General features: G+C 45.2%; 1 long non-coding RNA gene and 1 pseudogene across 1 annotated transcript; both read right to left on the reverse strand.

The window, feature by feature from the left end:
- Positions 1-32,660: 32,660 nt before the first annotated feature.
- On the reverse strand, positions 32,661-33,381 carry LOC141575978 (trafficking protein particle complex subunit 9 pseudogene; annotated as a pseudogene).
- A 3,911-nt stretch (positions 33,382-37,292) lies between these two features.
- LOC141576056 (uncharacterized) lies at positions 37,293-41,403 on the reverse strand. The gene is made up of 3 exons (XR_012504285.1): positions 41,249-41,403; positions 37,932-38,160; positions 37,293-37,422 (listed from the first exon to the last, which is right to left on the reverse strand). It is a non-coding gene; the product is annotated as an uncharacterized LOC141576056 (long non-coding RNA).
- Between the last annotated feature and the right edge of the window lie 30,686 nt (positions 41,404-72,089).

Below are 72,089 nucleotides of genomic sequence, written 5' to 3' on the forward strand. Positions count from 1 at the left end.
GGTTTTAAATCCAGAATTTAGAGGTTTTGTGTGTCATTATTCATGCTTATTTGTATGTTCACAAGACAAAATGATTTGAAAGTCTCTCTCCCCTCCCTCTACTCACTACTGGCTTTCACCTGAGTTCCCAGACAACACATCGAACAGCCTTTCACTTTACCCACAACTGAACTCATCAGTTTTCCCCCCGAACTCCCTCTGCAAGTTTCCCTCCTAAAAGCACAGCAGGACCATCATTTACCTGATTAATCCACCCAGAAAGCTGGGCCTTACTCCATCCTACCTTCACAGACAGCATTCATCCTTTCTTTTTACCATCTAAACATGTCTTCAATCTGTTCGCTTTTACCCACTGACCGTCCCACCACTCAAGTGGAAGCCACCAACACTGCCCACCTGGACTCACGAGTCTCCCAAGTGGCCCCACAACCACTCTCCCCTAATTGAGTCAAATGGGATTCTGTCAGTCCCGCGCTTATAGGACTCTTTTCAATCCCACTGTTCTTAGAAGAAACTCCAAGTTCTTCACCTGATGAAGGTCTTTGCCATGAAACTGTCAGCTCAGGGAGGGCAGGACACGCCCTCTCTCCTCGGCCCCGCCCTCTGGCAGAGCATCAGCATGGGAGGACCTGTTGAGCTACACCAGCCTGTATTCTAAACCTGGTCTTGTGTTCTTAGCAAACTGCTTCACTTATCCATATAAATCCAAGGTAGATTAGAAAGATCTTAGATGTTCAGCTAGAATATTGATTTGGGGACTTTGCACTAGCAACCTGCAAGTACATGTTCTAATGATTCTGTCTTCTAAAAAGCACACTCAGATTTAAGTAGTACTTGTGGAATGTCTTCAGAGTAAAAGGGACTGTACTTTTACAGACTTTATGTTTTATAACATGAACAACCCGGACAGGGTCACAAATGGAACCGCCTCACAAGTGACAGAAGACAGGTGAGAGGCATATAGCAACAGGTCACATAGATGGTAAGAGAAAAGTTGATTCTCCACCCCCCCCAAATTTCCTCAAAGAACCGAAAACTCTGAATTTTGAAAGTAAAATACTATCATATAAAGAAATAAGATAAATAGTCCTCTTCATCAGGGTTTCAACATCTGACTCCAGAATTTTTAGCAGGCTATACTGAATCCTAGCACAGAAAAATCAGATGGACTAGTGGTGAGTAAGTTCCAGGAAAACTGCAGTAATTCCTCCACTTGTAAGTGGACATACACTCACCTATCGAAGGTGAAAGTAAACCGCATTCTGGAGAAATTCGGAAGCTCCCAGACTCCGCTTCTGGATGGCAAAGACACGGACAGCTTCGAAGCATGCTTCTAACTGAGTCACCGGCATTCTTACACTGCAGGGGGAAATGGATGCTCTCAGTTATGAGCAGAGATGTTCCTGTCGTGTCTCACAGCCCGTGCCTCGGGGACTCAGTGCCCTGCAGCAGCCCGGCCCCAGACGAGGACACGCAGCATGGCCCACCCAAGCAGGAGGTGCACTGTGCTTGAGAAAGCCCATCCCCGATGGGGGCAAGAGTGGCTGGTGGGTTTGTGTGAACCTATAAATGCTCACAGACTTACACCTGCCTACATTCAAGTGATACCATTAAGAGTAGCAGGCTATTTAACAAAATTTCAATTGTCAGTGGAAATTTTACCGTTCCTTTCCACTTGTCCCCTGCACTCTGAAACAGGCTTAGGCTCTCTCACACCTGCAGCTCTGATGCAATAGTTGTAAAGTCATTTTACTTTGCTGCAAGTGTCCTCGCTCCCTGTTTCGCTGTGAATGTCCTCCCTAACACACTCAGATGTCTTCCTGGATCTCTCCCTGAGTTCCTTGCTCCTGTTCCTCAGATCCTAAGATAAAGGACAAGTCTTCACTTGTAAAGACACATGACCAGAAAAGGCACTGTGGACTTGAACAAAGTCCTCTGTGAACCTCTAGGTGGGTAGTGCCCACCCCTTAATTTTGATTCTCAAGTTTCTGCCTAGGGTGACGCCCAGACAGCAGAGAGTCCTGGGTCATTAAAGGCTGTGTGTCTTGGGCGCGGGGACAGGTGCAGGAGCTGGGTCTGGAACCGGGCCCCTCCCCACCCCTGCTTCTCTCACTCCGGAGGCCCCGCTGCCAAGCCCCCAGGCTCCCTGATCTTCTGTCCTTCTCTTCTACTGTACTCCAAGCCCCTTTCCTCTTCCTTTATTCCCTAATTTTCCCCATCTGGAGTGATTTTTCAATCACAGAATCTGAAAAATTTTCCTGCACCTGAAAAAGAGGTCTCCAGAGGTCAATGCCCATATGCTGGTTCCTGAAGAGAGCCCCTGGTTAGGGGGACTCTCACCAAGGGTCACGGGGCATCAGGCATGTTGCAGGGTCTACCACCCCCAACAAGAATTTGCTGTGTCCCCAAGGCACGCACAGCATTCCTGATCACAAAAATGTATTTGGACCACTTATCCGTTATTAAGAAGCAAAAATAAAAAAAATTGCCCATGTTTCTTAATAAAATTATTTATGAGGTGGAAAAGAAATTGTAATAGAAAAGAACAAATTTGACTCCATATTAGTTGTGTTCCTTTGGCTTTAAACCTCTGCCCTGTTTTCTAGGTTCAGACTTGCTAGCTCTGGAGATTTGTAAAAGAAAGTTGCCTTTAGCCTGAAATATCCAGGAGAGACTATTCTCCGGGCTCTGATCTTTAAGGATGTTAGCTCTTCTGCACTTATATATAGATGGCAAGTAGTAAAACAGAATAAACTTTGTTTATTTTTGGAGGTTTTACAGGGGAACCATGATTTGACCCACATGGACAGCTGCAAGAACAAAGGACTCCAAGGACAAACAATTCGTACAGCAAGAAGTTTGCAACAACCAACCACACCACCGCCCCTTTTTAGTATAAAAGGAGACAGAATTCTGACTTGGGGAAGATGGTTCTCCAGGATATCAGTATGCCATCTTCTGAGTCTGCCAGCTTTTCAAATAAAGTCACTATTCTTTGCTCCAACACCTCATCTCCTGATTTATTGGCCTGTCATGCAGCAAGCAGAATGAGTTTGGACTTGGTAACAAAATGACTGCATTGGTGGTAGTATGTCTCCACTGTTTCCTCATTTCCAATATGTCACAACCTATCAATTTTATATGCTGTTTAACAACACAAACAAAAAACCTATGTTAGGGAATTGATTCTATGGAAAGAAAGTTATTTCTACTCCTTCAAACCTTTTTTTCTTTTCTGTTTTATTTTGTTTTGCTTATTGAAAAGAAAATAAAAGTGAAATCATTTTATTTCACGTATTTTTGTTACAACTACATATTTTAAATTCTACAGAAAGATTTAAATTGCATTATAAAATTGTTCATATAGTAATATAAAGATATATACACAATCAATGCGGATTAGGAAAGGAATGGATATTTACTAAACATCCACTGCACATCCAGTCTTTTACAAGCATATCCTGGAAAATAATAAGCTCTAGAATCCAGGGGTCCCCCACCCCCTTTCTCCCTGCCGAGTGCCTTAGTAATCAACAACCAAGGCACCATCATAGAGCCACGCAATCTGTATTTTAGGTATAAATGAGGAAATTAGCTCATTCAACTCTAAAACAAAAACCTTAAAATAAATACTGAACTTATTTACAAACAAAGAAAATTGAAAACAAATAAGTACAGTTTCTTCCCCAAGGTCACTAAGCTAATAACTGGTAAAGGCAAGATTTTAGCTCATCTGCCTGATTCTAAACACTAAGGTGGAAAACACATTTGATTGTGGAGGGTCCAGCAGCAAAGCCTATCACCCTATCTTTATTCAGATCTAGCCTTAGACAGCCTGAGACAGCACCCCATTCCTATGGAACTCGAGGGCTAATGATAACACAAAGGATTTTATATCCAGTAGTTTCTTAGGCCTCATTTATATAAAATGTCAGCAGGTCAGCAGAAAAAACTCTGGGAATTATGAATGGGTCCAGAGCTTTTTGCTGATTAGTAACTTTATTTATCAGAACAGAGTGACCTTCCCATGAGAGGCCACATGGACCTTAACTAAAGGCAGGTGAGCAATGAAAACTAGCAAGACCCTGGAATTCAAGCAAGAAGGATCACTGCCATCACCCACCAAGTTGCCTCTTCACCCGCGTGGGCCCGATGGCAGAAGATCCAGGTTCTTGTCCAAGTTACACTATCATGGATTCTCACCAATAAACAGTTACGACTCTATGCTGTCTTAAGTCCTTCCCAACTCAAATATGATGACACCAATATCTGAGCAGAATGTCTATGTCTCCACTTCCTCTCTTCTGTTAGGAGAATAATTCTATGGCCACAAAGCAGAAATCCAACTAAAAACACCATGCATGAAGCCAGGTGAAACTCTGCGTAAGACACTTTGCTCTCACGGTCAGTGAATGAAAACTCAGAATAAGTGGTTCTTCTTCCTCAGTAAGTGGGAGGTAGACTGATTGTGTGTGTGTGTGTGTGTGCTTGTGTGTGTGTAAATCAAATACAATGAATTCTGGGATGTGTACAGATTTTTTTATGTTACTGTCATTTCATGAGGATGAGACAACCTTTAAAGTAATTTGAATCTAGTGTTCTCAGATATTCTCAGGCTCTTTTGGTGGAGGAGGGGAAAGGGGAAATGAAAGGAGGAAAGAAGTAAATGAAGCAAAGGAGTAAGAATATTGCTAGTGAAAGGCAAGACATTAATTTTGTTCCTACTTGCATCACACACAAATTAGGGACTGGCTTTCCCCCGATGTCTTGTCAAGCACTGAGTTGCAGAAGAAGAGGCGACAGCCCATTTCTCACTGAACTTGTGACAGTACGTGGCATCTTATAGACACAAATCATTTACCCTGATCAAACACTCTAGCAGCAGGCCGTAATTCTCCTGTTTTGAGAGACAAGAAAACAGGTGTTCAAAGAGGATATATAAGTTGACAAAAGTCAGAGGACCAGTAAACAAGGGAGGATGAATTCAAACTCAGATCTGAATGCAGAGTCTGATCTTCCCACTCCCAGGGCTGGAAAATCCTTAACACACAGGCTCCCCAGCTCCCCTGCAGTGTTCCTGGCACCAAGCATTTCCCATGGCGATGGTCTCCAGTTCTCACAGACACAGCGCTCTGTACAGCCAATGACCTCCATCGGACCTTGATCATCAACCTGCCACGCCCAACAGGCTTCACCACAAAGGCAGGAATGCTGGCTTTCAAGTGCATAAAAAACCATCCCTGGTCTTACCTGGGCTCTTCGGAGGCCTCTCCAGCCTAAAGGCAGCCATGAAAATGCTCACGGTTTGTACATGAACCACACTACCTCTCTCCATCTGTCTCCCCAAATATACTACTTAGCTATGACCACCTTGATAATCTTGGAAACAAATTTTGAAAAACAGAAAAGAAAGGATTCTGGAACAAGTATTTAATACTTACAATTTTAAATGACAAGTTACAAAGTGAGTATTGACAATCCGAATCTGCCTTCGTATGTGTCAGTTTAAAGAGTTAAAAAATATAATAGCAAAAAATTCTCACTTACAAAATTAACTAAAACATAAACAATAATCTGGGCTAAACTCAAAAATAATGCCCATGTTCTACATGGAGAAAACTTCTGGACTCTACTGAGGAGTAAAGTAAGTGATGTGAATGTCGAGACATCAACATATTGCATGGAGGAAAGCAGTTTTGTAAAGATGAATGTTCTGTTAAAGATAATTCAAAACTTACTAAAAAAATCCTATGAAAACCATTATCTGTTTTTATTTTTTAACTTGAACAAAGTATTTTAGAATTCTTCAGGAATAATAAATTCATAATACTAGCCAAGAAAAATTGGGATGGAAGAAAAGAATAAAAAAAAAATCACACTGTCAGATATTAAATAAATTTTTGCAATATGTAAGTTATGGTGCTGGAGTAAATAAAGTAAGATTGACAGAAATAAACCATGAGCTCAAAAAGAGACTTTAGTGTACATAAGTATTTTGTACATGTGGGATTTCAAATCAAAGAGCAAAGTATGAATTCCATAATTGCCTTGGGACAATCAGAGAATCACCTGGAAAGAACAAATTATATTCCTGTCATAATGACCACAAGAAAAATTACAGATAGTGATGTAAATATTAAAAAGTACTAATAACAGCAAATACAACTCTTTGTTCATATTAATTCAACTTCCTCTCACTATAACAAGTAATATTATCATCTCCATCTTAGAGATTAAAAAACCTACAGAAGAGATTTGTACCATTATAAGAAAGTATTTCTAAAATAATACCAAAAATAAAACCCCAAAAGAAGACATTTACTATCTTAAGTATATTTTGGGTCACAACAAAAGTAAACCTACTGAACAAAATGAAAGGCAAGAAATGACAAGTAAAAACTGCATGATACATATTGATGAAGTCAAGGGGTTAATGTTCATAACATACAAAGAGCTGTCAAAGCAACAAGAAGCTCCCTCACTTAACTGTGTGCGAAGGACAAAAGGGATCATTCACTTTTTAAAAGTCAGATGGCTAATAAGTGAAAAATGCTGAATACCTCATTGGTCATCAAATGCAAACTAAAACAATGAAAAAGCACTTTTGCTCACCATATTGGCAAATATTTTTAAAAGTTGTTCTAGCTAGTGTCCATCTGTGAGAGAACAAACTGTGAGCAACGTGTTTGGAGGACAACATGTCAATGGATATGTAAACTCTGAAAAACGTGTGTACACACAGACTCAACTCCCCTTCTAGGAATCGTTTCGTTTAGAAAAAAATCAATTCAAAAAGATGTACTCATCAGGATATTTTCACAGCAATGTTTACAATGGTGGGAAGAAAAGCTGAAGTGAAATCAAATCCAGCGATAGAGAAATGGTTACATAAGTAATTCTACATCTTTTCATTCCCCACTGGAGAAGGAATTTCTAGAGTCACTTGAAAAGAGCCTGTGGTGAATGTAAATGTCACATCCAGGGACTAAATTTCCAAAAGCCTTAACTAAAGGAATACTCATACGAGATCACAGGAATATTTACAGAAGAAGGATGCCAGTCAAACATCTTTTCTGACAGTGGAAAATGGAGAAAACTTAAGTGTCCACCATCAAGACAATGAAGCGGTAAATCACGGTGAGCTGTGGGCTCTGATGGGGCCGGCGTTTCGGCATGGTTCAGGGCCTTGTCCACAGCACTCTGCCACCAAAGGTGTCCTTGCACAAGAGAATACACCTGCACATCAGGGGACCCCTCCACTGTATCTGAAAGGACCGGGTGAGTATGGAGTGGGAGGACGTCTATGATATACCCCTGAGTGAATAAAGCGAGCTGCATAAAACATATATTATGGCCTTATTTTTCAATAAAGCATATATACACACACATATACATAGATTTCTCAGATTCGTGTATGTATCTATGTATGTATGTGTATATACATAGGCATAAATATCATGAAATATATACACCACATTGTCAACAGTTTTGCCCTCAGGAAAAAAGGGGAAGGGATGTAGGGGCCTTTCGGTACCACCACAGTTCTCTTTTCAGTATTTCAGTTAAATATACTTGGAATTTAAAAGTTTATTTAAGTCCGAAGTAAAATGGACGATGCCTCCACAAGACAGAATTCTATACTGGTCATTAAAAATCATGCCAGGGGAATTAGAATATTGTAGAAAAACATATAAAAAGCCGAATGGAAAATGGAGGTCTCCACACAGTAAACAGGCACAGAGTGCTCACTGGTTTTTGTGAGAGAGTTGATACACACTGATGAAAATAACAGAAAACAGATGTTAAAGTGTTAATTATTATCTCTGAGTAGTGGGATCAGGATAGCCTCTTTTGCCCCTTTTTGCAGACATATTATATTAAATACACATTATTTTTCATCTGAAAAAAGCATTTTAAGATGTGTAGTACCACACATTGGAGAAAATACACAAGTACATACAGAAACAAGTAACTAGGAGACACCGCAGCAGCGTCATGTAATGTAGAATGGGCGATCCTGATTAACACCGCACAGTTACATAAGGACCCACTAAGTGAGAGCACCTGCTGTAACTGGGCGTGGCTCCCTTCTATTTGTCAGTTGTGTCTTCAGGGCTGAGGCAGTTCTGAGCACGGCCAGTGTCAGTGCTGGTGTCTGAATGGATGCCACTGGATGTGAGGGCACCTGCAAGCCGAGAGGAATAACAGAAATCATCCTCTGCTTTTTCTGTCTTGTTTCTTTGTTACTTTAAAAGAGAGGCATAAATAAGGTAAACTGTGAATCTTCCCTACTGAAATTTCAGTAATGAAACCGTTCTTAAAATCTTCACAGCTTATATTCTGGTTATAACTGTCTTTTCAACGAAGTATAATATTTATTAAATGTTAATTAACTCAATTAACTCCCTGTTGAAACCTATTAAAGAACATGAAATACCGTATGTAAAAGCACCACGCCGGCAGTGACTAGCTTAGATGTCTTGACGGCAGTGCAGTCAGCCCCCACCATCCCGTGGCCCTGAGCTCCTGATGCTGCTAAGAGAGCACACTGCTGCCTCAGATGGAGAGAAACTGTGAAAACATTCTCTGAAATCTACAGCACTGACAAAACATAACTGACAAATCCCAGGCTCCTTTGAGGCGGTCATTTTCTGTTTCTGTCCAAACACCGTCAATGAGAAGGACCACCCTATTCCTGAGCCATGGGACTCTTGTGGGAAGGAGTTTTGGAGAAATTTCCAGGTATAGAATGTAACCAACAATATGTAGAACTCTGACAAAATAAAAGATGAAATACTCTGATTTTGGAAGACACTCAAAATATTCTCCTAAGCCTTAGTAGCTGGAAAGGCTGGGCTTCTCCTCAGCCACTTATTTATTTCACAGCCAGTGAGCATCTCCCACAAACCCTATTTCCCTGTGTCTGCTTGGAGCCTCAGGCACACTTTTGTTGTCGATCTTATAAATCACAGGGCAGAGGCGTGTTTCTCACGCCTGCAACCATCACACAAGCTCGCTTACTAGCCTCACTGTCTGAACTTGGCCCCATTTTCTCACCTGTTTATTTGGTATCTGTTCTTCTGTAAGCTGCCTGAAGTGCTTCTTGGAACATGTCAGAAGAATGAGTGGGTAGATAAATGGACAGATGGACAGGTAAGAGATGGGCAGACAGACAGGCTGCAAGAAAAGGGGAAGAAAGAAAATTTCCTATGCAAAACCCTCTTCTAGTCAGGGAAGAAAACCACACGGAGAAGTGTGAAGAGGCAGGTAGCTTAGGGCTGTTTCCTGGATTCCATGAAAAGTCACACCAAGAGATGAGAGGGTAGAACTGCAAATGATAAAAGAAAAAAAGCACACATGCTTGAAAAAATATATCTAAAATATGTACTTTCCAAAGAATAGATTCAATTCAGAAGAGCCCAATAACACAATCATTGGGTATTTACAGAAGTGAGAATCCCATCTCCAAACCACAATTCTTCCCTTTGGAGCACTGAGAGTCTACACGGTGCGGCCATAAAGCCGTCTCCGCAAATCCATTCTATCCTGCACTTACGAGGAATGAGCAGCTGTGCTTGGTCTGCCCATGCGCATCATTTACACCCCACAGCACCTCCAAGGGGGAGGGACGCCTAGCAAGCCCGTCTTTGCAGGACAGGAAACAAGTCCGGGAGAGGCTAAGCTGACCTAACATTTCTCCATCTGACAGGACTGGTCACTCCAGAGCAGGACTCGATCTCAGACCCATGTTTGTAACTACAGTACTACCATGCTTTATGTGTTTTTGTGTGTATAATACATTTTTTTCTGGCATGAAAAGATATTTAATAAATTTTCGGTTGTCTTGTCTATCTCATTAGCTCACAATCAATCTTTATACTGTTGAATTGTACTCTTTTCCCCTGGAGAAAGGAACGGAAAGAGCAGGGGTCAGAATGAGGTGGGGCTCCATTCTTTATCTGGTACCTCAACTCATCCAAGTCCCCAACAAGGGAGAAGGAGCAAATGTTGTCTTCAACTTTTAAAGAGAGGGCTCCACTGATGGTGACTTACTCAACTCCAAAACCAAGGCTGGGGGCAGGGACATGCAGCAACCAGAGCAGTATCACCTGTAGGAAGGCGGAAAAAGCTCATGGGAGGGCTCAGGGGGTCAGCCTGATTTAATTTCAATCGATAAAAGAATAACACACTCTAAAAATACTAGCATGCAATGGATTTACTCTTTCTTGTCATTTAGCAAGTTTCCACAGCGCACATGTAAGATTATCGTGAACCAGTGAAAAGAAGAGTCTACACACAGGGAAAATCAATGCCACAGGTAGGCTAAAACCCAGGCTGGAGGAAAGGAAGGGAAAGGGCATCATTATGAATAGGGGAAAGGCTGGGAAAAATACATCATTACAAGGACTCTCAAGCATCATTCAACAATCATATTATCATTCATTCAAGAGAGAGTTATTGAGGTCCTATTTTGTGCAAGATTTTACACAGTGCAAAGCAAGAGTGCAGCGTCCATGGTGGCAGCAAGTGGCGGGGCTCAAATACACTTCTGATCCCGGTACCTGGCACACTTGTACTCAGTTTAAAGGCAAAGAAAAAAAGTAAAATAATGCTCTGTAAACTCAAAGCATTGTTGAAAAAAATTAAAGAAGACCTAAATACCTGGACAGACACACCACGCACATTCCTGGATCAGAAGACAGTGCTCTTGGAATGGCATTGCTCCCCAGAGCAATGCATACATGCAACGTGGTTTCGATCACAATCCCAGCGGGTTCCACTGCAGAAACTGACTAGCTGCTGCTACAATTCATATGGGAATTCGAGGGTATCAGTAACCAAAATGTGCTTGAAAAAGAACAAAGTGAGAGGACTTGTAATTCTCAATTTCAAACCTTACAACTGTATCTCTAGGTGAGGTTAGAGGCCATTTTTAAGATATTATTGTGTTTATCCTTATTTTCTAAATTCTCTACAATGAAAATAACTGTTACAATAAGAAAAATAAAAAATAAGGTATCTTTTAAAACATGCACACCGATTCATTCATTGGGAAATTAATATTTTAACTATAAAGAGGTAAACAAATATCTAGTGAAAAAGAACTACTTAAAACAAGAGTGCATTTATATTTTTCATAAATTGAAAACTGAAAAGTACAAACGCATCAAGTTTCTAGGGAGACCGATGCAACATATTAATAGTTATTTTCAAAAATTCTAATTGAACAATGAAAACTCAAGAAAGTGAAAATCGTGATTGACAGCCAACTGCAAACACATGGAGAGCAAAGGCCTAGAAATCACAGTTCCTTTAACTCTGCTACTAACTCAATAGGAGAGGAAATTCCTAACTGAGGGAAGAGTGAAATCCCATGCATAAGACAGGATACACAGTACAAACTGCACTCGAATCGGGGGTGATTTTCTTAGAAGAATTCTAAGGCTACAACATTGCTGAAAAACTATAAAAACACTGACAGACAGATTAAAACACACAGTCATATATATTATATAGAAACATATGAAGTCTGCTCCCATGTTGCATAGAAATACATACATATTAGTTCATTTATGGGCACTGATTACTTTATCCCAGGTAGAATATTTCAACTAAAACAAATAATCAATAATACACTACTCTTGTCAAATCTAGTTGATAAGTTACTCTGCTATGTAAACATAATGTGTCTAAGATAGATCTAAAATTAGTGAAAAAGATCTTTGTATGCTTTCTTGAACTCTTCTCAAAATTCCAAGCTTAATTTTAAAATAGATCTGAACAGTATTTCTATATGATCTTTTCCCTCGTGAAATGAAGAACACAGCCTGTTGTCAAAATTATGTCCTTACAATGATTCATGAGCACCGTATCCTAACAAAACTGCTGGACAACAAGGCACTATCCAGACACTGTGACAAAACAAATGAAACACAAGGATGACAGTGACCCTATTCTGGAGGGCTTATAATCTATTCAAACACAGGGGGTTTTATTTGATTGGTTTGATTTGTTAGAAAAATAAAATCACTCAAGTACTTTCTTCTTTGAGCATTCTGTAAGTAATGACTGTTTTTAGTGTCATGAGCAGGAAAGAGTTAAGCATGACTTGATTAGTTCAACTAGCAACAATTATCACTGGAAAGTGAGTAATAAAGAAGTAAACTGATAGCAATGCTTCTGCCTACATGAGACCTAAAATAAACCTACACTGATCTCTGCAAGTAAAATGAGGAGTTGAGGTCCCCAATGAGAAAACAAACTAACAAGAAATCAAAAAAGAAAGACTTTTTCCATAACGGTTCCAGGAAGGAGTGGAGCATGGTGGTGAAGAGCACAGATTCTTGGGACAAACATGAGGTTCTGAACTCCCACAGCACTGGGTAGCTGTGACATTGATATGTCAGTGAAATTTTCTGCATCTCAGTCTCCTATCCATAGACTGGGGACAACAACAGCACCCGTCTCCTAGAACGGTCCTAAGAATTAAGTTATTTTATATATAAAGGTTTAAATAAAATACCTCAGATTATAAATATTACCCCAAAACACAAGGAAGAAAGAAAACAGTGATAAATTGGAATTCATCAAAATGTAAAACTTTTCATCAAAGGACACCATCCAGAAAGTGAAAAAGCAAAAGGAGAAATTTTTTTCAAATCATTTATATGATTAGGAATTTTTATCTTCAAATTAAAAAAAAAAAACTCCTATAAATCAACAATAAAAAGGGAACTCAATTAAAAAGTGAATAAAGGATCTGAAAATGTATTTTTCAAAGAAAATATACAAATGGCCAATAAGCACAATCAAACGATGTTCAATATCATTAGCTGTAATGGAAATCAAGTCAAAACCACTAGGAGAAACGGCTTCACACTCACTACAATAGGTTATAATAAAAAAAAGAGTAACAAGCTCTAATGAGGACACAGAGGAAGCGGAGCTCGCAGCCCTTGCTGGTGAGGATGTAACACTGTGTGGCCACTTTGGAAAACAGCCTGACAGGTCCTCAGAGATTTGAACATTTGGTTTATGAATGACCCAGCCTTTCTGCTCTCTGGGCACACACGTAAGAGAACTGAAAACAAATGTCCACATAAAAACTCCTACAGGAATATTCACGGCGACATTACTCATCACAGCCAAAAAGCAGAAACAACACAAATGACTATCACCTAATGAATGGGTAAACAGTGGGGCCTAGCCATGCAGTGGAATATTATTCAACAATAGCAAAGCATAGAGTACTGACCCAGGCAACAACGTGGACAAACGTTTAAAACGTTACTCAGTGTGAAAGAAGTCAGTCACAATAGACGGTTCCATTTACATGAAATGACTCGTTTTACATGAAATGTCCAACACAGGCAAATCCACAGAGAGAGAACAGTGGCTGCCTGGGGCTGGGGGAGGATGGGGAAGATGGGAATGACTGCTTGTGCATACGGGGCTTCCTGCTGTGGGATGAAAATGTTCTAAGATTGACTGCAATGCACAATTATGGGCATAGAGTAAACACCGCTGTACATTATAATGGGTGAATTGTATTAAAACTGGTAAGGAGAAAAGTACCTCGGGCCAGTACTTTCAAATAGTAGATGCAAATTGCTGACTTTTATTACAGGAAGAAGAAACTGCCCTCAGCATGAAAGCAGGAGATCAGCAAATGTGAGTTATCCGAAATTGGACAAGAGCATTTCACTTGAAACACTTGCTGAGTGTACACGAAATATTCAGAAATAGGAAAATAAGTTTGACATCACGAAGAAGCATTCTGCTTCAAGTGAAGATCAAGGATTCGGCAAGCCCAGCTGCTAAAAATGACCAGAGAAGAAACCTGGTTCTTAAAATAAGCACCAGAGCCAAAAAGGAAATGGTGGTGAGGAAAGCAGGCGGCCGAAAATCTGGAACAGTTTGCTACAAATAATTTCTCCACTGAAAATTCAAAAATAAAATGAAAGTGACGCAATGCTTTGCTTGCCTCACATGAATGGGCTTCCTCTGGTGCTCGACAGTTCTGTAACACCGAATGAGAGACTCAGGAGAATCAGCATGGTTCCTGGCAGTCCCCAAGTGACTGCCCACCAGCACACTGACCACCATCACATCTGCCAGGGTTGTATTGCAGAGAAGAGACCAACTTCTAAAAGGCACAGGAAATGTTGACCAGGGAAGAAAAGGCTGCAGTCAGTCCTGGGACAGAGGCCCTGTGAGCAGAGGCCAGAAGGCTGCAGGTGAACTGGAGTTGCCCTGGGGTAGGAAGGGACCATGAAGGAGCAGATCTCAATTCTCTACTCTCTCTCCCTCGGGTAGGAGAGATAAACCTGCATCCTTCTCACCTGGAACTGTGAGTTCTGGCTGGCAGAAGTCTTACCTACAGTAAATGATTACTCAAGACTCTGTGGAAAAAGCCCAGAAATTGATAGGGAGTAGGGAGCCAACTCCACGAGCCTATCAAATGCTCCCATATTTATTGTGTATAATCAAAGGAGAAAGTCATTAACAGTTGTGTGATAGTAAGCAGGAACTTGGGGAAAGAAGGGATGAGAAAGAGATTGTAGAATCCACCATGAGTACAAACTTTTAGTGTATCTTTAGGGAAGTCATGGGTTGAGGGGAATAAGATACATTCGTTAGATATGTGAATTACAAAGCAGACCACCAGACCAGCTAAGTCCTTGTTTTGGGGATAATAGACTATCAAACTGCACACAAGCCCAGCGTTTATAGCTGAGGGCCTGGGTCATTGCTTTGCAATGAGCAGAGTGCTATCTAAAACCTAAACTATGCAAGCAAAGCATTGTCTCTGCTTTTTAAGGCAAGAAGACAGGAGTGAGGATGCACAGGCACTTGCTTGCAAAACAGTTACTAAGCTTTTTTTTTTTCTCCTTAAAGTTGACAGGCGGCTGGGGTCTGTTAAAATTTTTTAATCCAATCATGGGCTCCCACATGGAACCATTATGGAGGACACCCTTGGGTGACAAATCCTGGTTCTGGGCCTTTTCCTGCCAGCCTCAGCCACTCTAGCAGGGTCTAGGCAGATCCCTGAATAACGATCCTACAGAACCACCCACACTCTTAAATCCTGGTGCTTGAAACTTAATTTTAGCTCTACACAACTTAACGTAGAAAAGTTTCAGAAATAAAAGATGTTATATTCATTTTATATCTCATCATAGGACTGATTTTTCTGATTGCTCTAAGCTGCTTCTTCTTGGTAAAGCAACTAATTCTGCAGGTGAATTCAGTACTTTCTTTGGGCATAACTAGCCAGTTTGGCCTCGCTGAATTCTATTGGTCAAATACCGATACACTTAATTGATTTCATTGTTCATCAGTTTCAGCTGGGAGTAGAGGGAGAGTCACTTTTTTCCTCAGCCCACCCTCAACTCTTTATCATCAGCAACTCAGGCCTCCGGAAATCAAAAAAAAAAAAAAAAAAGCATTTGTTTCCCTTCAACAAACCCAAAAGGATACATCAGCCTGGAGAAAGAATTCAACACAAATGTTTAAACAAAAATCTATAAACCTGAAGCAACTCCATCTCCGAATTATGATACTCAATGACATGAGAGTAAAGCATGGTTGAGCCTGAACACCTGATTTCTATTCTTCAAAGGAAGGAAGGTTTTCCTATTTTTTGTTATCACTCTGTCATTGTTTCTGATTAAGGCAAAAACTAGTGTATGAAATAAGCAGTGCAATAACAGATTTTTGTTGTATCAATTACAGAAGGCATTCAGAGGGGTTAGGAAAACCCACCTGTGTAAAAAATTCAAAATTTCTTCCCCTGTTAAGAACACGTATACAAAATGCAACAGAGAATTCAAACTCTTGTGGAGAGGAGCAAAAGCCACAGAAACAAAGCAAAGTCATTATTAAGAGTCAATACAAAATTCACTGGACAATCATGTTCAATGCATTCAAGGAAATTTAAAGGCACACTGCAAACCATTCACTTAATGATCTGCAGGCTAGAGGAAGAATTTCTCTCTTTAACAGACAACAGTAATCAATAGGGTGCCCCACCAAACAAGGACCAAAGAATAATCAGGTTTTTAACAGTTCTGATAAATCAGCATGTTCTAAAGATCAAAATCCAGAAATTTTAAGCATTCATTCACACCACAATGAAACAAGCACTTAAAAAAACCAAAAAAACCCAAAGAAACTAAGCACATAGATCATGTACCTGGATCAATGAGAACTTCATGTACCGCTGGAAGAAAGAACAAGCTATAGCCTTTTCCTTGAAAAATAAAACTACTTTTAAAGATAAATGCTAAAACACATTTCATCATTCATGTTGCCTTGAAAAATCTGAGGCACTTGTATCTGATTAGAAAAGCAATTCTGAGTAATAGCATGTTACGATTCAGTGCCAGTTTGCTTTAGAATAAAAGAGAAAAGAAAAGCTACTGTTTCTCATACCCTGCACAAAGAGTGAAGTGCCTCCCTGCCTCTTTCTCCTCCCGTTTTCTGAGCTCATGCTCCCCAACCCTTCTGAAACAAGTACGAGAACCTCTAATTCCCACCAATATGCCAAATGACAAAAGAATATCAGTTTATTTGTGTAAATATATGCCTACAGCTTAAACTAGAAGAGAAATATATCAGAAGTCTATATGGAACTTCTTTCTACATTCCTGAAATCACACACACAATCGTTCACAGAGACACAGACATATTCCCCCTGGATTACTGGGCACTTCACAAGTTTAGGACTTCCAACTTCTAGAAGATAAATTTGTAGTTAGCTTAAAATACAAAACTGTCAGCTTTTGAAAGCCTTGATCATCTGCTAAACCATCCAATTATCAAAGAGACCCAATTAGCCTTCTCTGTAGAATGTAATTTCCCATGATGGCAAAACAGACCCTAAGAAGTACTGGATCCAAGTCTCGTGTTTATCACTAGCTATGATCGTTTTTAAGCACATTAACAGATTCAGAAAGGTTTTTCCTAACAACACTTATTCTTATTGATATAGTATACGTGTTCAAATGCCTATACAGAGACTAGGTCCCATGATGGTGTTTAAGAGCTCTTTGTGCATTGCAATATTTATTTTTAAGTGCAGACAAGGAGGGTGGGTGTTACTCAGTTGTAGACCACCTGCTTAGCATGCAAAATATCCTGGCTTCAGTCCCCAGTACCTCCAAAAAAATAAATAAAAATAAGTGCATATTTAAAAATGAGAAAAGTTATAAAAAAATGCAGACTGAAAACCACTGCAATCTAGGAGCCACAATTGGAATAAAAAAACAAGTGTTTCTATCAAATATTGATTATATGCCAATCACAGAGACAACCACAAATCACACCTGATAACCATCACGTGTGATTCTCAGCAACCCTACTAAGTAGACACGGATGAGAAACCCGGCACTGCGGATGAGGAGACGAAGCTCGGAGGAGCCGGGGACGCTGACCGTCCTGCTCCCCGTGACAACACGTCAGCCCAGGGCAAGAGCTGACAGAGCTGCACTGAGGGGACACCCAGCTGCATGGAACCTTGGGGAACTGGGGAGTCCCAGAAAACACTAAAAATTTTTCAGTGGAAAACCAGCTCAAATATATTACACTGTGCCACATTCTTTAAAAAGGGAACGTGACTGAGACCATCTAAAAGGATGCCTCCGTGTCCTTTCTGCCATCTTCAGTTACTTGCCCTCTCAGCACGACCAGTGATGATCTGGACCCCTTATGAAGTGCACTCAGATGGCAGAGCTTTTAAAGCTGTTTTATTAAGTTTGTAAGACTCTGTCTATGCCTCACACAGGCGGTCATCCATCACTTCTCCCCGGTGTGGATATACCACCTGAAATCATTCCTTTCTGCTTTTTAAAATCCCTTCATCTAATCCAGGCTTTTCAACAGCAAAGAAGCAGGTCAACCACAGACAGTGGACAGCTTTTCACTAAATTACTCGAACAGCCCATCGGACTAACTGGAAGCCCTTTACTTCTATTAAACCCACTTCCAGTTACTTCATCATTTTCTGATTGGTGGACTTGGCCTCTGACTGGCGTACTCAGAGAGCTCCCAGCGTCACATCCGGGGATGGGAGAGGACCCTGCAGTTGGGAGAAATCAGTGAGGAAGGCGAACATCCTCCAGTCAGGTCTGCACGGCTAGAAGTGCCACGACGTGCTAAGAAATTATACCGTCATTACCCCTGGGCTCCCATGGACTGGTTTCAAATTAACCAAACTCATGAGACACTGATGCAAGAAAACCAGAAATTTAACTTATTAATGTAACAGAAGATGTGAAACTATGAACCAGACTGCAATATCAGAGTTCAACCATGAGTACATATTCTCCTCCATGGCCCAATCATGGGCAGGCAGTCACATGGCAAGCGTGGACAGAAGCAGAGCAGTAAGGGTTTCTACATTAATTCAATGGACTGAATTTCTGTTATACCAACAGATCTACTGCCTGGAAAACAATTAACGCTAATCACGGTGCACTCTTCGTGGACAGTGGCTGAGACACGACTGTGAACACCTGTGTGACTTTCCTTTCTCTGTCCTTTCTGGGCTAACGGATGCACAGATGTACAGAAATCCAGGGATGCAGATACATCTAAACACCCAAAGCCCATTTTTGGAGCCTCAAAGCCAGACAGCCAGGGTTTAAATACCAGCTCTGCCACTTACTATTTCTGTGACCTTGGCCAACTTACCCTCTGTGTGCCTCAATTTCCACACTGTAAATCTCGGATAAAAATCAAACTTTTCTTACTCGCTTGTTGAGAAGATTGAAGGATACATTTCTGTAAAACGCTCAGAAAAGAATGTAGGACATTTTTGGTGCTCAACAAATGTCAACTTAATATTACAGTGGTTTACAAGTCTCCTTTCTAATCATCTCCTGTGTTTCCTGGCTAGACTATGTCCCAAAGGAAATCCTTATTTCTCCTTTTATAAACTCTTGGGGTGCACCCTTCTGTTCCATCCCACCACCTGTTTAAACTGAAGGAGGGGATGCCTCCTCCCAACTCCTCTGGGCCATGGAGAGTGCATCTCCCTTCACACCACTGACCCCTGGCCCACAGCTAGCCCTCCTCACACTAACAGAGTGAGGTGTGATTCCAGGGAGACAAGCAGGGCATGTGAAACCCTTGCTTTCCCTGCAGTGGTGCCCACCCTTGGGAAGCACCTGGTGTGCTCAGCTACATGGCAGGACAGCCCTTTGCATGATGGGGCAGATCCTCTCAAGGGAAGGCTCGCTGTGGCACAGAGATACCTGGGACAGGGTAAGTCTCTACTTCTGAGACACAGTATCACGACACTCATTTACCCACAGCCCTGAAGTTCATGGAGAACGTGGCTTCATCAGTAACAAAGAAGACATTTAAAGCCTGCGTACTCTTTTGTGTCATCTCTCAGTTGGCTGCTGGAGACAACATGTGTATAAGTATTGGATCCCCTTAGGCCCCAACATATATGAAGTAACAAAAAATTCTGTGGCTTAACATTGTTTCAGGGCGACTGTGTAACAGTTCTGACTCTGCTGATGCTAAATTATGGGTATAGGAACTATGGAACCTCCTCAAATATCTTTCATCATAAAACCAGCTTTTCTTATTTTCCTGTTTCTTAGTAGTTGCCAAAGACCATCAAATGATGGCTTCACACAAAACAGCAGCAAAAGTTTATGAGCCCTCTTGACATACCCACTGTGGTAAACACTTCACATAACTTCTAATTCTCACAATTCTAAAAAGCAGATATGAGCGTCCCCATCTCACAGACGAGGGAAAAACTCACAACGAACTGACTCAGGCTCACGTGGTTCAGTGGCAGCGCGTGCACGCAAACCCAATTCAAAAAACTACACCCCTTTGTATATGTACCAAACCATCTCACACCAATTAACACACATCTGCGGGGTCAATTCTCAGGGAACTCAACACACTTTTTAGCTTTAAGGTGCTCCAGAGGCCGCTTCTAGCTGTTTTATAAAATCCCGGCTCACTGGTTTCTAACACTGGAAGAAAAGTCCGATTTTGCCATTGTTTGCACAGCAAGTCTGAAATTTTCACAGCGAAATGACAGAATAAAACTAAGTTATAAGCAGAATAATTTTTCCAAGTAGACAGACACAATGGACATTGTGCTATTCTGAAGCATTAAGCAAAGAAATCAAAATAAAATCATGTTTTTTAAGCTTTCTTTTATAAACAGGAAAATTAAGACTCTAAGAGTGTGCAACAGCGCCACCTACGGCTAAAAATACCTTCCATGTTCCCGGGAAATATGCAACACAAAAATTGCCTGTAGGATCAGAAAGGAGAATCAGGTAACTTAAAGCTTGTGTACCACATACTGCACTTTGCTTTGGGGGAAGGGAGGGGTATTCAGTATTTAATCTGATATTGCTAATACTCCTGAATATAAACAAAAGACACAGGCTCATGGAAACTCATCTTAGAAGAGGAAAGAATCCAGTCCAGCCACTTCATTTTACAGGAGGGGAGACTGAAACCTTGGATATGTCCTGGCAATCCGCAGCAAAGCTCTCCTAGGCCTCATGTCTTGCACTGTAGCAAAAACCAACAGATCTGTACTAGGCCTATATTCATAAAAGTCACGTCTGTATTTTTCCAAAAGCAGGTAATCAAAGTATCTTGCAAAATACTTCTCAGAGGGCCAGGAAATCATACAAGTTTGTTGAAATACAAAAACATTTATTTTCATATTAAAACAGCCTGAGATTTATTCTCTCTATTAAAAATGTGACATGTCAAATCAAAATGTTGATATTTTAAAACCTGTTAAGAATCCAGAAAAAATATCAAAATTTTCTTTAATCACAAATGAGAGAAGCTTATTCCCTGAAAATGATCAATGCGGATTTTTCTAAACTTAATGGTTCTGGTCAGAATCCCACGAATTTAAATGTCTGAGTGGATGTTTACACGGCAACATGAATTCTGAGCTTTAACACTACACATTCTGTGTAAATAATCTTCAAGGTCTTCTGCTTAAGGCAATTTAAGTATTCCCTGTCTCACAAGAATGATGCAGATTTCATTAAAACTTCATACTGCACTAAGGAAAAAAAAAACTGAATCCTTGTTATTTTAAGCCATATTCATATATATCATATATATACATACTGAATATGCATCAGAAATAAGCTACACTTTTTAGTATTCAGAGTTGATACTTCTAAAGTATCACTCATTGTGACAGCACATTTTTATTAAGCACCTCTGCGGTGCTTTGTATACAAGGCGTCTAACTCTCACAGTCAGACAAGGTAAACGATATTACTCAAATTTCACAAAAAACGAAATGTATTTAAGCCATGAAAACAACTAACATATTCATCATCAGGAAAGAAAAGAGTAAGGATTTTACTTACAATACTCACTGACAATCTTTCCTTCCATACTAAGACTACATAAAACCAATTCAGTCTTTGTAAATTTTTCAGTCAATAAGCGCCCCTAGAGAAAAACAATAACATCATTAGCACCGGTTGGATTTTCAAAGCCCACTTCTCTTTTGCACAATAATTATTTTAAATGTTTTGTTTTTAGTGCTTACAAAGCACTAAAATAAAAATAAAATACCTTTTTAAATCATTACCTGAGAATAAAACATTTGTGAAAATGTACAATTTTAATTTATGCCACTCTGTCTCACATTATCACTGGTGTCTCTCCTTTGAAGACCTCATCAGGCTGAGATAGCTAAAATCGGTCATTTATGGACTCAGAGGAGTTCGGGAAACCACTCAATGGGAGGCTGATTAGAGGAGAAATTGAGATTGCATCTTGTGCAGCCTGGATTCCAGCACCGAGCTAGACACCACCAGCTGCGTGTGATTTGGGACAAGCTGGCCCATCTCTTAATCCCTCAGCTGCAAAAAAGGAGACACTGATACCTACCCTCAAACACCTGCTATGAAGTAAAACATGAGGAAAGCATTTTAGGCTTAAGTAAGTGTCCACTCAAAGCGAATTTGGTCATTATGATGATGAGGATGGCTGTTAATAAATTAAGCTAGACCAAAAAGTAGAAATCACCTTAATGGAGAAACATTTTAAGTCAATGAACATTTCCTTTTGGATGGATTGCAGAAAATTCTATTGATTTTTTTTAATAAACCAAGTTTTGTACATTAATTATAGATTTACAGGTTCATGGACAAGTCTCCAGAAAAAGAATTAGAGGCCTCTAACCTCTGAATATTAAGAAAGTAAAGTTTAAAAAAAAACAGGGGGGGATTATACCTCATTTGGGAGAGTGTGTGCTTAGCATGCATGAGGCCCTCAGTTCAGTCCCCAGTAACTTCATTTAAAAAAAATTTTTTTTAAGAAATGGAGAATTAAAGCAAAATGATGGAGGAATACAGAATTTTTTTAGAGACTCAACTCAGATTTAAGATGGGGAAAAAAACATCCATTTCTCAGAGGAATTCTTGAGAACTATGTAAACTGGGTCTGAGATGTCTAGTCTTTTAACATTATTCAAGAATTCATATTACCAAGTCTTAAAACTACCTGATAACCCACAGTGGTGATAGTGATGGTAACAGCTGCCAACACGGATCGAGTTCCGGCTAGGACTGCTCTGTTCTGACATCTCTGCCCCTGAGGCCTCACCAGGCTGAGAGCACTAAATTCGGTCATTCATGAGCATCACGTAAGTCCTACATTTGTGCTTCTCACTCCCCCCTCCCCAGCCCCTTTGAGGGAAGCATTGTTATCATGTTCTCCACCCGCAGATAAGGCCACTGAGGCACTGAGACTAAACCCGTTCCAGGTCACATCGGCATTAAAGGACTTCTGTACTTCTGCTGTTTTGCTTTTGACAAAGGAATCTGAGATATCAATTCAAGAGAGACTGTTAAATAATCAAGTCTGTCTGGTCTTCACCTAAAAGAGCAGATACTATAAATTCCTGACGTAGGATGAGGCTGCCGCCACAAACTGACTCAGCTTGAAATTAATATCCAAGATGAAGCAGCGGATACACGTAAATATTCACGATTGTCAACTCCGCTCACGGGTCTGGGCCCTTCACTGCCTGAACGGGGGTGAAGTCCCCACCCGTGTCTGGGAGGGAAGCGTGGCTCTTCCCAGTCTCATCCAGGCTTCACGGGCTATTTCCCCCCACAGACTGTCCTCAACGATTAAAAAGCTCTCAAGATTTTTACACCATGCAAAACTAAAAGACATTTCTGCAGATGGAGCACTTTCTCAGGCTTAAACCTTTTTTGCCTACACTTAGCAAGGGGGAAAAAGAAACATGACTCTACAAAGTCTCTGACCCTCACCACTCACAGGAGTAGAAAGGCCACAGCAGAAGATGACTCTTCACATTGCAGGATGAGGCCAAAATAAAGCGGCCCCAATAACAGGCACTCCCAGAGACAGCGCTCAGCAGTCTTCTGCACACTCACGGCTGTGCAGCCCTCACCACCATCTATCTCCAGAACACTCCATCATCCCAAAAGAAATCCCCTGTCCACTAGTAGTCACACCCCATCCCCCCTCCACCCAGCCCCTTGCAACCATCACCTGCTCTCTGCCTCTGCATGTGCCTATTCTGGGCATTTCAGATCACTGAAATCAGCAATATGTGGCCGTTTGTGTCTGGTTCCTTTCACTTAACGTGCTGTTATCAAGACTCGTAGATGTTGAAGTGGTATCAGCATGTCCCTCTTTTTTTTTTTTTTTTTGAAAACGTTAAAATTTATTAGAAGGTGGTAAGTACTATCAAAAAGAGTATAGTGGAATATAAGGGATTGGGTTTCAAAGGTAAAAGGTCGGGTTGAGCAGACAGGGTGGACTTCCCAGAGAAGGCCTTTTTCATCTTCCCTTTTATTTTTACTTTTTCTTTTTTTTTCACTCTTACGTCTGAATAATGTTCCACTACATGGAGATACTACATTCTGTTCATCCATTCAGCAGCTATGTATGGACGAGGTCCAGAAGAATGGGTGAAAAAGGTGACTAACAGGGATGGCATTTAAACAAAGGGCAAGATATACCTTAAAAAAAAAGCCAACCAATGGAGGCACAAGGAAATTCAGCGTGTTTCTGAGCAAAGTGCATGCTTGCTTCGGCAGGATTACCGTGCAGGGCTGGGGCGGATATTGGCAGGAATCACGGTGAGGGAGTCACCTAAGAAGACTCTCCACTGCAAGCAGCTCAGACATTTCTCATCCCTCATCCTGTATTTTTAGAGCCATGTTTCTTGGTTTCTCTTATTTCAAGTAATAGCACTTTAAGTATACAGCTGATCATCTGCTTCAGACCACCTTATATCCAAGCCACAGAAAATCATTCACTGACCGGAGCAGCTCCAAGACATAACGGTGATGGATCAGGGAGTACTTCAGCATCCCAGCCTGCAGGTATAAACCCAACATGTGCCCTGTTGATGTCAAGAAAGTAAAACGCATTGAAATATCTCACTGCTGGTGCATGACATCTGCCCCCAAATTGCCCCAAAATCATGCTGGCAAAGAACTACTCAACCCGCTCACTACAAAAAAAAAAAAAGCTAAGAAGGCAAATTTGGGCTCTTCCATTGAAAACCAGCAACCATCACTGCCAGTATCTGATGTGGAATGCTCCTGACTTCAAAAACCACTGCGCAGTTTCTTTTCAAACATGAAAGGTATATATGTATTCCACGTAGATGATATTACAGAAGGATTTTTCTTTTCAAAATTTCCAGTTGCAACATTAGAACAAGAAAGTTTTTGTTTCAGCTTTAAAAAAAATCAATTATCTTACACATTCTTAATGTTGATCCTATTTTTATTTTATAAAGGGAGCTATGCTGCATATTATAAACCAACTGTTTGGCTTCTGCAACAAGAACTTTATGACTTCACCATCTCAGAGCAAACTTTAACGATGCTTTGAGAGGTGGGGCCTGGGGAGCTCACTAACTGCTCTTTAAATACTGACAAGGATGTGCTATTAAGTAATGCAAAGGCTCTAACTCCACATTAACTCAGAAACCGAAGAAACTACACCAAATCCTTACTTTATCATTTTTAAATATTCCGATTCTTTTGAATATTAAATTTCTTAAAAGATATGATTTCTTTTTGAGAAAAACAACAGCTGTATTAAATTTCCTCTCACCAAGAAAGCAATCTTTATCAAGAATAAAACCCCTATGGAAATCCAAAAGATGGGACGTTTCTAGCTAAGTGAACATGCAGATCTGAACACAAACTTATGTCCTATCAGATCTCACTCGAATGAGCGCAACAAAGTACTGGGCTACCCTAGAACTTACCTCTTCTGTTCCAAATGTTGGCTGAGCTAAGATCACCAGGCAAGGCAGGGAAGGAGAGAAGAGGAAAGTCCACCTGGCGACCTCCATCTGTTTTCTTCCAGACACAAGGCGCCGGTAGGGCGGCCCCGCTAACAAGCCCTCCCCATAAGAAAATCCGGCATCCACACTGCCCCTGCCGTCCACAAGCAGCCCCGACGCCCCCCTCCCACTGGTCGCCTCCCAGCCTGTGAATGACCTTCTAATGACCCCCCACAGTTGGTGGCACCCTCCCCCTCTTCCCCGCTACACACACACACACACACTCAGAGCAAGGGCAGCCTTCCCAAAGCACAAATTTGATTATATCACCCCCACTTCAAACCCTTCAGAGGCTCCCTGGTAGAGTTCTAGCCCCACCCCCGACCCTGCTCGCCCAGCCTCACCTCAGTACCCAGGTCCCCAGTGACCTCAGGGGTCCCCTGACCTGCTCCTACTTCCCACTTGCCTCCAGGCTCATCTTGACTGTTTCTCAAGGAAGCCTTCCCTCCCTCCAACCTCCCTACTTTGTTCCTCTGTTCCTAGAACATTCTAGGCTAAGTCAACTTCTGACACTGCTAAGCTCCCAAGAAGCTAATAAATTTTTCTTATTAATGTGGGTCCATTCTCCCCTAGACACTCAGAAGTTCGCATGTTATGAATAAATGAATGACGGGATGGGTCTCAAAGGGAGAGACTTACCTGCTCTCGCCCATCCCAACCCTTCTTTCTGTGGAATATCAAAAGCAAAACCAAAAGTACCTTTCCTGTGAGTCACTTCCTGCTGACACCCTTCACTGCCTCCTGGGTCAGTTTTAGTAAAACCCAAGCTCCTCCAAAGCCCTCCTCCCAGGTCCTCTCCAGTGTCCTCCCCAGTAGGGGCACCATTCACCCTGGACCACAGAGGGCACTTTCCCCGGGTCCCCACCCCACAAGCCTCCATGTCTCTGCCCGGGCTTCACCTGCCACCTGAGCCGCCTTCTTGACTCCTTCTCCTGGGTGACTCTTACTCTGTCCTCAGAACTGAATGTAGAGCCCATTTCTTCCAGGAAGTCCTCTCTGATAATGTCCTTTAGTTCTTGGCTGGGCTTCCTCTAGAGCAGCACTGCATGGCGACCAAATGGTGTTTGTCCACCCGCTCCTTTGAGACCATGACATCTTGGAGGCCACATGGGAAATAGGAGTGAGATAACAAGAGGGTAGGGAAGAGCTAAAAGCAAAATCAGAGCCCAAGTTCCAAATTTAAGGATCCTTTCTCAGAAAAAAAGAATAAAATGTTTCATACGTGTGTCATTTGGCTATGATTTTTGTGGCTCATGGAAAACAAGAGCTTGGTGTTCTAGTCCAAAAACCAAGTTACATGCAAAGAAATGTATATATTCATATATAAAGCAAGCCAGAACTGCTCAACAACAGTTTGCAGTTTAATTCCAAAGGAACTTTGATAAAGGCAATCTCTCTCTCTCTCTCTCTCTCTTTTTTTTTTTGGAATCATATAGTTTCAGAAGTACTTGTATAACTAAGTGATGGCTACAGCCCATGATTCTGCACTGGAGTGTTTGGGGCTGAGGAAGCCCAGATTACATGCACTGTGTAAATGCAATCACACCAACACACTGACAGGCGCCCTAGTGGCTGAGCTGAATTATCAAAGCAGACAACCTTACAATGGAACACAGTTCTAAGTAGAAAGTAAGAAATGCAATGTTCTGTACTCAATTTCATACGTTATATGGGCCATTAACCGATAGTGCATCTTGTCTAATGAAACCCAAAAATAAATTGCCAACGTCGATTTTCTCCATCTGATCGTTTTATGTTAACATTGGTTATCAAACCCTCAATCCATACGGAAAACTCAGGCTTACGCTGCAGCAGAGTTACATCCCGCAGAAGACAGCGGATCAAGGAAGAACTGGAGAGTTTCCCTTCAGAAGGTGCTAAGTCTGGTTTTGCACCTGTATGTCATTTGCAACCACGTCATCGTCAAAGGAGTAAGACCTTACATCTGTGGGGCTTAAAGCACTGCGTTGCTTCCGAACAATCCAAGAACACTGAGCTTTGTGAAACAGTCCTGAGGCACTTAAATCGCACTTTTTCTGAAAGGCTCCAAAACTGACCCACTTCACCATTCCAGGTACAACAGGGAGGTACCGGAATTAGTAGATAAAACATGCCCTTTAAGTCCGACAAGGCCCAGCTTGAATCCTGCTACAGCATTTACTAGCCGCTAAATGGACTGATACCTTAACCCCTCTGAGAAGTCTTGCCAATCCGCAAAAGGGGGCTGCCACCGCCCACATGGGAGGGATGGATGTGAATGGAACACGCAATTAGGGCGGCCGACTGGTACCTGACACGAGGCCTGGCTAGTTTCCCTCCGCTGCCCTTCTGCCCCTTTAAACTTGCACTGTTGACTCTGGTAAGGATCAAGCCCCCGCAAGAGACTGCCCGATTCTTCTGTGTATCCCCGTATACATGACTTACCCTTAGGAGGCCAGAAAAACTGCCTCCTCAGTTACTGTCAATATTCTTTAGAGTCTGTGTTTTTTTTAACTCTATTTTGCAGGAAGACTATTCCAGAACTGTCCAAGCACCATTCCCCAGGTTGGCTCCCCTCACAGCACCCATCACTTTTCATCTCAGATCCTCTGTCTGATTGCCTTCTGTTCATGGGAAAGAGAGTCCGGTAGGGTGGGGACTCCCTAGGACTCCTTCCCACCATCACAGGTAAGTGTGACTACCTTCTCCCCACTCCCCACTCCCACTCCAGCTTCTGAGGAGTCTCCCCTCCCGGACCCTGCAGCCTCTGCATCTTCCCAAGATGCACACGTGGCCACGACCCTCCTTTTAGATTTCATCCTGACTGGCCCTGCCCACCACCCGGCCCTTTAAGGATAAATGGCATTGCTCTGAAAATCCCAAATGCCACTGACTGACACACCAAAGCTGCATTGTCTGGGCTTTCCTCCAACCGAGGCACAGCCCTGCCCTCCCTCAGCCTCAGTCTGCACCTCTTGAGAAGAGCTAACCCACATGTAAGGCTGTGAACTCCAGCTAAGAAGGACAAATCCAAACGTGTATCTCTAGTCCGGCACCTTCACCTGAGCCCCAGGCTCATAGACCAGAGTGCCTCTTTGAAGTCCTAACTTGGATGACAAATGGCATCTTAAAAATGCCTCATGTCCACCATTTACTCTGGAATTCGATTCCTGGCAGGTACCTCCCAGGCTCCACATTTAACTAACAGAAACATCACCCACCTAGGTGTTTGAGGTCACATTCAATATCCCCTGTTCCTTCCCACGAGCCCTGCCCTGGAATCAGTCCTGTTATTTCCATCGCTAAGCCCATCTCAAGTCTGGTTCTGCAGGGACCATGGCCGTCACCCCACAAGCTCACAGCATGGTGCAGTGAGTCACAGTCCTCCGAATGGTGCTCCCTAGAGGAGGAGGCATCTCCTGCCGCTGGTCACCTCAGAAGGCACTGGATTCTCACACAGGAGGCCCAGGAGAAGGGACTCAAGGTTCACCCATGGTCTGAGCTTTGAAGGACCCGAGGTCTGGGGGAGCTCCTAATTAGAAGACACACATGCAGAAGAGAATGGAGGAACCCAGGCAAGGCTGTTCTCACTCCGACCCCTGGGCTCTCAGGAGCCACGGGAAAGGCCTGTGTCCAGAGCACAGCCCAGCCATCACAGATCCCAGCCTGCAATTGCCAACCCGGACAGCCTAGACTCCTTCTATTTGCGACACTTCTGTTCTGTTCCCCACCCAGAATGTGTTGGACTCTTTCAAAAAGTCTGGCCTGTCTCAAGCGAGACCAAGTCAGTGAAAAACGCAGTGTCGACATTTGGACCAGAACATGAAAGGAGAAACAAAGCCTCATGGTCAGCATGATGGTGGTGACCAAACCCTTCCCCCGGGTGAGATGAACCATGGTAGGGGTGAGAATGCAAGGTTTGGTCTGCCAAAGCATCTTCCTTCACGGCTGACTAGGGTATTGGGGTCTCACTACCCAAAAGTAACGACACGGCCGTCAGTGGTGGACGTCAGCTGCAACAGACACGGAGGCAGCCATTTACTGCCAACGTGGGTTAAAAGTAAAGGCCAGTGCAGGGAGGCCTGCACGGCTGCTGAGGCAAACCACAGACCCGACTCTGAATGCCCACTGGATGAAGCAGAGTGGAACATACGGTCCCCTTTAGCGGTCCCTGTGTCCACCAGATCCAGGTGAGCCAGCCTCTTCGGAGAAGGCCATGTTGTCCTGATACTCAGAAAAACCAGCCTCGTACAGGGAACAAAAGAGTGGCATGAATTTTGGACCCGATACTGCCCCTTTATGAAGGCAAAGTAAAGTAAATGGCATAGGGGAAGATGAATGCAAAAAAAAAAAAGTGACTGCTTCCTCCAACAGCGTACCCTGCAGCTGCTCACCCCCGAGCCTGCCACTTCCTCACCAGTGACCGTCGGCCAGGAAGGGCTATCACGCACGTCACACAGCGACAGCCAGGAACCGCGTGCTGAGCACTTTTGTGTAAAAGCAGATATCGAGCAAGGTGCTGCAGACTTTGACTTTAGAAGTTTAAATACTCCATGAAAAGAATCCTTCAGCAGCCGCCTAAATCAATTCCCATCTCACTTCTTCAAAACAAACAAATTTAATAAGGGCGCATTGTTACCAAACATGAGGAGGACCAAACAGGTTCCTCAAAGCAAGGATTTTAACAGGTATCAAACACCAGTGGGTGACGTGCTAACAAAGCAAATATTCCAAAAAATTAGAAAATAACAAGATGACTAGGATAATACATGGATCAAGGCAGCTGTTAAGTTTTTGCTTTTTAAAGCGATGGAGACAGCACGGAGGGCGATCCAGCTATTTCCAATGCAGGGTGTGCACAGCCCACCTTTTCAGACGCAACAACATACTCAAAGGGCAGTACAAGAGAAAAAGGGAAAAAGAAAAAGGAAAAGAATAACAAGCGAAAATTAGAAACACACGAGAACAAAAATGACTTTGACAGCCTGTACAAGATCTTACGTGAGTGTGATGAGGACAGGAACATGGGGAAGGTGAGACCCACCCTCACCTCCTGCTCCAGGGAAGGCCGGGGCCTGTGTGGAGCGGCGCTGCCGGGGGACACCAACATGGTCAGAGCCCCAAACCAAAACCCCACCTACACGCGTCTAGATAGCTTTTGAGCTACAAAATGTGGTCGCATTTCAGGCTGAACAGTTTTACTTACTTCCACCAAGAATAGCAGGAGAGAATTAGTTTCTGCTTCTGCACCAAAGCATTGTTTTATAAATTAATGACTGTGTAATAGTAAAAGGAACAATGGAGTAAAAGTAACTGGAGAAGAACTTGCTTGACCCGAGCTCACTGGCCGAATTATCTCACTGACGTTCAGATGCTGGCTGGTTGCTTTTTGTACCAAAGCAGACAGACCCACCAGGAGGGAGGTTTAATGCGCTGCTGTATTTTGATGCTGAGAACCATGCCTGGTACACGAGATTCTGGGTAAACAATGGTGACAGTGTCAACCGCTATGGGCTAAGTACACATCCAGCTACTCTGCCAAATCCCAAGGACAGACTTGAAAAGGCAAAAACAAGCTGGCATTCTCTGGTGGGTCTACAGACTCAGAGCCAAGCAGTTGCTGAGCAAAAATGTCACCAGTGCCTCCTATGACAAAAGGAAGCACTGGCCACGGGGCTGGGGCATGGCTCCAGGCTTCCACTGCTCACGCAGCAGTCTGTCCAGGGGGAGAAGTTGGTCCCTGCTTACGTTGTACCGATGCACCTACCTGGACTAACGCCTGGGGGCTCAGCAGGAGGTGACAGGTGAGATGAACGGAGCCAGTCTGGGAGAAGCCCGGTGGTGGCAGCTGTGCCTTCAGCAGTGCCCAGGCTCCTAAACCTGCCACCTCATCTCCAAGGAGCAGAAGGGGAGTGCGGACATGTAGATCGCAGGGCCCTGTGAGGACAAGTACAGATCATTGCCACGACATGCCTTGCCCCTTCCTTAAGCCATAGAGGAATATCCGGGGAGGAACTGAAAATTCATGCAGAGTTTGCCAGGCACCACAAACAGGTGGGACTCGGGTCCCCTGTGCCTCTCACTCACAGGGCTGGTCTGGACTTTCTTTTTTTCAATTCTCTGGCACCTTCTCCTCCAACTGACCAACAACCAGAAAGTAGGATCTGATCTTGTGTAAGTTCGAGAATCACAGAGCACTGCCTCCACAGCGGACCCGGCTGCACGTGCTAGGTTCTCTGACCGTCACTTGTGAGACCGCCATGAGCGCTCTCCAGACTCAATGCTCGAGGCCGTAGGCCGGGGGTACACAACTTCCCTCACTCTCCCCAGCAAAGGGGGACCACCTCTCGGCAAAGGCATCTCAACCTCTTCTGCCCGAGGGACGGCGCAATGGACACACGGGGAAACAGAGCAGAAAGTGGGGGGTGGGGTAGGCAGCCCAGAAGAGCTCGTCTGCAATTTCGAGGCAAAGTGAGGCCTTTGACCTTATCACAGGGACAAAGTGAGGATGAACCTTTCCCTGCTCTGTCCCATACTCCGTGACACGCCTTTTCCTGTGTAAGGAGTTCATTCGGAAGTCCCTGGCGGTGTTTCTGATGACCAAACCTGGCTTGGTGGCTGTCGGGCATGAAGAGAGGGCCTGAGCCGTGCAGGTGCTGGGCCTGGGAGTCAGGAGACACCGGCTCCACCCTCAGCTCAACCAGAGCCTCGTTCTTCATCTCGGGATTCAGCATCTCTTATCTAAGCAAAGGGATGAGACTGTCCCAGGACAGGCTGCCCAACAGAAATGAAATGAGATCCATGTAAAGAAAGTTTCCCAGTTGCCACATTTAAAAAGTAAACAAAGAAACAAACAAAAAACAAATACTAGAAAGTGATTTTAAGAACAGATCTTACTTATTCTACTGTATGTAAAATACTATCAATTTGACATGTAATCAATATAGAAAGGAACAAGGTAGATTACATTCCTTTTATTAGATGTCTAGCATCTGATGTTCATTTGACCTACAGCACATGTCAGCTCAGACCAGCCTCCTCCCCAGCTCTCCTAGCATCAGAGGCTGTGGCTACTCTATTGGACAGCAACTCCAGGGGTCCCACCAGGGGTCCTGGCTGAAAAGCTGGAGTAAGTGTCCACAATATCCCTAAAAGGATCTGTCTGAAACAAAGGCGGATTCACTTTTAAATGTCTGTAAACCAGCGGGCTGCACCTCCATCCACTCTTGGCTACAAGACAGCCCTCTTCCTTGACGATCCCTTCCTGGATATAGGGAAGCAATCTGGCACACATCGAGGGTGGCCGGTCCTCCAGGTAGACTTACCTGCTGTCTGTGTCCAATCCCATGAAGTCCTCCTTCTCAAACAAGGTGCAGAGGAGGGGGATCTTATCCCCAGACTTGTTGGGGGCCCTATCCAGCCACTTGTACTTGAGCATGATGAAGATTGACACAGTGAAGTCCTCGATCCTCTTCTCCACCAGCCTGCAGTCCTCATAGACTGAAGGCCACGTTGGTGCGCTTCTGCTCGGCTACCTCCCCATGCAGCACAAAGAGCTGAGAGTCATTAACGATGTGCCATACAGCTCCTCTGCAAGTGGAGCTTCTCGAAGGCCTTGGCCGAGAGGCAGTCGGCAATGGTGACACGGCCCACTACCTTGCTGTGGGTCTGGAAGATTCCCCACCCATTCTCAGGTGCATAGTGGTGCATGTAGTGGATACAGAGTGCCCAATGCGAGCCGCAGGGGCTGATCTGGCTCACCAAGGAGATTCGCTTATAGATGCAAAAGATATTCTCCTCTGAGATGATCCCAAAGGCTTGGACCACCACGGGGAGAATCTGGTCGTTCTCAGCGCACTGCACGTAGTCAGGGATCCTCATGTTGCAGCCCCTGCCGAGAGGGGAGAGGAAATCGATATACTTACTCTGCTGTGGGCTGTGGGCCCCTCTGGGTTGCGGTGACCTGGTGTGTACCAGCCAGAAGGCAAGGGAAGCCCAAGCAAAGACGGGGGTACAGTTTGTCCTCAGTGCCTGCACATGGCTACTGTAGGTCGGATCACATTACCCAGCTTTTGGTCTAGGCTTCCTGCCCCTGCAGAGCAGGGTCATTTCTTGTTTTCTGTTCCAAGCACCTAGCCAAACCCTGATGCAAAGACAGTGCTTAAAACTGCTGAATAAAGAAATGAACAAAGGAACTGCTTTCCACACCCCTTTAAGCAGAATATAAAGAAAAGATCCACAGTGGGATCAAAACATCTGGATTTCAACTCCAATTTATTTGAACTCCTAAGCTGCAGAATAATGGATAAGAAAACTTGCCTTGGGGAGGACGGTACAGTTCAGTGGTAGAGCACGTGCTTATCAAGTATGAGGTCCTGTGTTTAATCCCCAGTAACTCATTGTAAAAAATGAAACAAATAAAAAAACCTAATTACCCTCATCAAAAAATATTATTTAATTCAAAATTCAAAAAACAGCTTGCAATTGACACAACATTGTAAACTTGACTATACTTCAATTAAAAAAAAAATCCTTGCCTTACAAGAAATTATCTGGATTACGGAAGTTTGCAAATGTTAAATGCCTAGGTTACAATCTGCATAAAAAGAGGGGAGTGTACAAATTTACTATCCCTCCTTTATCAGCTATATTACCTTTCGGGGGGTTATAACTTTTCAGAGCTAATTTTCTCAGATTAAAAAACAGAAAACATTACCTGATTTTCAGTACTGCTGAAGAATCTGATAACCGTATTAAAGCATCTGACACACAGAGGTTATTCAATAAATGTTTGTTGAATGAATGAATAAACAAGCAAAGTGAATGCTGCTCCCTGCCACAGACCATCATAATGGTACTGCCTGGAAATCCCAAGCCCACTTTCACCCGACTCTACACTAACCATGTGGGTGACATGGGCAGGCCTGTGTGCTTCTCTAAGCCCCAGTTTAATCATGAATAGAAATGAGGGCAATGACACAAACCTCAAAGCGTTAGTGAGTCAGTAATGAATTGTACCCGAATTTTGCAAGATTGAACCGTTAAGGAAAATTGGGCAAATTGTCCATAGGCCCTCTCCATATTATCTCTTACAACTACATGGGAATCTAAGTTACATCACAAAATTAAAAGTCTAATTTTTAAAGAGACTATTGAGGTTAAATGAGATCACTGTCTCAAATAAGGAACACACAGCACAAATAGGACAATTCCTAGACCATGAGATACACTCAGTTAAATTTCCCACTGAACCCACTGGTCCCTCCAACTTCAGAGCACGAGAATGGGTCCTCGTGGCCAGAGGCCACTGCACCTGAAGCTAACAAAGCTAATGGCCCCCACTTCCAAGAGCCCCTGTCACCACCCTAGGTTTAAGTTTGTATTTGTAATTTTTTTTCTTTTTATTAAATAGAAACCCCCAATTGCATAGCCTTCAGGTCAGCAAAACCTGACCACAGAGTTCATGATGGCAGTCCTTCTTGGTGAAACAATAAAATGAAAAGCCATTTCCACAAGAACTCTGTATAAATCTACTAGGGAACTTCATCCTGGACTGAGAGGAAGAGGACTGGGGAGGAGGGGGCAATCTGGGGTACAGAGGACCATGGGCACCTGTCCCACGATGGACTTTAGTTTCAACACTCACCCTCAGGAACTTCAAAATACACACAGACAGAGTGCTATGGACAAGATTTATTTTTTTAAAGAAATCACTGACTCCCTAGCAGCTCTTGTTTCTACCGAGACACAAATGTATTATGTGTATAATGTTTCACAAAAACCCTAAAATACTGTCACCCCAACTTCATACATGAAGAAACTGAGGGAGAGAGGTTTATCACATTGTGCAAGATTAGAGAAAGGCCACATCAGACACCGTATTTAAACCCAATCCCATGCTCCATTGCTCACACCAGAAAGTGTGACATACTGCTCCTTTCCTGCCCTTTCCCTGCAATAAATCTCTAAAGAGTCTTTTCTGTGCCACCTGGAATCACAATCACATCAGTTTTCCACAAAGAGCTATGTCACTCCTTGGAGGACATATGAAAATCTAAAGGGTTGGAATGGGAGGAGAGATTTGCATTTTCTGTTTCTCAAAGGAAACATGGCTTTAAAAGAAACTGAAAAGGACTTATCTAGTCTACGGTCTCATTGTGCAGAGAAGGAAACGGAGGCTCAGAAGAGATGAGGAAAGGGCCTTAATAACAAATATTGCCTGAGTGCAGCACCAAGCCAGCCCTGGGCACTTCTGGGGGAGGATCTGGGAGGCCCAGGAGAATGAGTGTTAGAAAAAGGAAAGAGAAGAAACATACAAAGCCCTGTCTCTACATCACCATACCATGGAGTTCCACCAAATTACCCAGTATGGGTGCAGCCAATATTAAGGTTGGCTAGAGAGGTTATAGAAACATGGAAGTCTCAACCATAGTGGAAATTCCAACATTTACTATGCTTTTTTCCCGGTTCAAGCATCAGCTCAGTGGGAGCTCCCTACCAGGGACTACACGAGGCCTGGAGTTCTCCGAAATACAGATCTCTATTACCACGTGTGCAAACCACATACAGGTCCACCAGAAGAAAAACTCCCACAGATAAGATGGAATTACTGAAACTGAAAGCAGCCAAGCAGCATATATTAACTAGGAAAAATGGTGCTGCTAGAAATGGACTCATGGGCATAGAAACAAACTGTGGTTAGCAGGCAGGAAAAGGGGGATTAACAGATACACGTTAATAAATATAAAATAAAGGACAAGGACCTGCTATATAGCACAGGGAACTATATTCAAGTTCTTGTAATGAGTTGCACTAAAAACAATCTAAAACGTATGTATATACATATGCATATGTTTATAACTGAATCTCTGCTGTACAGCTGAAACTAACATTGTAAGTTAACTACACTTCAATAAAAATAATTAGAAAAATAAAAGCAAGTCTTTAAAAAAATAAAAGAACACTGTAATCCCCGTAGCTGTAAGAGGTGGAGAATTCTGGCTGCAAGCAGCAAGCCCACTATATCACTCCAGCACTGACTGTCACCCTTTCTGACCATCAGAGGGTCACTTGGCTTCACTGAGGTTACTTTTCTGTGAAAGGCTATATTTGCAACTAACAATGTATAGAATCTCATCATTCACGAGCCCAAAAATTAGTGAGGACTTCCCATGGGCCAGGCTCTGGACAGATGAAAAGATAGGGTCTCAGATATATTCAAGGTTAGAAGAAGTTTATGCCATAAAGACATTAATTCTTCCTGTTTTGATAGACATATTCAATGCAATTCTGATTAGAATTCCTACCAGATATTTCATGGAATGTAGCAAGTTAATTTATGGTCAGGAACAGCCAAGAAACTTCTTTAGAACCACCACTGGTTAAGGGTGGATAGGTCATTGATTTCCACTGTTCTTTCTGAAGTGATGAAAACGTTCTGGAATAATAATGGTTGCACCACTGTGAATATGCTAAAAGCTGCTGAATTGTACCATTTAAATGGATGGACTTCATGGTGTGTGAACAATATCACAATAAAGCTGTTATATGAAAAATAATTTCTTGACAATTATTTTCCCCTCTATACAACTAGTCTGCCGCACAATTTAAGAAAAAGAAAAAACCAAAACAAACCAAACTGTGCCAGGAGCTCTTTAGGACTGCAATGTCCCTAGGTCTCCAAAGCCTCTGGTGGTGCTGTTCCTGTTAACACACACAAGCTGGGCTGGGCTAGTTAGGGACTGTAACTATCTTTCTAAAATGGACGGTCACACGTTTCACCCTGGGAGAGGGAAGCCTGGAGGATGTCACATACTCATGCCTTCAGCTCGTTTTTAACTGAACAAAGCCCTGCTTTCAACACTGTAATCCCTCTCACTATAAAAACACGTGACATCATCAAGCACCGCCATCATGACACCTGAAAGTGTTCAAGGAAATTACCTGGGGCAGAAACACTGAGGGAGGTGACGGAAGCTCCCTCAGCACTGACGCTCCCTTTTGCAGACTTCACCAGGAGAAGCTGGGCTTTACGGCCGGAGGCTCTCAGCCAGGGGAGCAGCGCAGAAGCCACTGAGCTGGTCCTGAGGGAGCGGGAAAGGGAGAGGAGGGCAGCCCAGGGGTCACGGGGCAGGGAAAGCGGGGGATTGGGGACGAGGGCTGCAGCCCCGCTCGGAGGCCAGCCCCAGCCCCAGCTGCCCCGTCCGGGTCCGCAGACCCCGCCGTCCCGGGACACAGCCCGCCCAGGGACGGGGATGGGCCGGCAGCTGAGGAGAGGAAGCCCGGGAGGAGAGGACTCGCGGGCGGGAGAGGGGAAGGGACGCCAGCCGCAGACTGAGGGGAGACCGGCGGGGGCGAGAAGCGGCAGGTGCACACCTGGCCCTGGACAGGTGTGGCCTGGGCGCCGGGCAGGTGTCGCGGGCAGAGGGGTCCTGGCCCGAGCAATATAGCTGAACACACGCTGACTCGTGCCCTCACGGGCTGTGACACGTGGACCGCCCTCCCGCAGCCGCCTGAACATTTCCCGTGAGCCCCCCACCTTGCACTTCCACAGCCGGAGGCCCCGGCCCCGGGGCAGGAGCTAAAGGCTTACCGGGCGACAAAGCTGAGAAGACTTTGGGGCCGATCCCCGGCTCCGAGCTGGAGCTTCCAACCCGCGGTCCACCTGGCACTGACTGCGCATGCGCAGGAGGGCCAGCGATCCTCTGGTTTCTGTGAGAGAAGCTGCGGAAGTGAGGGAGGGAGAAGATGGGAGGAGGAGAGGAGGAGGGGAAAAGTGGAGGGAGACAGATGGACAGGAAGTGCAGAGAGAAGGGAGGGATCTGGAGAGGGGAGGGGAGTAGCAGAGATGGAGAGAAAAAGGTTTACCTCTGGGGGCATCCTGAAACAGAAGTCAGTCCTGCCTCTGTACCCTTCTCTAACACTTCAAGGCCCGTAGCTCAAATTTTCCCTCCCTGGCCCAGCCCTCCAGCCGAGGCCTCTGCAGAACCCCTACGGGATCACACCCGTTGCTCTGGGAACCAAGGACCCGCGGGTGTTGCCGCTCAGAACTACCTTGGGAAGAGTATATATTCCCCTTTTACACGCTGGGAAACAGGCAACCAAGATCTCTGTCTTAGCTCCACTGTTCCAGGTGTTGGGCTGGTGGGGAGCGGGAGGTACAGGATCAGAGCCCCAGACAGAGCAGACTGCCTGAGTGTTGGTGCATAGTCCCCATCCCTCCTGACTAAACCACACCCCACCCTAGTGGAACCATCAAGGGCTCACAGCAGTTCCCTGGGTGTGGGAGACCTGTCCTCAAATCCAGTGCCCAGCTTGCTAGGTAGATAGGAGTGTTACCGAGTCCAAATTCATTCTCCTCAGTGCAGGACAGGCCAATAAGTTCAGAGACCAGGTGTTGGGGCATGGAATAGCAAGTTTCTGTATACCTTGATGGCAAACAAATATCCTGGAAAACCATCTCCCCAAGTCAGAATTCAGGCTCCTTTCCTACGTGCTTGGTTGTAGCAAACTTCTTGGTGAAGGAATTCTTTTTTGTTAGAATCCTTTGTTCTTGCTGCTATCTGCCTGAGTCAAATCTCTGTAAACCTCCAGCAAAACAAACGTTATTTTCTTTTCTGCAACTTGTTATCTTTATATGAATGGAAAAGTGTTAAATATCCTTAAAGCTCAGATCCTTCAGAATAGGTTCTCCTGTATATTTCAGGCTCTAAGCAACACTGTTTCACAAGCAAGATGAAGCCTAGGAGACAGAGCACAGGGTTAAATTCAAAGGAAAAGATCTAGTATGGAGTCAGTTTTGTTCTTTTCTATTACCCGGGCAGAAGGCACTTGAGGATTTAAACCCTTTAAGTTAAAAATACGTAAAAGTTTAAAGGAATTTACATACATAGGTGGGAATGTGCATAGCCTATCTGGAAAAGCACACGAAGGATAATAAACAGTGGCACCTCCAGGGAGGGCTGAAAGAACAGAGGGTGAGGGAAAACTTCTTTCACTTGTGTATTTTTGTGCTCTGTTTGAATTTTTTTAACCATATGCGTGTATTTCTTTTTCAGTTAAAAAAATTGTAATGGAGCAAAGGAGTAACAAGCTCAGCAAATAGAGCAGCCATAGACTCACTGAGCCATCACTTTTAATTTAAGCCAGGATATATTTATTGAGTCTCTCCTATGTGCCCAGTGCTGTTTTAATACTTCTTTTATTATTTTTATTATTATTTTAATTTTAATTTTAATTTTTATTTTTATTTTATAAAATAATTACATACTATCTCTCACCCCTGCCCAACGCTGGTGGAAAACCGAGTTTTTCTTGAGTTGTTTTACAAGGAGTAGAGGTGAGTTATAAACAGAACGCATCTTCCGGGCAAAACAGTCGAAGTGGTTTTCCAGCACGCCAGACAGCTATGAAGGGTTTGCAATAGAGGTGCCCAGAAGCTGAGAGAGAAAGCCTCCAGGACCCTACAACAAGCTGCCCAAAGTGCCTTCTCCATGGCACTACTGAAATAGGAAAGAACAAATCTGACTCCATGTTAGATCTGTTCTTTTGAGTTTAACCCTGTGCCCTGTTTACTACGTTTAGTCTTGTTGGTTCTGCACCTTTTGTAAAACAATGTTACCTAGAACCTGAAATATACAGGAGACCCTATTCTCAAGGCTCTGACTTTGAATGATATTAACACTTTTCCATTCATATAAAGATAACATGTTAAAGAATAGAAAATAACATTTGTTTGTTGAAGGTTTACACGGATCTGACCCAGGCGAAGAGCTGCAAGAACAAAAGACTCTAACAACAAAGAATTCATAAACCAAGTTTGCAACAACCAAGCATTCCTGCTTCCCCTTTTTAATATAAAAAGAGCCTGAATTCTGATTTTGGGGAATGGTTTTCCAGGACATTAGACTTCCATCTTCTCAGCTGGGTTTCCAAATTAAAGTCGCTATTTCTTGCCCCAAAACCTGGTCTCCCGATTTATTGGCCTGTAATGCACGAGCAGAACAAGTCTGGACTTGGAAACACAAACATACATTGAAAGTACCCATTTGGTATATTAAATGACCTGCTTCCACTCGTCTTCCTGACGTTTTCTTCTCTTGACAACTCCTGCTATGTTTATGAAAACCCTGTCATGTGGACACATTTACATCTCTAGCCACTACCCTTCCAGGTAAGAACTGATGCCAAGAAGTCAACGGAAGTTGCTAGAATGTATTACCTGGCGAGAAAAGAGCAGATGTTGTTACTGGCTTATGTTCAGGAGCAGGCTGGGACACCTGACAAGATGTCATAAGTACGGACAGACAGCTGGCACCAAAGGAGAAGCTTCTAAGCCTCCATGAGGGACTTGTTGGATAGGAAGGAAAAGTCCCAACCTATAGCTCTGATCCCACCACTAGCTTCCTGGGCGAGGCTGGACAAGTCACTTAAATTCTCTAGGCCCGTGCTGTCCACCATGGGAGCCACCAGCCACATTCAGGATTATGAAGTTATTCTGTAGCCAGACAGAATTATAAATACACATTTTATTGCAAAGGTACAGCAAGTATAATATTTAAAAACATTATTGGTTATCTTGCCCTAACGAGTTATTTTTGTATGTCTAGATTTCTGTGGTTTGCAATGCCTGCGACTAATGTTTCCCTTACAGTGAGTTATTTTGAAATTATAAGTTACTGGACACAGTACCCTCATATCACACTTGAAAAAAAATTGATCCACATAAGCAAGGTGATCTGACTTGGTAGTTATGAGCAGGGGCTCTGGGGTCAGCCTGCCTGAGTATAAATTCTCACTCTGCCTCCAGGGGGTTCTGTGCGAATCTTGGAAAAATTGTTGTTGTTGTTGTTGTTGTTGTTGTTGTTGTTGTTGTTGTTGTTGTTGTTATTTGTGCCTCTTTTTCCTTACCTTTTAAATAGCGAGGAATATGTAGACTCTATCTCGTACCGTGTTGCCAGGATTAAATGAGTAAACGTCTGTGCTGCCCACTTCCCTGGGTTTCAGCATTCTCCAGGCAATCAGTGTCAAACTCAGAGGCATTCTACACTGTCTTCGTCAGTCTGGGATGCTGTAACAAATTACCATGGGCCGGGTGGCTTAAACAACCAGCATGTTCCTTAAGTTTTGGAGGCTGAGGTCAATGCATCTGGAAGATGATAGCCTTCATGTCTCGAAGATGGCTGTCTTCCCACTATCTTCATGGGCCAGAAAGAAGCAAGCAATCTGGGGCCCTTTATAAGGGCACTAATCCCATTCATGAGGGCTCTACTCTCATGAGCTTATTTTATCCTAGTAATCACTTCCCAAAGGCCCCGCTTCCCAATACCATCACTCTGGGAGTTGGGGTTTTGACATATGGATTTTGAGGGAATGCAAACATTCAGTCCACACATCGGCTAACTCTCCCCAACATGCAATCATCAAATCTGTAGCTCATTTCAAAGTAATGATTATATCTCTCTGCCCATTTCCATTCCTGCATCCACTAACATTGAAGCACTGTTATATTTTATTCCTTATTTTTCTGGTAGAGATTTAATTGATTCCTCTACTCCAATGCTCTCCTCACACCAAACAGTCCTATTAACAGCCCTGCCAGGAAGGTTTTCCTTAAAACACCTTCCCACTCTACCTGGTTGTTTTTTAGGTGTAAATGTCAGAATCCTCTCCACACCCCAGCCTAGAACTTTAATCCCTTACACTACCGCTCACTATGTTATTTTTCTATTACCACTGTAACAAACTTCCATAAGCTCAACAGCTTAAACCAGCACAGATTTATCACCTTATGGCTGTGGAGGTCAGAGATCCAACACAGTTCTCATTGAGCTAAATTCAAGTTGCCAGCAGGGTTCCTTCCTTCTAGAGGATCTAGAAGAGAATGTTTCCTCATTTTTGTTTCTTTTTTTTCCAGTTTCCAGAGGTCACCCACCTTCCTTAGCTTGTGTCCCACGACTTCCTCCATTTTCATGGCCAGCAGCCTTTCTGAACACTGCTCCATGGCTACACCTCCCTCTGATTTTAAACTCAGCTGGGCTATGTCTTCCATTTTAAAGACCCCTGTGATTACATTGGGCCCACCTGGACAATCCAGGCTACTCACCCTATTGTCTCATCTCAGGATCCCCTTCTCCCCTCCCATTCAGGCATTATGTATGTGGCTGTGACACTCACCTTGTGTGACATTTCCTCCTATGAGCAATTTAAGGTTCAAGGCACTTATGAATGACTTTTTGTTTTTCTTCCTTAGTCATTCTACCTTCAGTATGTGTGGTGAGATTATATGAATCCTTTTTATTTGTGGCCCTCCACTAAACTTTAATAATGTATCATGGGTTTAAAAGGCTAATAGAGAATTTAGAATACAGAAATCCTCTAAGATATTTCTCCGAATATATCTGTCATCCCTTTTGCCATGTACAGAAACATGTCACTGTTGGCTAACCTGTGGCGGGGGAGGAACATGATTCTGCCACCACACTCCCCTCGTTCCCACCAATTTGATGATCGGTTAACCAAGGATCTATGCTCCCCGCTTCACTCACTTCCTCCTCCTTTCCACTGACTATCCTGTTCCCACTGCTTCCTTCATTAACCACATCAGGATTTCATGACCATATTCTTCTCTAAATAAAATGGATATCTTGCATCTAATGTCTGATAACTGTTCTTATTGTATATGCACACACTGACCTACACATAACCCCACCCATCTGTTTATTTTCCTGGTATCTTCCAGAGGAATCAGTTCCATGATGATGATGATGATGATGATACTGACAGTGATGACAGGGGCCTCTCAAGGATTCTGACAAAGAGGGAATCAACAAAGGGAGGGAATCATTGCAAAATTGCCCCAGAAACAGGCTTAAAAGTAAATAACTGCTAAAGTGTTTAATGGAATTGTCTAATATTTAACTATTTTTAAAACTTGATAACACTGAATTTAAAATTTTAATGGGAATTTTCATTCACCCCTAACCAAGATTCAACTCTAGGACCAAAATCTAAGGATTTCTATCTTCTAACAAATTGTCCACTAGCCTTTTAAACACTTGATCCTTTAAAAAGTGTAAGTGCTGGGCTGAAAATAAGCAGGATTCATATAATCTCACCAGACACAGTGAATGTGGAAAGACCAAGGAAGAAAAACAAAAAGCCATTCATAATGTCTTGAAACTTACATTGCACACAGGAGAAAATGTTAGCCACCGTGAGTGTCACACCAACATGACGCCTGAGTGGGATGGGGAAGCTGATCTTCCTCATCAGACATTTATGCTGATTTGTTAGATGCCAACACAGTTTCCTCATTGGATTTGCTTCTAATAAGTATGGAAGAGTTTAGGCTCTACCAAGTGCAGACTAAACATTTTCCCCTGCTGTCAGGTCACTGGACTGAATGTCCCCGCAAGAAGGATATTATTATGTTTCATAGGGAAGTCTTCCTGAGAAGTAATAGGCTTTTCGAGGGCAGAACTGCAGGTTCGGGCATGGAGGGCTGGAGGAGGGCTAGAGGGGACACTGGAAAAACAGCAGGAGTGAGTTCAGATACTGCTGCTCAGGTCCCCAAAGTCAGCAGTGCTATCTTTAAGGATATGTCATTCTCCCAAAAGTTCCATGAGTGAAGGAGCCTGTGAACACTAAGCAGGCTTTTAAGACACAGCAGCACATAATTTGCATCACAACTCAATTACAGTATGTTTTCATATTTGGAAACTAATTAGCCCTTTGTTCTTTGAAACTGCAGCAGTAGTAATAGAAACAAAAAAGACTGAGCCGTCTTGGAGACAACAATCAATAAACAATTCTAAATCTGCAGGATTCCTTGACAATATGCAAGCAATGAGATAGATGTGTGCTGCAGATACCTCTTACTGCAGGTCTCACTCCTGCAAAGCATTGAACTAGTTTTCTCAGCAGACAGAGGGAACCAAGTCAAGATGCCTAATCTTGAGAGGTTTACTATATGGCAGGAAAGATCAGACAAGTTCATAAAGCCAAATATGAATAAATGTAATCAAATATTATGAAATGTGAATGGAGCACAGATGAAAGAGAAATTACTTTCACCTGGGATCTAGAGAGACCTCTTCAGAAAATGTGTCTTGGGGGATAGCCAAAGACATGGGTGGAATTTTGGCAGAAGAGGATGTAAGGAATTTAAAAACTGATTCTAAAATTCATATAAAAATGCAAAGGATCCCAAATATCCAAAACAACTTTGAACAAGAAAAACAAATTTGGAAGACTTACACTATCCAATTTTCAGACTTTTTTCATAAACTACAGTAATCAGAAAGTATGGTGTTGGTGCAAAACAGGGAAATAGAATAATGGAACAGAATAGAAAGTTCAGAACTAAACGAACACTTATATAGACTGATTCTCAAAAGGATGCAGTGGAGAAAAGGATCTTTTCTACAAGTAGTGCTGGAATTGTTAGATAGTGATATGCAAAAAAAAAATGAACTTTGATCCACACCTCACAAAATATACAAAAATTAATTCTAAGTGGATCATAGATCTTACTAAGAAATCTAAAACTATAAAACAGCTAGGAGAAAAAGCATAGGCTTAAACTTTATGATCTTGGGTTTGGCAAATATTTCTTTGCTATGACACCAAAAGTATAATCTATTTTAAAAAAAGTAACTGATAGAATGAACTTTACAAAAATGAAGACTCTTCAAAGCTCTTCTAAACACTGCAAAGCAAATGAAAAGACAAGCCATAGACAGAAGCTATTTGCAAATCATATATCTGGTAAAAGTCTTTCTTTGTGTCTGATCCAGAATAAAAAGTTTTCAAAACTCAATAATAATGCAAACACCTGAATGAATGAATGAGGCCAGAAAACACACTTCAGTAAAGATATCCAGAAGGATAATAAGCATATGAAAAGATGCTGATTAAAGATGCCATTAGTCATTAGAGAAATGCTTTTAAAAACCACAGTGAGATAGTAGTACACATACATACTAGAATGTGTACGATTAGAAAGACGGACCTTACAAAGTGCTGGCAAGGAAATAGAGCAACCAGAACTGATACACACCACGAGGAATTTACAATAGCACAACCATTTTGGAAAACTGTTTAACAGTTTCTTTAAAAATGGTAAACAACTATCTGCCATATAAGCCAGATATTCCTCATCTGATGCTTTACAAAATAAAAGCATATGTCCATACAAAGATTTGTAACCAAATATTCACTGCAATATTATTTATAATAGCTCAAGTTGTAAACAACCCATGCATCCATCAAGAAGTAAATGAAGAAACAAAGGATGGTCTATCCAAACACTGCTCACAATAACCTATTCAGGAAAAACTCAGCACTAAGCAATACTCTGCTATAAGAAAAATAAGCTATTAATACAGGAACACAGATGACTCTGAAAATAATTACACTGAATGAAAGAAGTCAGAAAACATAGTGTAGATACTGCATGAATCCATTCATACAACGATCTTGAAAATGCAAACCAGTATGTTGTGATAGAAAGCAGATCAATGGTTTCCAGGGGAATAGATGGGGAGGGAGGGAGGGACAACAAAATGCAGGAGAAGAGTTTTGTGGGTGATGGGTATATTCACTGTCTTGAATGTGGTCATGGTTTTTTGGGGATACACTTATGTCAAAATGTATCAAGTTGTACACTTTAAATGTGTGAAAATTATTTTGCCAAGTATACCTCAAAGCTGTCTTAAGAAAAATGGCACTTCTGTCCTGACACAACTCAGGGCCTGATTGGAGTGAGATGATCAGTCCCTCAACCTGTCTGCCTAACGGGAAGGTAGAAAACCTCTTACGGAAGATAAGATATGGATTTTTCATTTGCAATGTCTGCCATGTAATAAAGAATTTCTAGACATGCAACATGTCAAGACTATATGATGGATAAAATGAGAATAATAAATATTAGACAAAGGATGCAAACCCCAGGTGATGTAGGCATCAGAGTTACCAATAAAGGCTATAAAATACTTTTAATACATTCAAGAAAATAAGGAAGTGATGGGAGAATATATAACAGAGTCAAGACTTTCACCAGAGAAATATACTGGAATGTATTTTTAAGAAAAATCAAACAGATACTCTAGAACTGAAGCTTTCAGCTCTGGAAACAGGTAAACAGAGCTAATTAGGATCCCTTTTAAGTAAAACATTCAGTAATGCCGGATAAAATACAACAAAATAACACAGAGCTAACTATGGAGAGAGAAGTTCCCAGGTGACAATACAAAGAGGACACTTAATGCCAAAATGGTAATCTTGTGAGCTGATGCCACCGCACCCTGGAGGGAAGGGGTTTTCATCTGCACATAAATAGGGATACAATGTCCATTTAGGAAACAGGGTCCATACCTGATGTAGAAGAGTCTTCCTTTATAGAAACCTCTGCATAAGACGTATTGGAAGACTTGCCTCTTCACTGAAACGGAGACTCAAAGTTCTCCACATGTGCACACAGGAAAGGGGTGAAACAACTGGTTCTCTAGGGAAAAACAAAGTCTCCCTTAAAAAAATCTAATCTCCACGCCCCTGCTTTATATGAATGTGGAATCCAAATTGATACTCCACTGAAGATTCCGGAATTCCCAAGCCAAAAAATATAATAATTCAAGGTTGATCATATCACCTGGAGCCTTAGGATAAGCAACACAAAATTGTTCTCTAGGGAAACTTTAAAAACCAAGATTTAAGGGACAATCATAGGGAAAAAAATGTACTCACTATAGAGAAGCTCCCACAACTCTACACACACACAGACACACAACTAAAAACAGAAGGAAATCAGTGCCACTGGGAAGAAAGATCTAACCACAAAACACAAGATGATTAATATTCCAGAGCCTAAAATTATGAAACAATCTAAGAGAGAGCATAAAAGAAGTATGACTGAATCATTAAAAGTTAAAATGAATCTTATATAACATAATGAACAATCAGGACATCATGAAAAAGAAAACAGATCAATTTTTAAAGAACAAAACAGAACTTATGGAAACAAAATATAGATATCATTTGGTATATAAAATTCAATGAATGGGTTAAGTAACATTTTAATCTTCAATATCTAGGGTGTTCATTAAAATTCAACAGTAATCTCTAAAGTAATTGTTTAAAAAGAGAATAAAAATAAAGAAGTCAAAATGAAGAACGCAAAATAGGCCGGTCACTATTCTAAGTTCTTCATTTATTTTATCACTTAATGCTCACAGTCTTTGAGACGGATATTACCACTTTTTGTACATGAAGAAAGTGAGTCTCAAAGGGATTACATATACTGGTTACATGGTTAGCAAGGGAGGGAACCAAGCCCCAAGCCCGGATAGGCTGTCTCTAGACGCCATGCTCTTAACCATGACTGCAAGGTATATAACAGGCAGGAGAAAAGCAGAGCAAAGAAAATAGAATTCACAAAACAAGATGCCAGAAATAAAACATCATCACTAATCACAATGTATTTAGATGAAATAAATAATGAGTTAAAAGGTTTACAGATTTCATTTGTTTACCTGAGACAAAGCAGAATTAAAACTTAAAACTGGTTGAAAGCTTAGAAGAATAACAGAAAGAAGTCAAAAGTTAGAGCCAGAAAAAGAGACACCTGAGAAATACTAATCAATGGAAAGGGAATCACTCAAGCCTCCCTCAGGTTCATAGGTACCTGAAACCCACCTTGGCCTGACACTTACCAGCTCTGTGCCTGAGGGAAACTCTCAGTCCCCCGGAATCTTCGTTCACTCACCTGTGAATGTAAGGAACGATCCCTCCTTCCATTCGGCCAATTTGTATTGACTGCTGTGCCACGGGTACAGGTCAAGCCACCTGAGGTCCGTCAGTGAACAAATAAGGATCCTTGTCCCTGTAGGACTGAGGAGGAGCAGAACATAAACTACAGTCGTGACAGTCATGTGAAATATATGGTATTCTAGAAGGTGATAGAAATAATATGATCAGGGAGAGGGGGTTTCTGGGGCAGAGACAAGGGGAAGGCAGTTTCCAGGTTAAAATGAGATGGCCAGAGCTGGGCTCACTGAGGACCTTGAGAAGGGGGTGCTAGTTGCTGAGCTCCCTCTAACACAGCACCGCACACTGGGTGACGTGAACCACAGAGGCTCACTGTCTCACAGCCCTGGGGGCGGGGAGTCTGCAGGCAGGGTGTCAGCAGGGCAGGCTCCTCCTGAGGGCTGGGAGGGAGAGGCTGGTCCAGGCCTCTCTCCTTGGCTTGGAGACGACCGTCTTCTCTCCACATCTCATCACGTCATCTCTCATGTACACGTGTCTCTCTGTCCACATTGCCCCTTTTATCCGGACACAAGTCATACTGGATTAGGGCCCACCCTAATGACCTCTTCTTAACCAATAAAATCTGCAACAACCTTATTTCCAAATGGGGTCATGTTCTGTAGTCCTGGGGTTTAGGACTTCAGCATATGAGTTGGACAGAGACCATCCAGGGCAACAGGCCTGTGGGTGCATGTCTGATATCCCCAAGGGACAGCAGGGAGGACAGTGTGGCTGGAGCGGAGTGAGCCAGGGAGAAAACCGGAGATGAGTTCAGCTTGGGGAGGGGGAGGAAAGCTGTAAGGTCACCATAAGGACTCTCGCTTCTTCACTGAGTGAAATGAGAAGCCATTGCAGGATTTTGAGCAGAGAAGATCACACCCAGGGTCTCAATCATGCCTGACTTAGGTGATGAGGATGAAAATATTTAGGCTTTTCAGCTGATAATAGTTAGACTACATGTTGGACTTTGAGTTGATTGTGTAGTAAATGAGACTCTGGAGGGTGTTGGGATGAGGTGGATGCATTTTGCATGTGGGATGGACAAGAACCAGTGGGGCCAAAGGGAAGAACGCGGTAGAATAATGGCCCACAATATGTCCACGGTCTGATCCCTAGAACCTAGGAATGTCACTGTGCATGGCAAAAGGGACTCTGCAGGTGTGACTGTCAAGGACCTTGGGATGGCAGATCACTGTGGGAAAGCAAACGTCATCACGGAGGTCCTTAGGGGAGAGAGGCAGATTGGTCAGAGACAGAGATGTGATGTGGCAGCAGAAGTCACAGTGACACAGGGCCCTGGGCCAAGGAGTGTGAGCACCTCTGCAAGCTGGGAAAGGTAGTAAGATGAATCTTTCCGAAGAGCCTCAGTGTGGAACGTAGACTTGGCCACACGTTGGTTTTAGCCCACTGACATTGACTTTGCATTTCTGCACCCTAGAACAGTAAGACAATGGATGTGTGTTACTTTAAGCCACTGAGTCTGTGGTCCTTTGTTACAAAGGCAATAGGAAAAGAGCTCAGGAACCAACATGAACATGAACCCCAGGCTGCCTGCTGTGCTGGCAGGAAGTCCTTTGTCTCTGATCCTGGGGGAGTGTCCTGTCTTCTGGCAGCATCCACAGACTACCTCATGCTAACCTGGCAGCTTGCAGGGGTCAAATCTTAACCCTGCACAGTTCTTGATATTTAGTTAATAAAAAAGATGGTGTCATCATGGGTATTTTTCCATCTTTTAAATACACTTCAGTATTCTAATTGAGAGACTGAGTAAATAGTTTTCAATCTTAATAATAAATAACTGTGGTTTTATTTGGTTACTTAAATTATGAATAATAATATTCACATTAGTAAAAGTTATTAAAATCAACATTTTTCAATGAAAATATCAAATTTCTTTTTGCATGAACATGTATTAACTACAAGAAATGTTCCTTGCTTTCTTCTACGATTTAGTGTTAGAGTCTTAAAGAATAATATTTTCCTCAAAAGATATTATGGTGAGGGGATTTCTTTTGGTGGTACAGTTCCTACATCAAATCTGGTGCATGGCTCAGGCCACTGGGAACCTAGAGATGATAGAAATAAGGAGGCATTATAAACACAGAACAATTTTTAAAGGAATTAAAAAACTGGATGTGTGAAAACAAAGAATCAGAGAATATTCTGGTGAAATAAAAGTATTTTTCAGCTTAAGCAAGACACTGGGTGAATAAATCTAAAATGAAAAAAACACCCAGAGATTAGCAGCGAATCATGCATGCAGTGTGACTGATCAAAACCAAGTTGTTTCCAAACCAGTGTGCAGGCTTGATGCCTTCATGAATCAAATCTGAGTGGCACCAGGTCACCTGGAATACATGTTGATGAGGTATTTATAAGCCCTTCAACATCCCAGCTCAAAGCCCACACACGAGCCATAAGACCATCACCTACACATCTGCAAAACACACAGCATGGTGAATAGCACTTTTGTTGTTCAGGAGCCGGTGGCAGGGCACTGTGAGCAGACAGATATACAGGGACAAAGAGACACAGAGGCACTTCCCCTCACTCAGCTGATAAACTTCCGTGCATTCCTGGGGACAGGATTGTCATAAAATGCACCATGGATTGATCCTCCTCCTAGGAAAGGAACGGTAGGGCTGTCCTCAGGTTTGAGCAAGGGTGGCCGGAGGATCTCAGAAGATCTGTTTCAGAACAACCAATAGAATTTTCGGCCACCGTGACCACGAGAGACAAGTCTCCTGCCATCCCGGTAGGCACCTGGGCTCCTGACAAAAGCTGGGCTCAGTAAAGGGTTGAGTAGAAGGCACAGACCTGAGGGATGCCCCAGCAAGAGACAGGAGGTAGGGCCTGGTTTATACTGCTCTGGGTGTATCCCAGCCTAATCCGAATTCGAAATCAGAAATTTGCAAAACAGCAGAGCTGGGATGGATCATCTACTCCAGACTCCTCACCTTACAGTTAAAAGTGTGGCAGCCCTGAGAGGCAAAGCAACGTGCTAAAGGCAGAGCGTGGAAGTGGCAGCGCCAGATAAAATGCACCGTGCCAACCGCTGTTCAAGGACGCTGACACTGAGTATGGGGCCAAGGTTTCCAACGAGGAGAATGAGACAGTGTAAATACTTTGTTCCTCCCAAAACCCCAAATATTTTTTAATGGCACAAAACTCACCTTAACTAGCTCTTTTCTGAGGGGGCTGTCTTCTGCTTCTTCATCTTTCTGTCTGTCTCCATTTCTCTCTCTCAGACACAAACACATCCAATTTTGTGAAAGAGGACTTCCTGCCATACAAAGACAGAATTCATATCTTCAGAAAGACACCTGACAAACCACGTTTCTCAATTCAAGTCTTTGTGTGAGGTCTGGGCAACTGGCTTATTTTCTAGAAATATTGGTGATTCGAAAATCAGGAGATCATCTTCCCCAAAGGAAGAGTTCTGGTCCGTGTTGATGAAGTTGGGGATGTCACATTTCATGAGCCCGTTCGGCTCCTCCTCTGGCCACCTGCTGCATCTGATGGCTTCCTGGAGCCGAATATCACTGTAAAGGGCTATGGTTGGGATACCAGCTTTGGCCTTGTCCAAGCGGTCCACTTCATTGATGTAGCAGTGAAAGAGGGACCTAGATTCGTCATTGTGCTGCCAGAGAACACCTTGAGCACCAGCGGTCTTCCAAAGTCTGACACAAAGCTGTTCAGTCTGAATCTGTTCTCGGGAGACTCTGCATTGCTATAAAGAAAACTGAAATAAAATATCGCTCACACTCTTGCTCGGTGACCTGAAGAATCATAGTTTTTGCCATCTACTGAGAGCAAATCCCTGCACAGAGCATGCTGACAAGCACTGGAAGTGAGACATCACTTCTGAACACATACAATTAAACCCAAGGCAAAAGTCTCAAGTGAGGGTCCTTGGACCATCCTGAAAAGACATCACTCCCTGAGAATCCTCAATATTGGTGCCTCGCACACCAGTGTTTCTCAGTGGGACACTCAGATCATCTTCATCAGGATTAGGTAAAGTGATTCTTAAAATGCAGAATTCTGGTGTGCAGACCCTCAGAGTCTCCAGAGGTAGGGACCGGTAGTCTGTATTTTCATAGCCACCAAGATCACTAAACATGCTCAGGTTTAGCACCACGGTCTACATCGGGTCACCTGAGCATCGACAATGCTGTCTCACGGGGTGGGGGGGCATGTGTGTCAGGGTGCTGTCCTACCCACGTGACTCCCCTGATTCTCAGAAATCACAGTGCAGCCCCATTGGTCAAGAAATACCATTTCACAATGCATACGCAAGGCACCCGACTGACAGATAAAATCAGTGATAGGAGAGGGGACAAAACTCAGGTTCCTCATCGCTTGTTTCACTTAGTGTGGGAGGAATGATCAATTCAAGGGTAATAAATTAGTGAATGAGTGAATAAGATGACTCTCGTTAGTCCCACGAGTGCCTGGAAGAGCGAGCCTGGGCACACTGAGAACCATAACAGCCCATCTACTTAATTGCCATCCTCCCCAGATCTATGTAAAATTTACTTCCACCCAGGCAGTGATTCCTGAAGGGCAAGAATCATGTCTGAACACAGTCTTAAATCCAGAACAGAACCTGACAACAATTAGGCTCTGGAGTCTGTGTTTAGCGAGTGTGGAATCTCAGTGATTTCAGCTCTTACACCTTTCCTTCCCATCCCACCCCTCACGATATGGCCCTTATGACCAGCTCTCCCGGGGCTGCGGCCACGGAACCCATTTACAGGACTGGAAGAATCTGATCATATAAACCACCCCCCAGATTATCATCAAGAGTCACCTGCATTTCAGGGATCAGTAACCCCAGAAGCTTTGCAGTTCAGGCAGCTGAGGGATTTTTATATCAGCTCTGTCTTCTACTGTGACTGCCTGGGTGACATCAGACAAGGAATTCTCAAAAGCCTGAGCTTTTCCTTTCAGGAATAATCTAATTAACAAATCTCGTTGACCACTCAACAAATGTGATGTGAAGATCAATGATTTACACAGGAGTACAACATTCAGTAGGTCGTGGGTTTAGAATCAGAGAAAAATCATTTGAGAAAGATTGACAGAATGTAGCTTTAATGCAAATTTAAGTATTCTTACCTTTCAGTAAATCATCTTCTTCCCCAATTTATCACTTCACCCAAGATTAAAATATGTTTGAGAACAGGGATTTGTGTGCCAGCAATCTGGGACCCAATAACCTAAAATGTCACCTAGGAAAAAGAGGGGAGTAACACATTTTTAAAAAGCATGGTGAGGACGGCGGGGCCATCCCCCAACTCCAGACTAAGAAGCTCTAAGTAATAGATTTCCTGCCTGCCTGGGGCATCAGCTGATGTGAAAACCCACCCAGAAAACTCAGTCCAGCAGCTCTTCCGTAACACAGGCTACACTTCCTCAGAATTAAGAATTGCGTCCAGTAACCACTTCGGTGAAGAATAAACACAAAGGAGAACAAGAGAGTTCTGCCCCTCCCCAGGGGAGAGCCCAGACCTTGGGCTGCATGCACTGCGCCCACCTCCCAGGAGAAGGATAAACTGGAGAAGGGCTTTCTGCGAAACTGCGGCAGCAAAGATTGAGATGGGAACAAATTGACCAGCTGGCCAGGGACAGCCCCCTTCGTCACTGCCTTGGCAGCTGCCTCCGTCCCCTCAGCACATCCTGCCCACCTCCGGTGGGTAAGCTGTCAGGGAAACTGTGCTTTGCGACCTGGGGCAAAAGAGGCTGCCCCCAGGGCAAGCTGCGGAAGAGATGGGAGCTAAACCACCAGCTCCCAAGCGGCAGACTCCATAAACCCGCCAACACCCCGCCGCCCCCGCACCCTACCGCAACCCCGGGGCAATATGACCCTGAGAAGCGTGACCTGGGAACGAGGGGCAGCCATGTCAGGCCTCCAGAGAGATGGGAGCTTATCCTCCAGCTCGCCAGGGGCAGCCCCTCTCTCCTCACCACCACCTGATCTCACCTCGCCCACCTCCAAGGAGCAACCTGACCGGGTGTGGGGTTTCAGGCGAATCTTGCGCGGGAGAGGCAATCCCCAGGCCATGTCAGTGGAGAGGAGAAGATATGGAACCATTAGGCGGGGCAGCCGGCCGTCGCAGCTGCCTCTGCCCCTCGACCGCATGGCGCCCGCGTTCCAGGAGCAAGCTGACCTGGAGACGGGCATCCAGCTTCTTGGGCAGCAGAGGACGCCCCCAGGATTGGCAGCGGGGAAGAGGTGAGCAAATTGACAGGCTCCGCGCTGCAGGTCTTCTACCCCCTCCGTCGCCACCCCTGCACCTTAATGGCACCACCCAGGGTGCCCCTCCCCCAGCAGGCTGAATGGGACAGGCGTGTCTGGTGATCTGGGGCAGGAGAGGCCACTCCCACACCAGGCCATCGGGGAGACGGGAGCCAATCCACAAGCTCCCCAAGGCAGCCCCCTACCCCCGCAGCAGCCACCACTCTTGCCCCCTGACCTCACGGTGGCCTCCTCTAGGGAGGAGGCTGACCTGGAGATGGACGTCCGGCGAACTTGGGACAACAGGGACCGCCCCCAGGGCAAACCATGAGGGGAAATGGGAGCAAACGGACCATCTCCAAGGGAAAACCTGCCGTTGCTGCCACCACCCCCAACGTACCACGCCCGCCTCCCGGGGTCAGGCCGACTAGGATACAAGTGTCTCGTAACCCAGGGCAACAGAGACCGCCCCCAGGACAAGCCACGGGGAAGATGGGAGTAAATGGGCCCGCTCCCCCGCTGCAGGCCCCCGACTCCCGCCACCCCTGCACCCTGACTACCCTGCACCCCGACCCCAGCAGGCAAAGTGGGACAGGGGTGTCCTGGGACCTGGCGCAGCAGAGGCCGCCTGCAGGCCACGCAGCACAGACATGGAAGCTAATTCACAAGCTCCCCCGGGGCAGCCTCCCTATCCCCGCAGCCACCACCTTACCAGCCCCCTGACTGCACCGCACACATCTCCCAGGTGCAAGCTCACCTGGAGTCGGACCGCAGGCAAATATCCTGCGGCAGAGGTCGCCCCCAGGCCCGGCAGCCGGGAGAAGGCAGCTATTCCACCAGTTCGCCAGGGGCAGCCCCGCTCCGCACCCCTGCCGCTGACGCCGCCCCCTGACCTAACCGCCCCACCTCCCAGGAGAAAGCTTACCTGGAGTCCAACATCTGGCGAATCTCTTGCGGCCAAGGCCCCCCAGGCCAGGCTGCAGGGAAGAGAAGAAATAGACCGGCTTTCCCAGGCAGCCTCCCACCCGCCGCCGCAGCCGCCGCAACAAACCATTGCACTAGCCTCCCGGGGTCAGGCTGACTGCGAGGATGTGCACTTGCCTTCTGATCTTGGCCACATGCCTGAGCACCTCCCTGCACCCCTACAGTCCCTGCACATATGCACCCCTGCCACTCTCTGCCCTTCCGCACTGCCTGCACCCCCGCATCCCCTGAACTGCCTGCGTCCTCTACAGCCCCTGCACTCCTGGTACCACTTACAGTTCTGCACTGCCTACACTCCTGCACCCCTGCATGTCCCACACACCACCTCTTGGGCCTGTGGCAGAGTCTCTGCTGTTAGACCAATGCACAGTAACTCACATATTTGCCAGTATATGATGCATCAGTGGACGTCTGGGGTTGGATGCAGGAAGGTACATGTTCCCGGTCACTAGCCTGGGCCACTAGGGTGATCTCTCTGAGGTCACCAAGGACGGGCTCAGAGATGCTGTTTTCCGGGAAGAGAGGAGTTGAAACAGGTCTTGAGGGTAGAGCTGTGCTCACAAGGCCATCCACGCTTCATGTTTTACACAGGGCTTCGGAGAAGTGAAATGGATCCGGCCAAGTAAGACCGGCCTGCTGTACGCACACCTCAGTCCTGGGCTCTGAGTCAGACCGACAGTCTCCCACCCTCACGGCCCAATTTGGGTACCTGAATAGTCCCTTTGAGGCATCCCATCAGTTCTCAGGAAGAAGTCTGGCTGCTTCCACCCCATGGCCCTCCCTTCTGTGCTGGCCTCAGGAAGTTTCCTTATTTGGGGAAGAAGGCAGCCCACCCCCTACCCCACCCCTCACCATGCTCTCACCCAGGCTGGGGCTCTCTCTGCCCATCAGAGTCTGGAAAGCCATCCCTCTTCAGTTATGTCCCTTCTGAGACGGACTTGCTTCCACTCAGTTCTAGGCGAGGATGCACCATGGAATGCACTGGGTAAGAGAACCAAAATAAATAATTTCTTCTGTGAGGTTTTCTGTTTATCTACTGGGATGGGCTGTGTGTAGTTTGCTACAGGTATTGGTGTGAGAGGCTAAAACTGCCTGTGTGTCCTTGTTTTCATCTCCCCACTGTCTTTGGGTTTTCCCTTGACACTCCTGAGATATTTACTTCTTTTAGTTTTATTCCTGTTATTACACAGGGGCCCTACTGTCATGGAGGTAAGGTGTTGGGGGAGCAGGACAGAGCAGGGCATCTGTACTCCTGTGATTATTTCTCATTGAGCCTGTGCCCTGAGCTGTGACCTCCACAAGTGTGTCTCTTTCCCCTCACCCCAATTTGGGTGAGACAGAAGGGATTTCCCTCTCCCAGGTTGGTTAGGCTCTGGTAAAATAATTTCTCATTAAAAAAACAAACAAACAAAAAACAACTTCCCCCAATGAAACAGAATGTTCTGGGTGTATTTCAATAGAGTTATTTTCTCCTTTCCAGGCAGGAAGCATGAGGAGTTATCCTCTGGCTTTCATTCTGAGAACAGGACATGGTCCTGGAGGTAAAATGCATGAAAAAGAGCAGGGGGCCCCTCTGACTGGCCCCCTGGAGTTGTCACACTCGGACTTCCCCACGCTGAGACTCCCACTGGCCTCAGGGAACTGTTAAATCTGCCTGCCCCGGGGGTTCTTACAAAAGCGGGTTCTGCCCTGGGAGCTGTGACTCTCCAAGCCTGCCCGGCTGCCTCTCTGGTTTGGGAGCAGCTTTTCCCCTCATTTTTCTGGGATCTAAGAAGTGCAGTGGGATTGCAGCTCCCTCAGCTCCGGTATTGTTTTCAGGACAGAAGGAGCAATTTCTGAGCTCCACACGAGCTGGACCTGAGGCTGGGATCCTCCCCTCCTCTGCCTCCGTGCAATAAGTGGCTGTGGTTCTAGCCAAGTTTCTGAAGATGTGGATTTAAACACACACATCCCAGCCCCTACAGGAGCACACAGTCCCATAAATCCCCCCAGTTTCTACTGGTAACTACGGAGCCTATGGGGACACGGGTTTCGGGACCACAGAGGCCTGACTGCACGACTTGCTTCGTGACTTATTAACGTGGTTGCTCTGGGCCTTGTCTGAAGTGGCTTGGTTACCGCACCTGGTACGTGGGAAACACAAAATAAGTACTAGAACCTTCACTTTTTCTCCCTCCAGGGCCTTCCAACATAGAAAGTAATAAGTGAACTCGGCCTAGTCACCGCAATGAGGTCCGTCCAGCCTGGCTTTCCTGAGTGATGGGCACTGACTTGCACCTTAACTTGGAACAGTAGGGGAACCGACTTCCTCTAACTGGGCCTCTCCCCACACCGGGCACTCCCTCAGCTGAGACGGTGTCAACTCCCCCATTGAGGTGTGTGCTGGTGGCTTCAGTGTGACCTGGCCCTGCCGGGACGTGAAACTGCAGTGAGTGAGGTGGAGGGTTGGGTGGAGAGGGGTCCCTTCTGGGGTGGCAGGGGGCCCGGTAGCACCCAGCCCGGCCTGGTGCCTGGGGCTCCCTAACACCTCCTACAGCTCCTGGGTTGGCTCTGGTCCTGGCCAATCCACACACCCTCCCAGCATCTTTTCATTAAGTCCCTTTTTTGCTTTTATCAGCGAGAAATGGCTTCTGTTGCTTGTTCAGTGAAACAGTACATAGGGAAACCAGACTATTTCTAACATCAGTAAAACACCAACCTCAGTTATCTCGCCGGGCAGACCGTGCAGCACAAAGGCCTGCACAGGGCTGTGCGAACGGCTTATGTGAAGGGTCCTCATCATCTGTCTTCAGAGATATAGAAGCTGGTAGTTCAGGTAAAACCTCAGGGATGGATTGAGGAATCCAAAGCTGGTTGGATTCAAAGGCTAACTGGTCAGACCAGACCACTGAGCTGTGGTCAGTAGCCTAGCTCAACATCATGCAGACTCAGCACCCTAAGTGCCGGGTGGGGCTGGTGGTGTTCCCTTTGCAGGCTCTCGTTGGGTATTCACTGTAGCCCCTTAAATGCAGCAGAGATTCCAGCCCCCATGGCCCCCACCCTGATTGTTCCATGACACAAATCCCGGGAGTGTTTAATTTTCATCTTTGTTTAGGAGGATGAAGGAGGGGCAAGAGGAGACATAAATTCATACTGACTGACACAAGGTCACAGCAATTACCTCCTCCTTGAAGAGCTATGTGCTCCCAAAGTGGTGGCTAGGGGGCTTGGCGGAGACCCCCTGCTGGTCCCAGAAGGACTCGCTCCTCTGGCCACAACTGATGGGTTGGACAACAGATCCAGAGGGAGACAGAGCATCTTTCCTGGGAATTTGGAACTGACACACAGAAATCAAGTTCACTCATCTGGGGATTGGCGAGGGTGAGGGGCGGTGGTTGGAAATCAAATGAAACCAGAGGATGAGAGAAAGTTAGAAGTGAAAGAGAGAGAGACAGAGAGACTGAGCTTGTGAGAGCAAATAGTCAGAAAGAAGGAAAACAATCAGGGGACAGAGGAATTCCAGCTCCTGTCTGTCTAGTCTGTCCCAGCCCATCAACGACCCCGCGGGATGGTTAATATCATTCCAGTTTCACAGATTAGGAAAAAGGCTGAAAGAGGTGGGGGCTGGGTTTGGGTGCACAGTTAATTCAAGTGCCGCTGGACCCCTCATTTCCCATTGCCTGAAGGCACTGTAATCCTCACTGGGACCCCTGCGGTCCCCTGACAGCCCAGCACCCTGATCAAATGGCCCCTGCGGGAGTGGGAACCCCTCTGAGCGTGAAGAGTTCCCTGCACTGAGATGCCATGCATCAGCAGGCTCCCGCTCACCCCAGGTTAACGTCTCCCCAGCTGTGCAGTTTCCCGGCCCGCTTCCCTCCCTGCCAGGGACCCCTTCCTTACCACCGAGTGTACTGCAGGAATTCAGGCACAGGGATGCTCAAAGAAACACGAGCCCACCGGCTATACAAACAGCAGACTCCCAGCCCCACCTGGGTTCCGAAGGGACAGTAGGCGTCCTCAGCTTCCATGTGTCTAAGACAATCTTCTTCTTCAGCTGGAGGTTATAGAGAAAAATAAAAGGTCCAAAACATACTTCGGTGAGGAATTCCTCTAAGGACCTGACTCCAGAGACTACAACCAGGGGTACCTACTCCCCGGACTTGGGGTGAAGGTGGATTATTGATCAGCACAAACCCCGGTGGCCCAGCTCCTTGGCTTGGCTGCCCAGAGTGGGCTGGGGGAATGGGTAAAGCCAGGGCACTCAGGAAGATCACAGAGGACCTGATCTCCCCTCTCCGCACTTGTAAACCCTTCCTCAAATCTCAAGGCATCTGACAGAGAGCAGCCACCACAATAAGGAGATGCTCCCATCTCTTCACTCACTCCTGTCTGTTCACTTACATGCTGAGCATCCACTGGGTCCCAGAACATGACACATAGGATGGCCAATGGGACAGGCTTGTTCCTTCCCCCTGGACCCTGTTCAATCTGATGGAAGAATGATCACTCATAAAGAGTTTCTCAAAATTATACAGAGACCAAAGACAAACTGCAGAGTGAACCAAATTTAAAAATATATATGAAGTTCCCCCAGTCTCCCCGCCTAAGGTTAACAGCATAAAGCAAAAAGATCTTGCCTTTGATCACCAAGGAAGTTGTCACCCCCTCTCAGGTGGAAAGGACAGTTATTCTTTGAGCAGGACACAGAAGTGCTCCATCGGATTGGACCAGGGCATCTACAGACATTCAGCAAATGTGTATAAGCTCCTACTACGTACGGGAATCTCCTAACTAGACCCATTCACAAGGTTCTCGGGCTTTATCAGTCAACAAAATAGACATGACTCCCCATCACTGGGGGCTCAGAGTTTTAGTAGAGGAAACAGGCAGCATGTTGGGGGTAGTAAGAGCTTGGAAAAATTTAAAAAAAAAAAAGTGATATGAGCAAACTCCGGTGATGGCGGTGGGGTGGGAGGCAGGCAGGAGGGAATAAGGCAATCCTGGCAGATCTCACGGAGTAAAGAACTTGAAGCAGAATAGATCCAGAGGAAGAAAGAAGAGCCGGAGCCAGAGACCCCCAGAGTGAGGGGGAGAGTGTGGGCGGAGAGGCAGAGCACGCCGGGTCCTGAGGCCTTTGTGAGGACTTTGGCTTCTAATGAAATGATGACCCGTTTAGTGAGTTTTGAGGGGAGGGGTGATATAGTCCAACTTAAGCTTTTGTGTTTGTGTTTTTTTGTGGGAGGTAATTTATTTATTTTAATCAAGGTGCTGGAGATTGAACCCAGGATCTCTTTTTTTTTTTTTTTTAACATTTTTTATTGATTTATAATCATTTTTGAACCCAGGATCTCTTGCATGCTAAGCATGTGCCCTACCACTGAACTACACCCACCCCCTCAATGTGTGCTTTTGCAGGCTCCCTCTGACCCTGTGTGGATGAGAGATTGTAGGAAAGCAAAGATGGAAACAGGAGGCTATTGGTGTCCAGGAAGGGCTGAAGGTGGCTCTTAAGAGGGCGGGGAGCAGGGAGCAGGTGATTAATGAAGACAGAGTATCCAGAATTTTCTAACAAGCTGGATTTGCTGTCTGTGTGTGTAAGAGAAAGAGAGAAAGAACATTGTTCCAACATCTGGTCCTGGACAATGGGAGGGATGTCCTCTCCATCCACAAGGGATGGGACAAGGTGGGGCTGAGCAGGTGGAAAGGGGCTGGTATCAGCTCAGTTCTTCAATGTCATGGTTAAGGGGTGTATTACATATTGCCACAGAAATGCCTAATAGGTAGAGGAGTCTGTTTTCTTTTTCTTTTTAACATTTAAAAAATATAATTTAAATGTATTAATTGTATTATGTGAATGATTTGGGAAGTTTGTTTCATGCCAAGGTATATGTTATATATAGCCAAATGGAAAATATATCAGAAAAGGGGAGAAATGAGGGCTTTCACATAAACTGACTGTCCATAACGTAGGTAAAATTTCAATAAAACCAGTCTTCAGTGCAAAAACCTCATCTTGGTGTTACATAAAAATAAATGAAAAAGGACTATGTTGATGTATCATTATTTCATATTACATAATAGCCCCAAACAAACACACTGTTTAACTATGAGGCTTGTAGAAATACTATTCGCTTTTTTCACATAAATACAGAAATGCAGAAAGGTTCTAAGGTAGAATAAGCATCTTAGTTGAAATAATACATATTTGAGCATTTTACATGATATATATATTTACTGATACAAAATTTGGAAAAGTAATTACATAGTAGAACATATGTATGAATGTGAAAGCAAGATTAATGAAAGAATAAGAATGTGAGTCTCAGGGATAAAGGTCCAGATGGAAAGGGCAAATCAGGGAGTTTTGGAGAAATCGAGAAATTGATGGCATGCCAATTTCCAAGGCTGGGTTGCTTCCACCAAAGGAATAGCAGAGAGAGAGATGAGAGGCCCAGGAGCCAACCCTAGGGCACACCCACAGTGTATGTTTGGGAAAAAGAGGAGACATTGGCAAAGGACCAGCCAGTAGACCAAAAACAGAAAGCAGACAGAGCAATGGGCTGGAGTTTGAGTGAAGCAGGAACACGGGGGAGGAGGGATGGAAGAGCTGGGTCAAATGCTGCCGAGGGGCTACGCATGATGAGGACTGAAAATTGACCGATATATTTAGCAATATGTGGTCACTGATGACCTTGACAGGGCAGTTTCCAAAGAGCGAGGGATCAGGGGAAGAGCCAGAGTGGGTGTAAAAGGGGATGGCTCAAGAGATGTTGCAGACAGTGAGTTTAAACAACTCCTTAAAGATTTGCTGCAAAGACACAGGGTGTCAATTGGTGGGGGTGAATTAGGGTCAAGGAGTGCTGTTTGTTTCTTTTAAGAAATGGACGTTTATATACTGATGGGAGCCAACTAGCAGGAGAATAAAATAGATGAGGTAGTGAAACAGAGGATGGTTTTGGGAGTGACAACCCAGAGAAGATGGAAGGGATGGGGCCCTGGGGACTTTTCGAGGAATTGGCTTTCGATGTCACCTGTAATAAGAGGTGGGGCACCGAGAGTGAGGTCACAGACAACAGTAGGTGAGCGGATGTGCTGGGAGTTGCTTGTGAAACTTCTCTTCTGTTGGCTTGTTTGCTTGTTCAAAGTAGAAAAGTAACCTTACCAGCTGAGGGACGAGGAGGAAGAAAGAGTTACTGGAGCCATGAGAAGAAGATAAGAAAGAGCCTTCAGGGAGAATGAGACAGTGAAAAGAGCAGGGGGAGACGGGGCAGTGCGCTCCCAGAAAGTTACATTTTCTCTTTGACGTCCCCAAATGTGTGATGTGGGATTACCCTTCCTGCTGTCTACGAAATAAAAACTAAGTATGGTTCAGAGGAAATGCTATTTCATTCTAAGAGGCTACCTGTTTCTCAGGAATGGCCATCTTAAACTGCAAGTATTACAAAAAATGTTGAAAAGATGAACCTGTGTACCTAAAATCCCCTATTTTCTATTAATCTGGTTACTATTTAATTCCCCTATCAATAACTCATAACCAATAATGCCATAATGGAGGGACACTGATGCTTAAAAGGAAATGAGATCTGTATCCTTTTCTTAAATTCCATGGCTTCCTTAATATGCAGTTCCCCTTGGAATTTAGGAATGTCTGGTATAAGAAGTGAGAAACAGTTTGAGAAAATCCCGGCTCAGAATTACACAGCACAACCGCATCTCAGAAGTATATACAGCCGTAAAGAATTTTAGAAGCAAAACTCCGTAACAACTCTTAAAGACTTTTGCAAACCTGGGCCTGCCCAGATGTTTCCAAACGGGAAAGGGACTCCAATCACTTGCCTGGTACCGGACCAGCGGCTGGCCAGCCTTTTCTGTAAAAGCGAGAGAGTAAATATTTTCAGTTTTGCAGATCATTTTGTTGTAACCATGCAGGTATGCAATAAGAAAGCTAAGAGCACTGGGAGACAGGAAACAAATGGGCATGCCCACACCCTCCCTTCCACTCAGGGCAGCTTCTCTGTGGTGGGCAGTTTTGCCACAATGACTTTCTTCTTTGTTTCCATTGGTTTCTTGTTTCCACCTTACTGCTCAAGCTCAGAAATTCAGGTGGGCCTGGTCCTTCAGCATCCATGCAGAGAGAAGGCTGAGCGGGGGTGGGAACCCCACCTGATGGAGAAGACAGATTGCTGGGAGGGACACTACGGTGGCCACCATGACACGAGACAATCACACCTTCCAGGGTGAAAGGGAATGAAGACAAGGGAGGGACACAGCAGTGGGACCCCTAGGTCGCCTGCCACGCTTTCTCTCCCTCCACAGCCACCCTGGTTGCCTGGGGGGTGTTGGGATTCAGCTACAGTGATTAGGCTGAAGGGACTCAATATAAAGGACCATCCAGCTCCTCACTAGTTTCCAAACGCAGCCCCTCTAAGTCTACCTTCTGAGTTTCTGGAACTCAGCTGGAAGAATACATGACCAGGCCAGACCCAGAGCGCAAGCCAAACACGACGGTGGTCACGTGGGGTTGTAACCCCATGCTCAGTGGTAGGGGACTCCTTGCAAATCTGCAGAAATCCCTGTTCCACCTCATTCCTGGGGGAAACCCCAGATTTCCTCCTGCTCTGTCTGTTCTTCTCTTGAGGCTATTGTCCTGGAGGGATGCAGAGTCCTTGAACCTGGCCCTCCAAACATACATAAGCAGCTCGTTCAATAAAACAAATTATGCACTTTTTCACATTTGCCAGTTTTTTGATTCCAGAAATTTTGCGGGACTCATTCTAACTGTCTCCTATGCCCCCACCACTTGGTGGCCCTCTGCTCATGGAAACACGATTTCCCACAACTGCAGCCTGCCTCCCAGCTGGTCAGAGGGGATTGTCCCACAAAGACACAGGTGTTTGTGAGGATCCTGCCCCCAGCAATAAGCCTACTCCTGGAGCCACGGACAGGGATCTGGCATCCTGAGACGCTCAGCTCTAATTCAAAACCTAAACTGGGGGCCCCGAACATTGCTGAATGAATTTCTGAGTCACCTGGACTGGAGGGGCCTGATTTTTCTTTCCAGGAATGGATGTAGCACAGCCTCCATTTTCAGGGCTGACATTGACGATGGATCTAGTTCCCCCTACTGCACCGCAGGAAGGAGAGGCCCTTCCATCCCACAGCTTGGAAACAAAGCCCAGGTAAGTTCTGAAGCAGTTTATCGCTGCCAGGTCCAGCATCCCTGCAGAGTGGCCTCTGTCCCTGAATGAGCCCCTTCCCTGGGCCTTTCCTGCCCTGACAAAACCACACCCCAGGCTGTGCCAGAGATCTGGGGCTCTGCGTGTCCAGGGCACACAGTTGGGACCTGAGCCAGGTGTCCCCTGGGCCTCAAGGGGGAGAGGTCTGCCTCTGCATCAGGGGAAGTTGATCCCACATGGCTGGCAGGACGCTCTCAATATGGACCTCCAGGAACCCAGGGAGCAGTTTCCCTGCAGGTGTTAGATGCCATCATCAGGAGGGCAGGCCTCTCTTTGTGCAGGCCATCCCGCAGTGCTGGGCCCACGTGATGACCACAGAAAACTACATACCCCCAGGTTACCTCAGGCAACCTCACAAATACGTCACTTGGTGACCTGGGTACCAGGGGCTCATTGGCCATCCCATGAGGGTGGTCCATGCAGGCATGGTCTCCATGTGCTCCCGTGAAGAAATCCCCCTGGGTTTCTGTGGTCACAGAGCCCACACCAGAAGATTCTAGTCCTGCAGTGACCCCCACAGCAGTCACCTCCCGAGTGCATGTCCAGGGACAAATGACAGCAATTTATTGCCAGGAATCTTGATGAACAAGGGGGTGGGATTGCATACTAAGTTCAGGATCATGGTAACTCACTCTGCACCCCAAAAAGCATCCATGAGAAATGTGTGTATTGGGATATCTGTGCCCCTGGAAGAGCTGTTCCTCAGGGCTCCTGGGATCCTCCAGCCCCTCTCAAGTTTCTCAGACCCTGGGTCAAAATTTCTATCTCCCTCATTTGGTGTACGGCCACCTGTGTCTCGTGGTCACGGGTCACTTTATTGCATGACTTGGCATGTTCTTAGTGCTCGTCCTCCACCCCTGCACTAGACCCCCACGATGTTCCCACTGACCCTTAGTACCCTGGGTGGGTCAGGGGGCCCTAAGTCTGCACCCTTCACTCTCCTCCTCTACCCCCACCCATGGGGCCACACCTAGGTGGACTAGAAGGTGTTTGTAAATGAGTCTTACACAAGGACATGACTGGACAAAACAGGACCCCACCCCCGGAAAGCACACCCGCTCCCTTCTCTGAAGAGGACCCCACAGCCCCACATTGCCTCCCAGGGGTCTACTCAGCACACAGTCCCCCAGTTCTGGGCAAGGCGTCTCCCTGGAACCTTTGCTTCCAGGAAAAGTCTCTCTGTCCTTCTTCAGAGTTTAGAGTTGTTCCCATGTCTCTGACCACCAAGGTGCCTAGCACAGACCCTTCAGTGACCTGGAGAGACAAGGAATATATGTGGCCACAGGTCTCACAGGACACACCTGCTGGGACCCCAGGCCAAAGGGCCGTCCTTCTGCCTTCTCAGGTGTGGATCCCGTGGTACATTTTTGCAGGGGGCCCAAATGGGGAGTGGGGCCCAAAGCAGTTCATGGGGCTCTCTGGGCAGGGAAGACTTGGGCCAGGCATCCTTGCCTCGTTTCCCTGCTGGGGCACTCTGAAAACCCCCGCTCCTCTGGCTGTGGCTGGAGGCCCCCCCAAAGTTCAGGGCGGGGCCCTTTCTCTCAGCCTCCACTGCCTCCAAAGCCACGCTGGCGCTGGCGTGGGGAAAGAGCTTTCTTGCCCTTTTGTGGCCAAGTTGCCAGAGGTGGATGCTGCGGGGAACTGGAGAGAGTTAGCAGTTGCTCAGATGTCAGTGGTTAGGCATTTTGACACCCTGTCAACTAGCCTTAAACATTGGAAAGAGGGCTTTCCCAGGAAAGCTGGAAGTTACTTTCAGTAATTTGTTTAAAGATTTCTTTTTTTTTTTCCCTTAAAGACTCATAAAACCTCTCCCAGGTCATTCCTGGTATGGACCATTATCCAGGGATCAATCGGGAAATGCAGGAGGAGAGGGGTGGGGGTAGGGGAGAGGGGAGGGGAGATCAGAGCCCACAGAGAGGAGATGCCCCTCCCAGGAGGCACAAACTGGGCAGTGGCTGTTCGCATCCAGCTCTCCTGTTCTCAGGCCCATTTCATCTGCGGGGTGTTTCCAAAAGAAACAATGGTGGAAGGGCCATGGAGGACCCCTAGACCTCCCAGAATAGACAGGGGGAGCAGAGTCACCATGCTGGCCCAGGGCTTGGAGACAGACCTGCAGTGGAGACCACAGGTCTCCTGAGAAGCCAGTTTCGAAATAAAGGCAGTATGCGCTGGAATACCCAGTTCGAGCAATTGCTTCATCATAGACATGTAATTTACATAGTTCTTCTCACCACGAAACTCTGTGTTCTCAACACGCTACGTGAATGACGGCTTCAACACACATTCATTTCTGAGATGTGAACAAGTGTAGAGCTGCTCTTTCATCCAGCATAATGGGCATGGTTACACCTAGGAACACTTACCAAGATTTCTCAGCAACAGCCAATTTTGAAATAAAGGCAGTGTGCGCGGGAAAAGCCTGTTGGATTCAGGGCTTCCCCATACACCTGTAAGTTATATAGTTCCCCTCACCATGAAACGCTGTCCCCAACACGCTACATGCATGAAGGCTTCGACACACATTCAGTTCTAAGATGTTAGCATGTGGAGAGCCGCTCTTTCATTCAGCATAAAAGGCAAGGTTACACCCAGGAAGATTTACCCAGATTTCTCAGCTGGTTCCTTCACCCAGATTCAAAATAAAGGCATTTTGTGCTGGGAAAGCCTGTTGGAGCGTGTTCAGAGCTGTTTTGGGCTCTGTCCCAGCTGGAGGGTGCAAACCCCAACCTCCAGACAGAGGGACCAGGACCCCACCGGCCAGGTGGTGTTGCCTTTGCTGGGGAACAGTGATCTTTGGGTTATCTATTTTGCAGCTCTCTCTAAAACCTGTTTTGACTTAAGTTTGCATCCTAGTCACCAGTTTCAGGGCAACAGAAAAAGCATATCCTACATCCCTTTGCACTGAAATCTTCCCAAAAGAGCAAATATTGGCCCATGAAAATACCAGCTGCACTTCTAAAGCCCCCTAAATACCCAGCAGTGTGGGCGGTGCACTCTTGATCAGGAACAGGATGAGAGGGACCAGAGGTCTTCCAGCAGGCTTGGTCTGGTGTTGCAGCTGCGCTGTGGGTCCGTGGTGGGAGGGCCATGCAGGGAATCCTGTTTGAGGGGCCTCTGTGCACGTCTGCATTATGCTCTGAATTTTCATACAAGGCTCCAGGCATACTAACTGGTCAGATACAGCCCCCACCCTCGGGCTGGAGCCACCAGGACCTCAGTACCTGTAACAGGGACAGTGCCAGTTGTGGGGAGAGGTCATGGGACACTCCGGGGGCGGGGGCAGTTGTGCTGGGGAAGGCAGGGGATGCCGTGAATGGTGGAGGGAGCAGGGTCCCTTGTTTGGGGGTGAGAGTTCTTGGGGAGACCACAGAGCATGGCACACACCATCCCCACCCCATATCCCAAGTTTCTAGCCCCGCCAACACGGGCTTATCTGAACCCTCTCACCGTGGCTCGTCTGTAAGTCCGCACCTAACCCGGCATCTGGCACCCCTGCCCTATCTCCCCTCTTGGAACAGATCCCGTCTCCTTGGAAACTGCCCAGCAGAGTGAATTCAAGGCCGGCAGCGGGCCTGGCAGATCTGCACTTCAGGTGCCCTAACTGGCCAGCCGTTTGTGCCTTGGCTCAGTCCTCTATCTTGCACAACGGTAGCCTGGGTCCACGTCCGGTGCAAGGGGAGGCCGCGGATCCCAGGCTGAGCCACACACACGGACAGGTGAGGGTGCCCCCGCCCCGCTACTCCGCCGCCCCGCCACCCCGCCCACTGGTGGCAGCACCGCCCCAGCCTCCGGCCGGCGCCATCTGCAGGTGAGAACGTCTGCTCGGCACCGCCCGCCCCGGCCCCGCCCAGCTGCCCCATAAGCCTCCCCCAAGCCCCCGTTCTGGCCGAGCCCTGGCTCCCACTGGCTCCGCAATTTCTGCCCTCTCACGTCTAGCCTCGGGAGGACACAGACGCAAGCGCTAGGGGAGGGCCCCGCGGCGTTGCCATGGCTACATGCGCCGCGCTCTGCGCGGGCCGGTGTGCGCTTCTGGGGCGGGCAGCGGGCTCCGGAAGTGTGCAGCTGCCCGGGACCATGGCGGTGCTTGCTGCTGGGGCTGGCGGCTTGCTCGCCTGGGCGACTAGTTCTGGCCTGGTCAGTCGGCGGCCGACATCCTGTCTGGGGCGGCGTCGCACAGACGGTAAACGTACGGCCGCGCCGTTGGCGGGGCCAGTGGACATCGACCGGGGTGGGATCCGGGTTGGTGTGGCTGCCGGGGAGGCGCTGTGGTGCCGGGGAGCGGGTTGGGGCGGGGAGGACAGGGCTGGGGTACAGCCTCGGGCTTTCCTCCCCCTCGAGCACTGGGGCTGGGACCGCGAGTCCGGGTAGCCCTGCTTGGCCGCGGCCTCCCGGAACCCCCAGGAAGGGCAGGCGGAGGACCTGTCTTTTATGAAGCGGGGCCTTATCCGGGTTTTGAAGAGCCCCAGAATCAGATGTTGGAATGGGGTGGTTTATCAGCCTTGTTTATCTGCAGGGAAATTTCAGTTCCATCCAGATGTTGGCTCCTTCGGTAAACCTCAGGAATAAGACAAGGGTCAGTGCCGATTAGCAGTTATCTAGGGCTTGACTCAAAATAGACTGTGCGGGGTGTAGGGATGGTAGATGGGCCTTCCCTCTCAAAGTTGGCAGTCTTCTGGGATTAGAGGCCCCAGTTGAGGATTACATCCTCATCTGCGGTAATGGAGGTTGTGGGAAACATTAACACAGAGAAGGGAGGAGTGTGGCTGCGGTAACTCATTAAAGAAGCCAGGACCCTTGCCTGGCTCTTGTGTAGGAGAGTCTCGCCTAGGGTAGGGCAGCAGTTATCAAAGTGTGTCTGAGGCCCCTGAGATGCAAGACTATTTTCGTAGAAACGCCGGTATGTCACCTGCCTTTTGCACACTCTTGCACTCCTGAGTTTCCTGTGGGGATTTCCAGGGAAAACCTGGTCTGTGATATCACAAAACAGGGAATGTAGAGGCAGATAGAATTCAGCTCTCACCAGTCCAAAAGAGATTTGCAGAAATTAAAATCACTGCTATTCTTCTCATTAATGATTTTTGTTTAGAAAAATATACTTATTTTTTGCTTAAGAGTATTAATGGTTACATGTAGTAGGTTGTTATTATTTTTAAGTGAACTCATAAGCATTTTTTAAAGTTCTTATTTAAGTTCTAACACAGGAACTATTGATAGATTTAACCCACATAAACAGCAGCCTTTCGGAGTCCTCAGTAATTAAGAGTGTACAGGGGTCTGTAGGCCAAGAAGCTTGAGAGCCCCTGGAGAACGGGTGCTCATGTACTAGTCAGGTGCTTAGCGTTGTTAGACAGATGCCAAGATGTCTTCTGCATGTGCTCCCGGACTCGAAGTAATTGGCCACATGGAGACGGGTGGGCAGTGCCTCCAGTATACAAACCAGAAGCTGGTGAGCGTGTCTTGAGTCTAGGCCATGTGCTGTGCAGGGGTTCCCAATGTATCTGTTCTATCTAAGCCGGGATTCCTGTGCAGAGGCCTGGCCCTGAAGACCCGCTCTCCTTTGCTCCCTGCCAGGTAACTTCTGTGTGACGTCAACCCTCCAGAGGGCTTCAGCCTCCGTAGGAGCGTCTGTATCCACATCGCCTTCCTCCTGAAGACCCTGCTGAAAGTGGAGGAGTCGGTGCTGGTGCTACCCCCTTGGGGCCGCCTCTACCATTGGCAGAGCCTGGACATCCACCAGGTCCGGATCCCCTGGTCTGACTTTTTTGATCTCTCAAGTCTCAACAGAAACATCCCTGACACTGAGTACGAACAGTTCATTGCAGGTGAGATGGTGATCGTTTCACTGGGGCCAGACGGTTGTTGTTCTGGTTCCGATGTGAACATCGGGCCGTTTTGCTTCGGGCTTGTCGGTCTGCTAAGGGGTCCTGCTCATGTTTCCCGCACTGCAGGTGAATTTGGTCTTTCCATAGTTTTTCTCCGGAAATAGATCTGAAGTGTATGAGCTCTGTGTTCCCTCCTCTCTGAAAATCCTGGCCTCCTGGTGAGATGGAGCGGTGACAAGAAGGCCACTGCCACACAGGCCTTGTCCCAGGAGGACTCGCTCCCTGGACAGTAAGGGCCATTCTTACCTGAAGGAAAACACGATGTGTGTGTGTAGCATGGGCCACGTGCTGGAGAAGGTATGTAACCTCTCATTCAGTATAATTTGGTCCTGCTCAAGCTTCCCATTTTACTTTCTGTAAGAGGTAAGAGTTGAAGATTTTCTTTGAATAAAGGTATTTAGAGCTTATCTGTTTTTTTAATTGAAATGTGGTTGATTTACAATGTTTTGTTAGTTTCAGATATACAGCTGTTTTGTTAGTTTCAGGTATACAGCATAGTGATTCAGTTGTACATATACATAGTCTATTCTTTTTCAGGTTCTTTTCCATTATAGGTTGCAAGATACTGAATATTTTCCCCTGTGATCTACAGTGAATCTTTGTTGTTTATCTATTTTACATATAGTAGTTTGTAATTGTTAATCCCAAACTCCTAAGTTAGCTAAGTCTGTGTGTTTTTGTTTTGTAAATAAGTTCATTTGTATCATTTTTAAAAATTCCACATACAAGTGATATCATATGTTACTTGTCTTTCTCTGTCTGAGTTATTTCACTTTAGTGTGATAATCTTCAGGTCCATCCATGTTGCTCTAAATGGCATTATTTCCTTCTTTGTTATGACTGAGTAATATTCTTCTATATCTAAATACTACATCTTTATCCAGTCATCTGTCAGTGGGTGTTTAGTTTGCTTCTATGTCTTGGCCATTGTAAACAATCCTGCTGTGAACATTGGGGTGCAGGTAACTTTTGGAATTAAGGTTCCCTCTGGATATATGCCCAGGAATGGGATTGCTGGATCAAATAAGTCTTTTTTTAGTCTTTTGAGGACTCTCCATACTGTTTTCCACAGTGGCTGCACCAAACTACATTCCCACCAACAATGTAGGAGGGTTCCCTTTTCTCCACAGCATCTGCAGCATTTGTGGTTTGTGGATGTTTGAATGGTGGCCATTCTGACTAGTGTGAGATGATAACTTATTGTAGTTTTGATTTGCATTTCTCTGATAATTAGCAATATTGAACCCTTTTTTCATATTCCTATTGGTCATTTGTATACCTTCATTGGAGAATTGCTTGTTTAGTTGTTCTGCCCATTTTTGGATTGGGTTGTTTATTTCTTTTTCTTATTAAGTTTTATGAACTATTTATATAGTCTAGAATTTAAGCCATGTTCAGTCTCATGTTTTGCAAATGTTTTCTCCCATTCCATAGGTTGTCTTTTTGTTTTGCTTATGGTTTCTGTTGCTGTGAAAAAGCTGATAAGTGTAATTAGGTCCCATTTGTTTATTTTGTATTTTATTTCTGTTGCTTGGGTGGATTGCCCTAGGAAAACATTGCTGAGATATATATCAAATTATATTTTGCCTATGTTTTCTTCTGAGAGGTTTATAGCGTCTTGTCTA

This window comes from Camelus bactrianus, chromosome 35, assembly GCF_048773025.1.
Source record: "Camelus bactrianus isolate YW-2024 breed Bactrian camel chromosome 35, ASM4877302v1, whole genome shotgun sequence".
NCBI lineage: Eukaryota > Metazoa > Chordata > Mammalia > Artiodactyla > Camelidae > Camelus > Camelus bactrianus.